The following is a 72,089-nucleotide window of genomic DNA, read 5'->3' as shown; positions in this document are numbered from 1 at the left end:
AAGTGATATTTATCGCTAATACATTTTGGTTTCAACGGTGTATACTAACTTTTGCGACAGACTGTATGTTGCCAATTTTTTTGGAGAAGTGTTGTGCCCACTAAAAACAATAAATGTTAAACTACAGCTAGTTTGGTTAAAAATTGTAGCTAAAATCCTCAAAATACCAAAAATCGGCAGGTACCGTTATATGGTCGATATAGCCCACCTTCGAACTTGACCTGCCTATGGCAAAAAAAACACTCTGGTGCAAAAATATAGCATTCTAACTAAATTCTTGTGGACGCTAGAGTGATTACAACATACGGACATTGCTATATCGACTCAAAATTTGATCCTGATCAAGAATATATAAACTTTATAGGGTCGCAAATTATTAATTCAATGCATTACAAACGGAAAAACAAACATAATATACCCTTCATTCTATGGCGGAAGGTATAACAAGAACGACGTTATGGCCGGGCCGAACTTTTTATACCCTCCACTACGAGTTGTATTAAAATAAAATGGTACTTGTATTTATACTTGGCTGGCCTGTGCACTTGGATCGAGCACTTAGATCAGCCCACTCATTCGGATACCTCACAAAGAAAAGTTCAAAACTGTTCACTAAAGTTGTTTTGCAGCAGATAGCCCTCGCGACTTAATTTTCTACAGTTTATTTTTCGAGGTAGGTACATATTTCCTGGGAAAATTACCCTAAAATTGTTATCAACCTACAGCCTACTACCAAAAGAAAGATAAAAATCTTGAAGGGAGTACCCCATTTGGTTTAAACTTTGCACATAGTAATAGTTCTTCCATAAAATTCCAGGACAGGTTTATATCGGATAGTTATCGCGGTTCTTATTACAACAGTATAACTTTATATTTTGGGACTTTATGAAATATTGTTGACATAGGTCAATGTTCCTAAATAATGGTAAATACCTATTTACCCATTTTTAAGGTTTTAGTGATATTTTCCAATCGAATAGCTGTAAATTGGAATTCCGGATTCTGCATTGACTGGAAACGTCTGCACCCAAAGTTGTTGGTTGGTGCAGCCCCCTATAACATTTAGCGGACCTTTTTAGCGGTTCTAATTAAAAGATTTTAGGCACATTTTCCAACCGAATTACCTTCATATCGAGGATATTATGGGAAGGAAATATCGCTCTCAAAGGTGTCAAATTTATTAGGAACGTCCACAATTGTCAATATAAAGACCTCATAAGTTTCAATAATTTTCAGCATGTTCATACTACCAGAAAATGTACACAAAATTCTGAAATCACCCTATAAAATAGTTTATGATTAAAAGGAATTTCCTTTGTGTATCCGGTATTCGATCAGCCCATAGATGAAAGTCTCAATTTATAGCCGAAGGTAGGCTTAACTTCCAAAGAAACATAATGATGAATATCCGTTCTCGGATGATGTCTATAACAACTCACACATGGCGGAATAACAAGGTGTTACATCAATCAACATCTACTATAACAAATGTCAAAATTTGTTCACAATAATACATTGGTGTCAATTGTTTATTTACCTTTTGTATGTTTTTGGCGCTACACCTTTTTATTCCGCCATGATTTAGAAGAAACCTCTTGATAAAATCAGCATATCTTGTAGGTGTCAGTAGACCTACTCTATAACTTTAAAGAACTATCGATATTGTTCGATTTTCTTTTGTTATTGGAACAACAACAAAACAAACAAACGAAATGTTTGAAAAATAAACAATGAGTACATTTATTAAAAAGTTCTGCATATGCCAATTTGGAATTGGTTCTTTTCTTTATGTCACAGGCTGAGGGTATAACTATGTTTTTTCTAAATAACAGCAAATTTGTCGAAGACCTCTAAAAATATTTTTTTTGACTCCCAACGAGGATCACTTGTTTCACATAGTGGTCAAAAACAGTTAAACGCACATACATATATTTTAATTGTTATTTTTCACTCCACCATAATATGGTGGGCATATTAGTTTTGTTTTACGTTTGTAACGCATTGAAATAATCATTATATATTCTTGATCAGGGTATAATTTATATATTCTTGACCAGGGTATAATTCGGAGTCGATATGTACCTGTCCGTCCTTCTGTGATAATCACTCTAGCATCCACAATAATTGAGATACGAGGGCACTAGAAAACTTTCTGGCCCATACAACACGCAGTGTCGCCAGGCGTCATTTGACATCTTTTTTTGGAAAGTTTGACAGTTTTTAGCAGTTTGACATACGACCATGTATTGGGTTGTTTATAGTGGCTTGATTGATGAGACACCTCCAAAGCATGGTTTTGAACGCTTTTACAGCATCTTCTGGCGACGAAAAACGTTGACCCTTTTTTTGATGTGCTGGAATTAAATGAAGTCATTTGATCCCCATTCAGGGCTGTACGGCGCATGGCCCATCAATTCCACGTTCTCTCCGGTCAAACAGGCACTGGTTTGAATCGATGTGTGAGAGCTCGCATTGTCATGATGCAGAACGATTCGTCTTCTCTTGTTCGTTTTTCGAATTTCTCAGGAGACTTCAGGCAAACAAATTGTAGTGTAGCACTCAGATTTAACCGTCCTACATTTCTCAAGTCGTATAGTCGCCACACAGTCAGTTTTGCCGAAGAAACAGGTGACCATTTCTTCTTAGCTTCTTACATGAACAACTTTCGTTGGATTTGGCTCGCTTTCGATGACATAAACGGTCGATTACAGTTTTGTTTCGGGTTCCTAAGCATAGATCCAAGATTCGTCGTCTGTGACGATCTTATAAACGTCGTTTGACGCATCGAGATTATTTTTACTCACAATTTCTTTGCTCCAATCCACAAGAGCAATATCAAATGTTAGTTGGTGGAAGAAATGTTCAAGGGTGCCTCTATCTCACCGTATATAACATGGAGATTCTTGCATTATCCGTTCACGCACGGCTTTATTTTTTTTTCTGGCACAACTTCCGATTTTGGGCAACCCTCACGAACTTCGTTTTTTGGCGAGTGTCCATCGCGATTGAATTCATTAAACCAGGTTTCATAGTGCTATAGGACATTCAAAGATTTAATTTGATTGATGCACTCTTGCCGTGATTATTCACGTTGAGAAAAATTATTGGACGAAAATTTTCACAAGTAAATTCCATTTTTTTTTTTGCAAAGTGATTTTTTCATGTCACTGTAAACAACACCAAACATGATCGCATGTCAACCAGTCCTGAGCACGCTTAGGCTAAAAACTGTCAAACTTTCCAAAAAAATCAAATGACGCCTGGCAACTCGCAGTGAAAGTTATCGTGCGGACCTCGTATTTCATGGTGGAGAGTACAAAAATTCGGCATTTTGGAATGCGGTGCCACTGTAGCTCGAAAACAAATGATCCGATCTTCATATGTTTTTGTGGGATTGTTATACATATAAAAAGCTTGCACTCACGCGAGAGAATTTTTTTTACGGATTTATGGCGAAAAAACTATAAATTTTCGTTAATGTATAAAAACACATTTGCATTTGAAAAACGAAAAGTTCTAGTACAGAGAAGCCATTCCACAGTCGATACGTCTGAAGAGCTGCTCAACTAACAGCGAAACCAGGTCACGTAATTTGGTGACTGTGTGGGTTCGAGTCCTTGGCTTTCCTTTTTCACTTGCAAACATCAAACTTAACTCTAAACGAGAAAATTAATAAAAATCATTAAAAATGATCTTCGCCCTAACAGGCAAAATTTCAAAAAAGGCTATTTTGACTTTGACAGTTCACAAGTTTTTTTGTATTCCGTTTCGCTTAAGTACAAGATTATTGTTTTTTTTTCGTTTTCGAGCTACAGTGGGCACCGCAAACTGCTTTAAAAAAACAGTGTTTCGTAGGCGGCCATTTGTCAGAACAATGTGCAATATTTTTCAACAAAATAAAAATCCAGAAGTAGGTCAAGCTGTGATCTGTCAGATAAAAACAAAATCTTCTGAATAAATTGGATAGATTTCTTGTAAAAAAATCATGAAAAATTTAATTTTTCGTTCTCAATAAGTGGCCATAATCCCTTAACGTTTTTTTACTTGCTGTTCATTCACACTATTAAATTTTGACCAACCCCCTTTCAGATGTTTTAACAAAAGTTACAACATTTTAGTTAATTATGTATTTATTTGCTGGTATGTCAACAATCTTGAATAAATTAAACATAGAACTATGATTGCTGGAACATTTTTATATTTTGTATGGACTTGTACTATTTTCTGATCGCAGCTGTATTCAAACATATAAATTATAATGAACATTTGATGATAACAAATTAAATGAATCTCGAAAAAGTTGCTGTTAAAAAATAAATACATACATATATCGAATATAGTATTTTCTAGTTTCCAATCACACAATGATTGAAACAAATTAATCTAATCTTTCGCTTCCTCTATCGAAATTACCAATTTTTCAAGTGGCACGAGTCTTCGCTTTCTCTTTTTAAGGAAATATGAAAATCTTTCACATTTCATGGTGTTTTTGTGAGTTTTATGTTTTCCACATAATCCAAAAGACAACAACCACACATCAAAACAGAAAATAAATAAAAAGAAAATGTAACAACAAAAACAACGTTAAATAAGTCAAACAGGAAATTAAAAACGGAGGCTGTTATTACATTTCCAAACGACACCAAAGCGTGGAAGGAACTCGTGCTGTATCCATCCGAAATGTTAATGTTCTGCTTCAAAGTAAACAACATTCGAACGAACATTAACCGAAGTTATTTATAAATTTGTCTATGAATGAAACGTTTGCGCATCGTTGCCGCATCGAATGACAGTGGAGGAAGTTGATTTTGAAAACGGCAATGTTTTTCGTCAAAAAAACATGAATTGTAAGAAATATATGGTTGCTTAGATGCAGTTATTTTTGCTAGTAGTGACACATGGGCAGAAGTTTATTCTTCTCTGGACGGTTTGGCAATATACACAGACGGGTTCAACATGGAGGAAGACCCATTAATTAAACACTCATATAAGTTTAATGATAGCTGCAGCGTCTTTCACGCTTGCTATCAGGAAAGCAGCGGTATTGGTGAAGGGACTTGTAGGCATCTTTGCAAGAGCGGTGACTATATATGTCGTTAGTGAAGCGGCCCTCAAGACTCTCATGTCACGGACCATAAATTCTCGAGCTATCCATGATGGAAAGAAAGCTCTGCACAATATACGCACAATATACTCGAGGTGGCTCTAAGTCTATCGAACTACCAGTTGATGAAATTGTCCTCTAACCCACATCGACCGACTTCGTGACAGCGAGAAGGAACATCAAAGATGGCTTCTGGAACCCTCTCGTCGTAGAACGACATGATGAACGATGAAAATCACGGTGGGACTTATAATGTGTCACAGCAATGTGAGATTTTTATCTTATAAATCGGATGACAGTGGGATTGACCGAACATCTACTTTGTAGGAGTCCCTTGTTGCAAACAAGGAGGCACCGAATACTAGGTATATATGAGATAGATACTCTCACCTACCATCTAACATAGATCCTATTATAGAGCTGGCAAACTATCGATAGTTCAACTATCATTTTGATCGCGGTCTCAAAGCTTCGTTTATATCGGACTCAAAAGCAATTATATTTTGGTACATAGCAAAGGTACATAGCTACTAAATTTTCCTTCTATCTATTTTCAGCAAAACAGTTGATCAATAACACAACAATAATCTGTAAATCTCTCCTTCTTCGTCGTTAACCCAACGAACAGTACCAAGAAAATCATCATCAATACCTCATCTCCTACTTCATCTTCAACTCATCAAGCAATAACTCTGAAAAACTATCATCTTAACCTCATCGTAATCTTCACCCTAGCCAGGATGGACAGAATGGACCAACGGTCTCCGAGTGAAGAAATCACCTATACTATTAGATGACTTATACAAAATGTTTTGTGGTTGTTGGACAGTTTGACAGCAATCGATATTTGCGAAAAAACTGATTGTGTATACCCCACTTTAGTGATATCCATGGTAGCCTGTCTAATGAATGTTGTTTTATTTCACAGATGGATGTTTGTTCGATGTTATCTATTTTTATTACCAAAACAATGCAACAGAATACAGCCTTAAATAAGACATCCCCTAGAAAGGAGACTTGGTGGGTGTATAGGTTTTATCTCTTCTATATTCCTAGAAATGGTCATCATAAAATCAGACTTCTGTTTGTTAATTTTCGACTGTTTGTTCTCACGTTTTATACCCTCCACCATAATATGGAGGGTATAATTAAATTTGTCAATTCCGTTTGTAGCACATCGAAATATTCGTCGGAGTCGCTATAAAGTATATGGTAAAAACCAAAATTCCTTTGCAATTCCATTTGATAAAATTTAAAAAAATTTTTTGAGAGCACATCTACCATTTTTGGTATAGAGGTTAGGGAAAAAATTCCAGTTTCAAATCTGTTCGCGTTCACAAAATTGGCCGATGCGCGCAAATGTTATAGCGGTTTTTATACTCAGAAAAAGAAAAAATATTTAAAAATGTCTTATTTGTTGTTATGAGAAAATTTATGCATAAGTCGTTAACAGCAGTCTCTATCTATTCGTAGATATTTAAATATGTACTACATTTATATTTATTTTCGCTAAAAATCAACAAATAATAAAAAATCTTGTATCAAATTCAAATTATCCTGTCCCAGAGTCCGTACAAATCACTAAAAAATAAATTAAAAATATCTACAGAATCTTGGCAATGCGTAGAAAAATATGATACCATATTTATAAAGATTGGGTACCTAAATTTCATATTATAGCAACAACAAAAGAGAAAAACTTATTGTTGGGAAATATTCTTGCAAATATATTTTTTGGTTTGATTCGAAAAACTAGAAAAAAATATCTTGGAGTTTTCCAAGTATTTCGCTAAAATCCCATACAAAAAATAATTTAAAAAATTAAGGTTCAGTGTTTTATTTAGAAATGCACTTAAAACTAGAAAATAATTTGTCGCTAAGCCATAGACTAATAAATTCATAGACAAAGAAAGTTGTAGTGTGCTTCTTTTTTGTAGGTGTCACCGGTATGCACAGTGCCTGATCTTTTCACACAAAGTTTTGGGGTAAATTACAATATTTTGTTGAATTTGTTTATATGAGGATGTAGATCTGGCCAAAGATTATCCATATTTTGTCTTTTATCAGAATAAATAGTTTAAAATCTATAGTAACTTTAAATAAAACTACTAACACCTACTAACGCCATCTACCAATTTTCGAAAATTTCGAAGATAAATGCTGAGAGCAAATAAATGTCTATGAATTTATTAGTCTATGTTTAAATTATAAATGGAATCTCTCAAATAAAACGCTTGCCGTTCAATATTGTCACAATTTTTAATTCAAATGCAAGCGTTTTATTTGAGAGATTCCATCATGAGAATGAATATATTTATTGAGGCTTAGCGCTTAGCCATAGACTAATAAATTCATAGACATTTATTTGCTCTCAGCATTTATCTTCGAAATTTTCGAAAATTGGTAGATGGCGTTAGTAGGTGTTAGTAGTTTTATTTAAAGTTACTATAGATTTTAAACTATTTATTCTGATAAAAGACAAAATATGGATAATCTTTGGCCAGATCTACATCCTCATATAAACAAATTCAACAAAATATTGTAATTTACCCCAAAACTTTGTGTGAAAAGATCAGGCACTGTGCATACCGGTGACACCTACAAAAAAGAAGCACACTACAACTTTCTTTGTCTATGAATTTATTAGTCTATGTCTATGATTTAAATGCAAGCGTTTTATTTGAGAGATTCCATCATGAAAAAGAGTATATTCATTGAGGCTAAGCGACAAATTATTTTCTAGTTTTAAGTGCATTTCTAAATAAAACACTGAACCTTAATTTTTTAAATTATTTTATATTTTTAACTTTTTAGTAAATACATTTTTTTGACCACTGAGAAAAAAATTATAGTCAATTTAGGCCGAAAATTTAGATAAAAACTTTAAAATGCCTGAAATCGTGTAGTACCGTTATATAAAGGCTATACCAAACCCTGTGCCATTGGGAACTCCAAGTGCCAAGTTACAGCCAATTCGGCCTAAAAATTACGATAAAATCCTTAAAACACTTGCAATCGGACCGTATCGCTATATGGGGGCTATACCAAAAACTGGACCTATGTCCACAATTTTTGATGGGGCAGTTTCAGTACCATTGGGAACCCCAAATGCCAAATTACAGCCTATTCGGGTTAAAAATGAAGATAAAATAAAATAAAATATGGGGGCTAACCGAAACCTGTACCTACATATGTCCATCATTTTTAGTGAGGAAGTTTCTGTACTAATGGGGGTCCCATTGCCAAGTTACAGCCAATTTGGCCTAAAACTGAAGATAAAATCCTCATAATACTTGAAATTGGGTGGTACCGCTATAAGGGGCCTATACCAAAACCTGGACCTATGTTCACAATTTTTGGTGGGGAAATGTCTGTATCATTGGAAATCCCAAATGCCAAATGACAGCTAATTCGGGCAAAAATGAAGATAAAATCCTCAAAATACCTGAAATCGGGTGGTACCGCTATATGGGGCTGTAGGAAAAAATGGGCCCATATTCATGTATTGTCATCCAAATCTGAAAAGTGTGCAAAGTTTTAGTTCGATTGGTCAACTACAACTGTGTGAAAAATGAGTTACCAGATTTGAAAAGCAAATTAGATAAAAAAACTGTAAAACAGTGTAAAAATGGAAAAATATTGGTTATGATTTCATATTCATGTATTGTCATCCATATCTGAAAAGTGTGCAAAGTTTTAGTTCGCTTGGTCAATTACAACTGTGTTAAAAATGAGTTACCAGATTTGAAAAGCATGTAAAATTGAACACTGTACAACACTGTAAAAATGGACCAATATTGGTTTTGATTTCATATTCATGTATTGTCATCCAAATCTGAAAAGTTTGCAAAGTTTAAGTTCGATTGGTCAACTGCAACTGTGTGAAAAATGAGTTACCAGATTTGAAAAGCAAAATACCGGAAATCGGGTGGTACCGTTATATGGGGGCTATAGGAAAAAATGGACCCATATTGATTTTGATTTCATATGCACGTATTGTCATCTAAATCTGAAAAGTGTGCAAACTTTTACTTCGATTGGTCAACTGCAACCGTTTTAAAAATCAGTTACCAGATTTGAAAAGGGGGTTAAGTTAGACACCGTAAAAACACGGTAAGAATGGACCAATATTGGTTTTGATTTCATATTCATGTATTGTCATCCAAATCTGAAATGTGTGCAACTTTTAAGTTCGATTGGTCAACTGCAACTGTGTGAAAAACTAGTTATCAGATTTGAAAAGCAAATTAGATAAAACACTGTAAAACAGTGTAAAAATGGACCAATATTGGTTTTGATTTCATATTCGTGTATTGTCATGCAAATCTGAAAAGTGTGCAAAGTTTTAGTTCGATTGGTCAACTGCAACCGTGTTAAAAATGAGTTACCAGACTTGAACTAAACACACACCAAAGCAAGTTAAATAAAACACTGTAATAATAAAACACTGTAATAAAAACACTGTAATAATAAAAAGAAATAGAGACAATAGATTGAGTTTAATACAAAAAATAGTGAAACGATATTCAGAAGTATTTTTAGGTCCAAAACAAGACCTAAACCGCATTGAAGATTTACTTAATACGAAGGGCATTCACAAACAAATATCAGATAAATGAAATAACAAAATGATTAATCATATGTGGTGTCTTAGTCCTGTAGTGCGATTCTCTAACTGGTTTTTTGAGTTAAACACCTGCATGGATACAACTGAATATATCAGTTCCGACATTTTTCAACATTGAGTGAGTATGGATATGTAGAATGTAGTTTCAGTTACAAGTTGATACTGATACTTTTTCAAACAGGTATGATATGAGTTGGTATAGACAGAAAAAAAGGAACATATTTGTTTATATCTGGTTTGTACAAACTGATATAAATGGATATTGGTGTGATACAATAAGTATTTATTGTATGTAGCCCAAACAAAATAGGAATTGAAATAGAAAAATTCCCACAGAGCTGAATTTTGGTGGAAATGTAGGATTTGTCATTACAAATGAGGTTCTAAAAATCTCTGTTGATCCCATGCGTGCAAAGAAACTTATTCATGGTCATAGGGTAAATTTTTTAGGGTTTTTTTATTTTTTTTTTATATCTCAAAAACTGTGAGCCTTACCAAAAAGTGACTAAAGCAAAAGACAACTACCGTAAAATTCTCTATAAGATGTCGCGTTCCTAAAAGTCACATAATAATGATATGCACATATAAAGCACCTATAACTTATTTGACCCGAAAGTCAGGATACAAAATCTGGTTAGACATGGTGCTACTGGACCGAGTACTACAAACCAAATCAAAAATGTGAATTTCGAATTTCTTCAGAATCATTCCATGGACCAATAACAAATTCTGCATTATGAAAACCATTAGGAATAACAAAATCGTTTAATTTCTAATGGAGTGTATATTATGTTTGTCATTCTGTTTGTAACTCCTCGAAATAATAATTTAAGATCATATAAAGTGTATATGTTCTTTATCAGCCTGCTTTTACACCGATATAGCCCCATGACTGTACTTCTGTGGAAATGACTTTAATGTTCGAAGTATGTAGGTGGATAATACATCGGTAAATGTATTGTAGGTAGTGTTGGGCAATCTCGTTCGTTGAGCGGATCGATCTTTTTCATTCCGTTCACCAAAAAGATCCGGATCTTTCACTTCGTTCTTTGGCTCTTTTTCGTTCGAATATCGTTAGTTATCTGCATCTATATATGTAAGTATTTGTTTAAACTAACCATAGGAAAAAATTGGGTGGAATTTTTTGCACCCGCGAACGTGTTAAAAATGTAAAAAGCTAACACTTCCCTGCGGAAAATAAATTGTTTTAAAGGTAAAGGTATTTTAAACCTAGTTTTGAAATAACCACAAAAAACGCATCAATATAACAAAACTATTTGCAATAAATATTTGGAATATAATAAAACTATTTTTGATAAATATTCGCGTTTTCATTATTAGGTCGGAAACTTTTCTAGAAGCCCTCGTACATTCCACTCACTGAACCCAGAAAAACACTCGAATTGATGCGTTCAGTTATAACAGTTCATGTCTTTAATATTTATTTATCCCCTAAATAATAAAAATGTTTAAAAATGTTTTTTTTTTTTGATATTTTCCTTAGAAGTTATTTACACAAGCCTGTTACACATATAGTATCTGTTGGTATCTGTAGTATTTGAAAAATATCTGTTGTACAACAGATACTTGAGAACGAAAAAACAAATAAAGTTCTCACTCGTTCATATACAACACAGAACTGTTTCTAACAGTTCTGTTATTGTGAGTATACACAACCCAAACAATATCATAACTGTTACACTCATTCCCACATTTATATCATATTATATCTGTTATGTATATGATATATCTGTTTTGTTGATATAAACAGTTATATCATTGCACGTGTTTATTTTGAGTCACCGACAAAAATCGGTAACTTTAAAACGTAAAATTATGAATGAAAATTTCAAAAAAAGTTGACAACACTGTTGCTATCGGTAGAACTTTACGACTACATTTTAATGGTCGTTAACTTACCGAATGATATCGTTAATTACAGAAATTATAAGCATTTTAATTTTACCGATTATTGTCGGTAACTCCAAAAATGTGTTAGAGAATCGCACTACTGAACTTATTGGTCTGGCATTGTTTGATCTGATAGTGCAAAACACCGTAAAGATCCAAAAGACGACAAAAATCTTAACAAAGCAAAGATAGAAATTTCTCCAGAAATAATCGATCCAAACTTACAAAAATCAACTGCCGAAATTCCTAGAAAAAGGTTTACCAGGCATAATTACAAGTGAGACTTAATTGTTGTTCAAGAGATTAAACTTTAACTCCGAATTTCTTGAAAAAAGATAATGCAACTTGACCACAGATCATCTATTACCAGGAGGGGTAAAGGTAACTTGAAAATTGTGAGCGACATAGCAAGGAGTCGAGTTCATCACCAAGTTGTCATTTGCATCCAGATGGCTCCAAAACCACATTATGTCAGTCCCTTAATGCCCGTAATTTCAACACGTAGCTATCTATGAGTTCACAGATATCTCCCGTGTAAGCACCATTTTATAATTTCAACGCATAGGTAACGTTACCGAATCAAAAACTGCCGTGTTACTTACACCAAGGATTTTACCTGGTTAATCGTTGCCAATGTGTTAAAAGTTGTGAAACACTTCTCTGTGGCAATGATTTTGCGAAATCACCAATATTACCACATGATTTCAAAATTTACACGCCTCGGTAAATGGCATGTAGAAATTACCAAACGCGTAGGTAAAGATAACTAATTAGCCGTTTAGCCAGACGTTGTTATCTATGAGTTTATAGATATCCCCCGTGTAAGTAAAATTTCATAATTTCAATCCATAGGTAACGTTACCGGGTCGAAAACGCCCGTGTTACTTACACCAAGGATTTTGCTTGGTTGATCGTTGCCAATGTGTTAAAAATTCCAAACCACTTATATGTGGCAATGTGGCAAAGGCGAAACATGTCACATAATGGTGGATGTGGGGGTTCGAATCTTCGGCTTTCCTTTTTCACTTGCAAACATCATCGGTCATTAAGCTCGACTCCAACGAGAAATGAATTAAAATTTATATTAAAATAGATCTTCGACCTACTCGTAATAGGCAACATTTTCAAATAAAGTAAAATGTATTCGTTTTCATTCGCAAAAATTTGATAATAAAGGAAGAAAAAAGTAAAAAATAGACTCCATTTTTGCCCTAAAGCCTTTTTCGGGACATTGGGTTTTTATCTCGAATTCAGTAACACTTACGTACTTTGTTGTTCAGCAAGAAATGTTATATGGGCCGTCGAAGTCGCCAAATAGCAAAAAAAAAGTTTTTAATAACTTCGAGGCCTCAGTACCACGTTTTAACATATTCGAATTGTGCTCAAACTTTGGCAATCTTAAAATCTAATAATACTCAAATGTTTAGGCCGCTCCCCGGTTGAAAAATCCGAGATAGATTTGGCCCTTTGCGTTAAAACCAGCCCAATGCTACAAATTAAATTAAGATGCTACAAATAGAAAATATTGAATTTTACATAAAACGTTTGATATTTTATCAAATTTTATATTTTTACATAGTTTAATAATTAAAAAATGGTATTACGATACCATATGTTTATACCCTACACCACACTGTCGTAAATGGTCTCAATATCATAATAATCTGCTGAAAAAATCGACGTTATACGGTCAACAGTCTTAGTTTAGAACACTGTTATGTATTTTTTGGTGGTTTTTCCAACTTTAAATGACAATTTTACGTCTTTTATGACGATTTTCGGCCAAAATCTGTTTGCACATGTTGCATATTCTGCATATTTTTTGCATCTTTTGCATATTTTTTTGCATATTTTGTGCATATGCAAAATATGCAAAATAAATACGAAATATGACCCTGCCATTGAATTTAGATTTCTTTGAAACGAATTTTGGTCCAATCAGAATCTTCGTATCTTTAATATTAAAAAATATGCAAAATCCGATGTCTAATAATAAGTATCAGATAAATTAAAAGAAACTTTGTGTTCCTTTTAAAATCAAATGTGCGCCCAAGAGTATGCTACACCGGACTCACGGACTTTCGATATTTTGAAAGTTTTTGCCAGGGGTACAAAACATTATAACTGGTACAAAACATCCCTTGCAAAAAATCAGACAGTATACTTCCACGTTTTGCTATAGCCCCAATGTACAGTGGCTAATTTCCCGAAAAACCTGGCCAAAATTCTAAAAATGAATGGACTTTGACCTATTTTGGGTACCTATGTTTTTTTGGTCGCTGATTTCATTTTACCACGTTATTAGCCATCATGCGGGTCAATAAAGGGGTCCTTTTATTCCCTTCTCCTATAAAATATGATCGTATCAAATCAAACTATTCTACAATTTTGTTCCGTTCTTATATCTTATCATTAAAGTCCATTTTTGTTATCCCTTACTTTAAGAAAAGTAGGGATAAAGTTCTTCCATTTAACATTAACGTTATATTATAAAAATGTGGCATTAGGGTGTTCGTTTACTCAACAATTTGTACAAATTTGTACAAGTTCAGTAACTTCATGCAATCGGCTAAGGTCTTTTGCATTGTACTGTAGAGTAAACGAACAGCATCCAGTAACAATTTGTAACAATTTTGAGTAAACGAACACACATAACATGTGTTATCGAGCAACAAAAGTTTATTCAATACTCATGGTAGATGCATATTAGGGTTATGAATTTTTGACCTTTTTTCTCAAAAACGATTTCCTGTAGCGAGAATGAATGAACTTTTGCCTATTAATGCCAAAAATAACATTCATTCCATTTAATCATTAAAAAAGGTCACGCACAAACCACTTTGAAAAAAATAATTTTTTGGAAAATTCTATGAAACGAAAAAAAAAAATTCTCAAAAAAAATATTTCCTGTTGCATGAATGAATTACCTTTGACCTATTAATAACTAAAATAACTTTTATTCCATTTAAATATTAAAAAAAGTCACGCACAAACCACTTTCAATTTATATGATATATGGAATAAAGTTATGTATGATATAAAATGATATATAAGTTATGATATGGCGATAAAATTGGTGAGAAAGAAAAGCTTATGTCATTTTAGTTATGTCGTGTGGTTTTAAAGCTTTTTTGAGCCATATATATGCTTAAAGTGACTCCAACATTTTTTTAAAAAACCTCATATATGAAAACTTTGAAAGCTTTTTGTGTGTGAGCTTTTTTTGTCGAATCAACTTATAATTAAGATTTTATCTAATCTTAGGCAAAAGTTCATCAAAATATGATACAGGGATATGAGGTTGTAAAAAAGTCATAACCCTAATGCATATACGCAGCTGCTCGAACATGAATTTTCAAAACAAGTTAGCTTTGTTCCTTTACTTTTTTTAATGGTAAGGGTGGTAAAAGGGAAAAGTGTAAAAATTGCTCTCTCATGAAAATTTTTACCAGAGAAGTAAAGGAACGGAAAAATGGTAGATCTGGCAGCAATGTCAAAAAGAAACATAAAAAAATCAATTTTCGTCTTTTATTTCACAGTTTTTAATTTAGTTTTGTCAGCGTTCGACTTTTTCTTCTGTTTTTCGTCCATTTTCTTTTTCATTGTGAAATAATTGTCAAACAAAAGTAGAAAAATCAGTTCTGCCATTTTTTACCTGCAGAAATTTTGCTGGTAGCCTGTGGTAGAAGAGAAAGCCATTTTCGCACTCTCTCCACTCTCACTCTCTTAAAAATTGCTTCCAGTTTTGCCACTTTTCGGGGTTAAGGAACTCTTTGCAGGTTAAAAATGGTAACAAATGGTAACCTCAGGTAAGTAAAGGAACACAGCTGTTGTTGTAAATTGAATTACTCGTCAAAAATATGCGACAATGTAGAACTTTACTGCTTTATTTCTTAAATAATCGTAGTATTATCCATCTATCGTATTGTTACGGAATTAGATTTAACTAATGTCCGTGTAGACGTTGTTTTATTCCCCGATACGATTTGTACCAAATAAAACAGGGTTCGTTTTAGATTACGTTTCTACAATGCTTTATTTACTTTATTACACTTATTCAGAACCGACTTTAATTATTAAGTACACAGCAAATCTCTAGTTAGCACGCAGCTACTCTTTTACCGATCTGTTCAGTTCAACGCTTAAAACACAACTACTCCGTCCTTGCCAGTTCCCCTGTATTTATATCCCATAGTCTCCCTGTTCGAGAAATATCTAGAGCATATGGCAACACCTCGAATCTGTGCAGCGAACACACAGACGCACATTCACACTAAGCGAACAACCATACTCACATACATACATGGGGGGGGAATACAATTGGACGACAAGCACAGTAATAACGTAATTACAACAACAAACAAGTGCAAAGAAGTAACAAACTAAACAATAATTTCATGATTATGGCAAAACAAAATAAAAGCACATTAATGAAAGGTAAAGTAACATCTAGAATAATGAAGAGAGTTCTACATGGTAGTTGTTGTTGCTTAAATAAAGTAACTGCGTAATAAAAACTTTACGTTACAATTCAAATTTTTAAATTAACGGAAATTAAACTAAACTAACTTAAACCTATCAGTTACATTCGTAACATTGCCTCCCGCTTAAGCCTGTTCGTCCCGAATAGGCACAGTTCCCTCTCGGTGGTATGGGCATTGGTAACACTGCCTCCCGCTTAAGCCTGTTCCTCTTGACTAGACGCAGTTCTCGTTCCGTAGTGGTGGCAACCGATTTAGATGTACCCTCTACTGCGTCAGCTTTGGACTTCTGCTCTTCTGGACGTTGCTTTCTCTCCAGGAATCTTGACGTTATACCTTCTTTCTTTGTGGTCACCTTCCTAAGTGCCACCTGGTCTTCATCGGACTTGTCCCTCCTTGTTGTACGCCGCTTTTCGATGGACGTTTCCTCGACGTACATCTTCGCTTTTTCCTCCTCGTTGCGAGATTTTTCCGCTTTCGTACTGGCCATTTTTCGGCGGCTTCCACCTTCAGCGTACGGACATCTACAGCGATTTCGTCAGATTCTGCGCTAGGGCGACACATGCTTTTCTTCTCTTTGTAGCCCACATTAATCGGTTTTTCCACATTGGACCAAGTCATCACACGGTGCTTTATGTCCAGGTTTATATCGAAGGCAATCATGAAGTCTACACCAAGTATAACTTCGTCCATAATATTGGCCACTACAAAATCGAAATTTACAGATTTTCTACCCATGCTCAGCCTTTGGTAGGCCTTTCCATGCACCGTTGTAGTCTCGCCTGTGGCCGTCCGCAGTTTGACTCCATTTAACGGCAATACCTTCCCTTTTACCAAATCCGGTCTAATAATGGACTTTGTTGCACCGGTGTCCAATGTCAAGGTACGCAATACACCATTGACGAAGCCTTTCACCGTTAAGTTGTGGTTCTTCTGCTGGACTATGGCTATAGAAATTGTGGGACCATCGTTTTCATCCTCTGCCAGCGGCGCCTCGGAATTCATTTTATTTGATTCACCTGATATCTCTCTTTCCAGATTCTTGGCCACCGGTTGGTCGTCGCTTTTTGAAGGCGGTGAGGTGGATCTGGGCCTTGGTCGTTCCAATATGCATTCTCGTGCAATGTGTCCAGCTTTACGACAGTTATAACAAGTCTTTTTCGTTCTAGCAGCCCCTCGTTTCACACGCATCAGTGCATCCTTCAGCAGGTCGACAACGGTCTGGGAATTGTTGTCCTCAACTTGCAGCCTCCGCACGTTGTAAGCTTTAGGTTTCACCAGCATCTTCGCGGTTTCTTGGGCCAGGGCAAATGACACGGTTTCTGCAAATGTTCCCATCGGTGCCGCATACGTCGCAAATTTTATCTCTGGATCACGAATACCACTAGCAAATGTCTCAATCTTTATGCGGTCCACCAACGGATGTGTCTCTCCTGGATATGCCAGCTGCGCTAATCGCTCTATATCAGCCGCAAAGTCTTGTAAGGTCTCATCTGGCTTCTGGACTCTTCCCCTCAGTTCCATTCGGTAGATCTCTTGCTTGTGTTCACTACCGTACCTACGTTCAAGAGCAGCCATTATATCCCCATAACTGTTTCTAGAAGCGGCGGGAATACTCTGTAATACGTCAGCAGCATCACCCTTCAATGCCATAAGGAGTGATACCGCCTTTTCGTTGTCGTTCCAAGAATCTCTAGCAGCCACTGTCTCGAACTGTAATTTGAACACATTGAAAGAGGTAGAGCCGTCGAACACTGGAGGCTTAATTTTTAACGCGTTATGGGTAGCTCTCACTGGACCGCCTTTAATTTCCAGTTCCGACATTTTCTTTTCTATGCCCAGAATCTTCTCATCTTGAGCCAGAAATTTCTCGACAACAGACAAAATCTTTTTATCCAACTCTTTCATTTGTACCTCCACGTTTTCTACTCTCTTTTCAATCACTATCGTGATATTCTCGAGTTTCTCGTTAATTTTTCTAGAATTCTCTTCCAACTCCGCTTTTAAGTTTCTTGAATTTTCTTCAAACATCCTAGAATTCTCTGCCATTAAGTTTTCGGTGATTTTTCTAGAGTTCTCTTCTAACTTTTCCTCTAATTTGTCGTCGAATTTGGCAAATCTTTCCTCCAATTTTCTGGAATATTCTTCACTCTTTCTGGAATTTTCTTCAACCATTCTGCAATTTTCTGCTTTCATTTCCATCATAAGACTAGAAGTTTCTTCATTCTTTCTAGACATCTCTTCTAACATCTTACAGTTGTCAGATTTCATTTCCGCCATAAGTCTGGAAGTTTCTTCATTTTTCTTATTCATTTCCAGCATCATCATAGCCAGCATTGATTTCAAATCGTCACCCCTGGCAGCTACCGACGAAACTTCCTCAACGCTGGATTCGCCCTTTGCCGATAACTCGACTTCCTCCTTCTCGAACTCTATTTCATCGATGTTCATTCCACGGCGCTCGAACTCTTCCAACAAGCGTTTTTGTAGTTCGGCCTTGTTGCCAGTAGAACACAACTCCAACTTACTTAGCTCCTTCTTCAAGTCTTCCACTCGTAGATCCTTAAACTTCATTGTAGGATGATCGTAATCTCACTGCTGACACCAATTATTACGGAATTAGATTTAACTAATGTCCGTGTAGACGTTGTTTTATTCCCCGATACGATTTGTACCAAATAAAACAGGGTTCGTTTTAGATTACGATTCTACAATGCTTTATTTACTTTATTACACTTATTCAGAACCGACTTTAATTATTAAGCACACAGCAAATCTCTAGTTAGCACGCAGCTACTCTTTTACCGATCTGTTCAGTTCAACGCTTAAAACACAACTACTCCGTCCTTGCCAGTTCCCCTGTATTTATATCCCATAGTCTCCCTGTTCGAGAAATATCTAGAGCATATGGCAACACCTCGAATCTGTGCAGCGAACACACAGACGCACATTCACACTAAGCGAACAACCATACTCACATACATACATGGGGGGGAATACAATTGGACGACAAGCACAGTAATAACGTAATTACAACAACAAACAAGTGCAAAGAAGTAACAAACTAAACAATAATTTCCTGATTATAGCAAAACAAAATAAAAGCACATTAATGAAAGATAAAGTAACATCTAGAATAATGAAGAGAGTTCTACATGGTAGTTGTTGTTGCTTAAATAAAGTAACTGCGTAATAAAAACTTTACGTTACAATTCAAATTTTTAAATTAACGGAAATTAAACTAAACTAACTTAAACCTATCAGTTACATTCGTAACAGTATTAATTGTGTATAACACTGTGCAACATTTTTCTTCTGCTTCTGTCCAGAATTTTATGAAAGTAGAGGATCAATAGGCAAAAACCATATTTGGGTTTTGTTTTCTTAGATCGGGTTCGGTTTTAATGGCCTCATCTAAACATGGTTAAAGATCAAATTTTTAAAACAAATCGAGGCTGTATCTCTGAAACCAATACAAATCGTGTTTTGACATCTTCAGCAAACTTGTAGATAAGAGCAAGAAGAAAATATTTGGAGGAATAGTGAACTCGAAAAACAGCATTTATTGCCTCAAATTTTATAACATATCTAAAAATTATATAATTTGTGTATATTTCGCAGCGTAAATCCCAAAATGTTAAATTCTTCTTAATGTTACCTTTTGGGAAAATATTTTCTGGAATGTAATACACCACTCTTCAGAACATTATATTGTTGTAAAATGCCTCTATCGCCTTGTTTATAGCAATTTTTTCAACAACAATTTGGTAAATATTTCAATAATTCATTGAAATTCCAAACATGAGAATAAACAGCCTGTGTGAACATTGTTTAAAATAAGTTTTGTAAAAGGTATGTTATGAAATACCCCTTAAACAACATGAAATAACAATTTTAGAGTTTCAGAATATTGTGAAGAATTGATGGTCACATTATTTTAAAAATTTTTGGAATGGTTACTTCTTTCAACTTCCAACAGTTTAGTTGTTACTGACCAGAATTTCAGAAATTATGTAAACATTTCTATATTTTAACGTGTTTGATGCGCTAGATGCAGCCTTTCCTAGTTCATCTGTTTGACACATAAGTTCTACTACTTTAGGGCTACAATATTACTGAAGACTGCAAAGCAAAATTCTTATTAGTTTCGGAGATAAAGGTCCGATCACTGGAAAAAAGGCTCATTTTAGGTCGGTTTAGATGAGGCCATAAAATCTGAACCCGATCTAAGAACACAAAACCCAATTAAGGTTTTTGTAGTCTCAATATGTACTTTCAGAAAATGCCCATTAGAAGTTGTTTGCATTTCCAGTGTTGCACAGTGTAATACTAACAAATGAAAAAATGATTTTATTATTGAGACATCGGAACAAATTGACGGAAAAAATTTGAATTTTTTTTTTTAAATTGTAAGTTTTTCCTAAGTAGCCGGCCTTCGGCCGGGGATTTAAGACTTTCTCCTATGGACAGGAGCCAATTTAGGGCACGAAAACAACATTTTTTTTTTTAATTTAAAATTTTTTCTTACTTTAACAAGGGAATTTTCGGAACTTAAGAGGCCCATATCTCGGGAAGTATAGACTTCCCCCCGGAAAAGTTTATATATTTGTGATCAGGACAACAAGATCTACCTGTGGTAATTTTTCCAGATTTTTGCCGTTTTCCCGTTTATTGCTAAAAATACGTTCCCGTACCCCGAAATGTACCCCACCGTACACATTAGAGCTTTTTTGGCGGCATTTGAATCCCAGTGGGTTTGTTAAATCCGGTTATATATAAACTACTATAAATCGCAAAATATACCCAGCAACTGTTTTGTTGAAAAGATTATTTAAAAAATTGTTATTGCTTTTTAATTTATTTTTATTTCAAAGAACTTTAATGGAATTGCTTTAGTTATTAATTAATTCATAACTCGGGATAAAATGAAAACTCATTAAAACATGTTTGATGTAAACATATCCTTAGGTGCAATAAACTTAGTGAATACAACAACCATATAGCCATAAGCGAAAAACTTATTCATCTGTGAATGACTAAAGTTTTCCATTTTCAGTGAATGTCCCCTTTGCGGGCTCTTAGTTTTCAGTGAGTGAATTTTGTTCAGTCTGTCGGCTGGCTTGGAGATTGAGATTGTTAACTTTTTGTGAAGTTTTTGTTTAATTTTACAAAAATATTGTTATTTATATAAAAATAAATGTGACTTTTAAGGATTTGTGGTGAATTTTCCTCAAAGTATTCTTAAAACAAACTAGTTTTTTTCTACAGCTGTGATAATCTATCTTCATGATGGCACCACAGCCATTGGAACAAGGTCTAGCGGCAGGTTACTTGCCGCAAGGCCAGGAAGGAAGTCCTCGAATGAACACAATATCCCTAGCTGTTCTCATTGATTTCATTATACAGAGAACCTATCACGATCTGACGGTATTGGCAGAATTGTAAGTACACAAGATGGGGAAAGTAGTCTCCACAGTGTATCCACCATATGCGAATATAAAAATTGACACATGTTCATATAATAATCGAATTTTAGGCTGCCACGGAAAACGGATATGGAACGTAAAATTGAAATTTATAATTTTGCTGCACGTACCAGACAGTTGTTTATACGTCTCATTGCTCTGGTAAAGTGGGCAAATTCTGTATCCAAAGTAGACAAGTCAGCGGTGAGTGAATCATACTGGCAAATCTAACAAACAATTCGAATGTTAACTATTTGATAAACCTTTTTCGCAGAATATAATGAGCTTTTTGGATAAACAAAATATGCTGTTTATTGAAACGGCTGATATGTTGGCACGTATGTCCCGTGAAACACTGGTTAGGGCTTGTCTGCCTAATTTCCACATACCTGCAGCTGTTGAGGTCTTAACCAAAGGTACATACAATCGCCTACCAACATGCATCCGTGAACGCATTGTTCCGCCGGATCCAATAACCGTTCAAGAAAAGCGACAAACTTTACAACGTCTAAATCAAGTCATCCAACATCGACTTGTCACCGGGAAACTCATGCCGCAATTGAGAGAGTTTAAGGTTTGTATAGAGATCTGCATAATTCATAGAATTTGTTTTGATATTTTATACTCATTGCAGATTCGAAATGGTCGAGTGACATTTGAAGTAAAACACGAGTTCAGAGTATCACTAACTGTTATGGGTGACAGTCCCACAGTTCCCTGGCGTTTACTGGATATTGATATTTTAGTTGAAGACAAGGAAACAGGAGGTACATATTTATCAGCTCTTCTTTTGATATATCAATTTATGTTATTTTTTACTCCAAATAGACGGCAAGGCTTTGGTACATCCCCTTCAGGTCAATTATATTCATCAACTGATACAAGCTCGCCTTGTGGAAAATCCAAATGCCCTAAGCGAAGTTTATAACTGCCTGCACTATTTTTGTCAATCTCTCCAATTAGAGGTATTATACACACAGACTTTGCGTCTTAGCTTTGAACGCTTAGACGACAACATACAAGTCGAGGAATATATACCAGGTGTCAAAGTAACCGTCTCATACTGGCGGGAATTGACCAGCAAAGATCCTAAATCTGAATTGGGATATCGCTTAACAGTACAATCGGATCCTAATGAAATTGGAAGGCCGTTAGCTGTCGTTCATATTCCCTCCTTGGGAGCAAAGGAATCAGCTGAGGTTGCCGATCGGGCAGTACGTTCCGACCATTTGTCCATGGAACGCCTAATTGTACACACAGTCTATATAAGATCGGTGTCACGTTTATCAGACTTGAAATTGGAATTCCAAGCTTTTCTCAAAGACGTTGATTGTGAGTGTAAATGTTATGAATTTCGCAAAGTTATGAAATAGAAATTACATTTCATCCCTTTATCTCTCTCGTTCTTCCTTTATTTAGTTAATTTACAAGGTACACCGGCTATATTGACAGTGCCTGTTCTAACACCATGTTTACGGGCCGAACAAATTCACATAACAATAGATACTCATACGGGCATGTTACGCTGCCACGTCCCCAAGCATTTGGACTGTCCAATAATGCCAGAAATGCAAACTTGCCTTAATGGAGATCGTAACAAATTGCCACAGATAATGTCAGAGTTACGTTATTGGATTACTCATCGTCGTTGTGAGAAAACATTACAGCATTTGCCTGCCACCGCTACAGAAACTTTGCCATTTCTTAAGGCGCCTGACAATCCCCTGCTGCAGACGGGAAGACATAAAATTTTCGTCAAACTTCATCGACATCCAAATTTTATATTGGTGTGTCTAGACCTGTTTATCAAAAAATGGAAATTTTTTAATTATTATTGTTTCTCTTGCAGGTTGTCCAGCTAAAGGAGAAGCCCAATACACCCAATGAAATGGAGTATACATTCCACTTAGGTTTTGTTGCTTTTCAGACAAAGGAAAATGATACCACCGTGGATGAATCGGCACAGCAATTGGTACCGGTGCAGCCTCAACAGACTGCAGCCTCAAATACTGAAGTGCCAAGAGTTTACACAAAACTACTAAAACTTATTGAATTTGATACGTTTGTCTCTACTCATGGTCCAGGGACGGATGTTGACGGTTAGTTGCATGGATGTTCCAATATATTTCGTAAAATAAAATGTTTTTTCTTCAGATACACCTCCACATAAACGTAAGGCTGGTAATGAACATGGCGCACCATCTGCAAAGCAGGCTAAAACAATATATCCAGCATATTTTATACCAGAACTTGCTCATGTAGTGGCCATGTGTGACGAGAAAATACCGTTTTTGAATTTAGCACAAGCTTTGACTAAACACAATATACCGCATAGTGGTCTACAGGTGGAATCTAATGCCACTTCGTTGGTACTAAAAATACTTGCATTACCAAAGCCAGGACAAACGCATGGTCATGAACAAGGAAAGGTATGTATATATTATAGGGTCAGTGATCGAGGAAAACTTTATCAAACATCTTTAATTTTTATAGCCACAACCACATACACCTACCTTGCCGACCATTGAACCGCACATTTGGAAGGATTTAATGAAACGGCTACTGTCCATATCGATACGTTCCCAAATGAATAAAAACAATCAAATCCGTATATGGGTTGTAGAATTTGTATTCTTCAGCACTCCCTTGCAAAGTACTCATGCCAAGGAACAAGGGAACAGACGAACAGTGTATCTAACCTATGAACAAAGTAATCATGACTTTTCGAAAACTGTGGAAGATTTATTAAAAGACTGGTCGAAAATTGTGTATCTCTATACGTTAGCGTACAATTTTGCCGAACACATCAAAAACAGTAAGTTGGTTCACAAAAGTAATATCCGAATATTCTATTTATATTCCTGTGTTGTTAGAACGTTTAAATATTGCCGACATGGTTAGTATAAATTCGTACAATTATATCAATTTACTTCTGGGCTATGGACCCAAAAAGGAGGTGATTTGCAATATTTATTGGTCTGCGCAATCTCATGGTTTTCGCATGACATTCATGGGTGGCATAACAACAGTAAATGCCCATTCCATGATGAAAGACCAACTGGCAACACATTTGAATAGCCAACACAGCTTGGCACAAATGGTGTGTATATTACATGAAACCTATAATCCATTGTCATCGATTGCAAAGCTGCCCATTATTCCTCACCTTGGAATACCGGTAAATAATTGAATTGTCATTTGTTGTGTGGAGATTATATTTTCTAATCTTTGTTTCACATCTAATCCATAGCGACCACAAGTTCCCGTCTTATCGTTTTGTATTCTACCGCAATCGCCTTGTCTCATACGTTTGGCATACCAATCGATATATTGTCTGGAGATACGTTTCAAGTCTGGACGTTTGGTTTCAATACGTGATGGTGCCTTTAGTCGCTTCGATCGTAATCTAATTGTTGAATTCACACCTATACAAGGATTAAAGGTACGTTTGCCACCTAGCACTTTTGTAGGTCAAAAGTTGTTCTGTAATGATCTTATTGCAGGGATTCCTTTCGAAATATGTTGACGAGAATGCAGTTTATCGCGGTCGATCACAAAGCGAAGATGATAATCCTCCCTCACCCTTGGGTATGGAAGATAATTTTGGCGGACCTGGCAGTGTTTCAGGCGGAGGAACCGGTGGCTCTTCCCCGTTTCTTAGTGCTGGCATGAGAGGCCCCCAATCTCCGAGAGATAGTGGTTTGCGTTTTCCGGCACCACATACACCGCCATCAAGTTCGAACCCTCATACCCCAGCCAGCCCTCATCCTGTTGGTGGCGGATCGTCTGCAGGTGGTGGTAGCGGACCAAATCACCCTAACTATAACCTAACTTCGCCGCCAGGCCCACACATGCCGCATCCTTCTCCGAGTGGTCTTATGCCCTCATCACCATTAAATCCACAGCCGAGTCCGCATATGGTGCACAGTCCTGGACCAAATACATTGTACATGCAAGGTCACCAAGACTCTCCATTTGCGGCAATGTCACCAGCCAATAGCAATTGGCCCGGATCGCCGAGTATGCCAAGACCATCGCCAAGACCTGGACAAAGTCCTGATCACAAATCAAGCCAATCTGCAAACGCTGGGCAAAATCCATCCGGTAGCAACGCCGGAAACTCACAAAGCCTGAATCGTATGCCCCAAGCTAATCGTTCTTGGGCTGGCGCCATACCAACTATATTGACCCACGAAAAACTGGATGTGCTTTGTCGTCCCAGCCCACACCCCAATAAGGATATTGGTGCAACGCCGGACATAAGTCCGTTGGAACGTTTTCTTGGTTGTGTGTACATGAGACGTCAACTCTATCGAAACATTCAAAATGACGAAACACTCCAACTGCTGAACTCCAACGAGCCCGGTGTGGTGCTCTTTAAAGTCGACGGCATGCAATGTCAAGTGACTCTAAACCAGGTCCATATGCAATCGTTACATCTGAAGATTTCACCATTGCCACCTCCACCAACACCCGATGGTAAGCAACCTTTCCAATTGAGCCCCGAAGATTTTCTTGTTCTGGAGCAATTCTTCGATACACGAGTGGCTGCGCCACCTTACCGGCCCAATTCTTTACATGGGTTTTCGCGTGTTTTAAGCTGTGCCCCTCAAGTTCTAAAAGACTTTGTACAAATAATGCGTTTGGAAATGAAGCCAGAATTGGGAGGAGATCAATTAAAATGGACTGTGCAGTTTTGCACACGGGTACCACCATCAGCGGCCCCAATCGTACCAATTGGCAATCCCGGTGTACATATAGTGCGGTTAAAAATTCTTTTCTTTGTAAGTAGATATTGAGAAGCCTTTCTCGACATATTGGGTTAAGCATTTATTTTAATTTTCTTTCCTTTCAGTTACAAATTACAAGAATACCATACAATGGCAGAGAATGGAAAGATAGTCCATCATTAGTATTACCCATGGTGTACGATCTTAATTCGAATTTAACCCAATTAGCTGAAAAGCGTGAACAAGTTCAGTCACCAGCTGCTATTGCAGCAAGTACATTGTTGAGGCGTTTCTCAGAGTATGGTGTACCGCATGGACAATGTTCTTTGTTTCCGGCTGTAAGGGATTTATTGACTAATCTTCAATTACCTAACGACGGACCACCACCGAATCAGGTATGTTATATTTATTTTTTAGTTTAGATTAGAATAAAGTGGGACAAAAATTCACGGGGAGTTAACATTCAGAATAAGGCAGTATGTGTAACGTCATTCGTATCGGAATTCAAGAACAGTCATTTGAAGCATGAAATATGGAATTCCCAAAGGAGTGGCGTGATGCTTTTGAATTGATTTTACAACATCCTTCCGTACGAGGGCTATGTAAATATACACCAATTAAACTATGGCTATACTGACTACAACGCGTGGGTCGACGTGAAAAATTCCAGCCATAAAAATCTTCGGATACACACGATAGCATGTTTACAACGGCTTCGCATGTCACAGCTACCAGCAAAATTGGTGACCAGCAAAAATCGGTGAACTAGGTGTGTAGCCAAAGAAACTCTTTTGGCCTTTTAAAACGCTCTAATACAAGGCGATTCGAGTTACGGACAAAAAATCGGTAAAATTAAAATGCTTATAAATTCGGTAATTAACGATATTTTTCGGTAAGTTAGGAACCAAAAGAAGACAGTCGTAAAGTTCTACCGTTGTCCGCGTTGTCAACTTATATTTGATCTTTTCCCACATAATTTTGAGTTTTTAATTTTGCTGGCATTTGTCGGTAACTCAAAAATGAGTTAGAGAATCGCACTACAGACCTCAGGTAACATCAAATTTTCAACGGTGGTAAAATACCCCATCAGTAATGTTGGCGACATTTCCTGAGTATTTCAGCCTTATAAAACTTATTTACAAGTGGTGTCTTAAGACATGCCGTTCGGACTCGGCTATAAGCTGTAGGTCCCATATCATTGAGCTAATATGAATCGGGGACATTCATTGATATGAGAGAAGTCTCCCTTGTCCCTTCTGGAATGTTTGTGGAACAATTATTATAATATTTTTCCCCTACGTCAGCATAATAGAATACCTTTTTAACAGTATATTTTTGAGGTTGACCGTGGTGTCATCATAATGTGGATAGCCTGGGGGTTCAGGCGCGTCTGGATGGACCTTCATGATCTACATTCGTTATAGATTCTCTAGATTCGTCCTGGGAGTACATTTGACATCTATTACATAAGAAGAGTATCAGCTAATTTTACAAGAGTAGAGGGTAGTTTTGGTTCAACTAATTTCTGTATACGAAAGGGAATGATCTATGTCAAGCCACGGTTATTACGAATATCGAAATGTTACAGCAACAATTTAGTTCTATAGGTCACGTTAAACTATCTAACAGCCATTAGAAAGACAGTGTGAACCAAAAAGATAGGTTTGGAAGTCCTTTATTAAGTTTCTCCTATGGTATAAACATAAATCAAAGAAGAATAGAAAATAGATGCTTGTCGACACCTATGTTTCCAACTTTAATCAGAACGATAACATGGCATCTAAAATCTCAAAAAAAAGATAAAGCTAGTCATGGACCTTCGAACAAGGGGAGAAAAAAGAAAATAATAATTAAGGTCGACATTTAAGTATGAACCTTTAGTTTAAAAAGCTATCTTTCCCTCGGCAAAACAAGGATTAGACTTATAGCTTCGTAAGGTACCGTATAAAAGTTAGAAGGGTCCTCTGAACACGCCATCTTATCACAAACATTAATTACTCACCAAAGACTTTAAAGTAGTGCGACATATCAGCCGAGGTATTATTGCCTTTATTTACAATTTTTAAAATCTTTTTTTCCTTTACAGGCTATTGGTCCCCCTGTTGGCCCCATGGTTGGATCTAGTCCAAATCCCATTATGCATTCCCCGATGCAACAAATGGGAGGACCTGTCGGACCACCACAAGTGGGTCCCGGATATCAACAAATGCCCCAAAATTCCGGCCCGCAGTGATGAAGGCGAAAACGCCGTTCGGCAGCCAATAATAATGTATGATGCAGCACAGGCGCGGCTCATAAATCAATAAATCACACACACCCACACTCACTTCTATAAATTTACATAAATATTTCGTAAATGTATTTTAGGCGTTTCGGTAATTTAGAACTGTGCCAGACTCGCAGTTCCCTTTTTTATATAGAATTTAGTAAAACAAAAAGAAGAAAACTTACCCGCACAGTCTCATTTTGAGGACTTTGTTTTTAAACGTTTTTTCCAAACAAAAAAGAAAGAAACCATTTGTTAACATTTCATTAAAAAAACAATCAATTTATTAATTAGTACATACACACATAGAAATAACAAAGTAAAAGTATAGATTACAAAAGAAAACAAACATGGAAGAATTGTAAGAAAAGCAAAACTAACATTTACTTAAAATTAACAATAAATTTAAGATATTTACAAAAAATACACAAGCTGAAGAGAAGAAACAAAACAAGAAAATAAAACAAAAATACATAGTTATTATAAAAAAAATCAAATATCACATTTCATTTAATATTTACTTGAGTGGTGGAAGATTACATATATTTCTTTAATATATACATATACATACACCGACTTTGAACGTTTAAAAAAGCTACGAGTAATATTAAACGCTGAAATAGAAATATAATAAGTTACACTTGATTACTACACATTGAGTGATGGGGCTGACTGATGGATGGGTAATTTGCTATCTAACGCGTTGTTGTAAATATTGCACGTCAAAGGTTTGGCTACTTAAATCGATAACCCGCTTGGAATGTTTGGCTTGCTAGCATCTGAATCCTATGAATGCTCATCCTCTAACTTGGAATGAATTAATCTTATTGATGTGGAGATGACTATTTATTTAAGTGTTTTTGTTTGGGGTTTGTGCTGTTTCAATTTAATTATCCTCTGCGGCAACAACTTCGGTTTGTCCAACTTGAGATGGTAAAGTCAACATGTCATCGTTTTCTGATACCAAGGAGACCCAGTAACGGAGTTTCTTACTGCGCAAATAACTGCCGGAATTGTCGAAAACAACAGTATCTGAAATGAAAATATTTGTTGTTATTTTATACTAATTTTAAGGAGTGGAGACAAAGAGTAACTTACATTTCGTATTGGGTCTGGTGGTAATGAAACCAACCTCGTTCATTTCATTTGAATAGACTTTAGTTAATGGCACTTCACTTCGTTTCTCGCCGCTGGCATTATCCACCGAGTAGATTCCAAACTTGATATCATGATCGATGGTACGGAAATCCCATGACAACAATCTATCTTCTTCATTTGGTTTCTTCTCACCAACATCAAATTCCAACTTCAATTTGTTGCCCTTATTGACAATGGCTTCGATGAAACTCTTGTCATCATCATCCTTTTGTTCCACATACAATTCCTTGGGAATTTTACCACCCCAGACAACCTACAAACAAAATTGTCAAATGAATCAAAAATTAAATGGAGTCTGCCGAACAAACTTACTTTGCTGGGACATCTTTCATCGCCATTCTCAACTAGATTACCACCAAAAGATTTGGGTAAAATATCGGGACTAATATGACTGAAGGCAGCCTCCTTCCACTTGTCGGAACCATATTTGGTAATGCTAATCTTACTCATGGTGTATTCGTCCAATAGTTTCTTAACAAAATTGAATGCAAAGTAGAAAACTTTGGGAGCTGTAATGGAAAATAGAGAAGACAGTGTTATATTTAATGTTTATATTCCTGATGGTCATCGTATCTAGCAGTATCCGGTTCCAGAGTTGTTGTGCGCACCAGCCACCATACATGCTGGCCGTAGGGTTTTTTTTACAGTTTTCGGAAGTATGGCCCCTCACAAAACTTGTACCATCGTAATGGGGACCTCGAGTACACCTTGTTGCAAGAATAGTCAAAACGATTCGAGAAGAGGTCTTAAACTGTACTTTTCCCAAATTTTTGTGGGAGGTATCCGAAGGAGTTGGTGGATAGTATCAATATTCCAACGTAATATATTTTGATGTGCAAAACATGAACCCTATCGGTTACTCCCTTCGAGAGTTATTGTGCGCACCAATATATATTAACGGACACTAACTACCATATTTTAGTCATTTCGTCTGGATAATGTGGCTGAAATACCGAAAATCGGGAGGTACCCTTTCTATGAGAGCTACATCAAAACATGGTCCTGTACAGACCATTATCTGCGGGAATATTTTATACCCCCAACGAAGACTAAATACCAACCTTTAGCCATTTTGGTAGAATAATACAACGAAACCCCTAAAAACACCGAAAATCGTGCGGTATCGTTCTATGGATGCTATGTCAAAACGTTGATCTGTACCGACAATTCTCATCAGCAAAGTTGAATGCTAATGTACAAAATGAATGCACTAAATACCAAAATGTAGCCATTTCGGTGGAATAATTTAATTCGACCAACACCTTAAAAAAACCAAAAATCAGTAGGTTCCGTTCTTTGAGGGCTATAGAAGTCGTGAACCTATACCGACAAATTTCTATTTGAAAGTTCTTTTCCCATCGAAGACTAATGGGTCTATCTTGTATTGCCACTAAACTTAAGTTGAGTTGTCAGTTGTCTGCGCGACTGAGACGAAATGTTGTACCATTAATGTCAACTCAACTGGGTGGTCGATAAACATGTTATCGATCAGTGTTTTTTCAAAATTGTGACCTCTATTCGCCAAAAAAAAAAAAAAAAACATTTTAAAAATAATTGCGCTTTGGATACCTCTTTTGTGTATTCTGGACAATATTTTAATATTTTGGCTGAGTTTTCGAGCAAATTTGGAAAACAACCCAAGATTGGAATATAACCTGCCCATTGAATCTTCGGATCGTCAAGTTTTATTTGCTGTCCCAAAAAATGATAAGTTCGGTGGAATTATTTTTTGATGATGAAGAAAATGTACAGGACATTGCATCTATCTATTGAGGGACAAGTCGAATCCATTGGAATTGCCATCTGCACTGTAAGCTGATGATCATGTGGAAAGATCTGTATAATCAGTAAATTATTTCAGGCTTAAGGCGTATTTTCGATTGCCAAAGGATGCCGTAGTTTACGTTGTGGAAACGTTAAAGGATGACTTCAAAGTTAGTTACAGATCAACAGCAATACCCCCACTTTTAAAAGTGTGCGCAGCGTTGCGATTCTTGGAGGACTGAAGTTTCCAAAAGTCCCATGGCAATGATTTCAACAATTGCATGGCTCAATCTACATTGTCGAGAGTATTGAAGGAAGTTGTCCACTTGATAGAGGACAAATTGTGCCAAAATTGGATCGTTTCGAAGTTGACAGAGGAGGAAAAAAGGCAAAATAAAAACCATTTTTATTCAAAAACGAAATTCCCTGGTGTAGTTGGCTATATAGATGGAGGATGTTCGTCATTTGTACTTAAACTGAACCTACTGTATTTGCCACCAAATTCATTTGCAAAAGATTTGCTGCTGTCCGCTCCAAAGGCGATAAATTTACTTATTGTGATGGACCACCACCAGTGTCGTTGAAGTTTATTTTATTTTGAGGCATTTTCTTTTTCAACTTTGCTTTAAAGTGAATCCAGACTCTGCCACTCTTCAGGTATTCGTGTTGGAGGTTCATGGCTGTTTAAACTGTCCGAAATGGACCTCCACGCTTCATCCGCTGTGGCTTTGGTTTCACCAAAACTCCCGAACTCCTCAGGCTACGTTTGGATTTTCACTCAGTTTATCAATTAATATTTCGAACTGCTGCTTTGTCGTTATTTTCACCATATTGATACACAAAATTAATTAATGATGCAAAGAATCAATGATTTTTAACAAAATGTTTATTTTTCCTTCTATTTTACTTCTTGTTTCTTCGAAAATGTTCACTGCAACTGAAAATTGGTGGTTGCTGAAAAACAGCCGCTTCGTCAACTGAGATTCGCAACTTCAGTTGAGAGTTGCCATACGTGGATCAATTTTGACAACTGGCAACGCCACTCAACGATAATTGTTATCGATGATCGACCCCTAAATACCAAATTTCAGCCATTTCGGTTGGTTAATGAGGCTGAGATCTCTAAAATACCGAAAATTGTAAAGTAACCCTTTTAAAATACCGAAAATCGGGAGGTTCCGATCTGTGGAGGCTATAAGAAGATTTGGACCTATACCGAACAATTTTTGGTGGAAAGTTCCTTACCTCCCATGGAGATAAGGGGTCGATTATAAATAGCAACACAACTGTAATTGCGTTGCCAGAAAACAAAATCATACAATTAAAATAAGTGAAACGACAATAATGTTTGAAAAATTCATTCAATATCAGTGTTTTGAACCTTCAGCTACTAATTTATTTGTAAAAAAGTAAGAATTTAAATGTAGAAATTGGATTTTTTTATCATTAAATTTGCTATAGGCAACGCAACTAGAGTTGGGTTGCTATCCATAATCGACCCCTAAATTAAAAATTTTAGCCATTTCTGTTGTATAATGCTGCTGAAATCTCCAAAATACCGAAAATCGGAGGTACCCTTTCTGCCAGAGCTATGTCAAAATGTGGTCATGTACTGAAAATTTTCAGCAGGTATGTTTAATGCCACCAACGGACACTAAATACCAAATCTTAATCATTTCGGTAGAATAATGCAACCAGAACCCTGAACCTATCGAAAATCGGGAGGTACCCTTTCTATGGAATCTATTACCTTCAAAATACAGAAAATCGGGAGGTGCCGTTCAATAGGGGCTACCTATATCAAATATGTATGTCGGTCTACGCTCAATATCAAACATCCTAGGAGTAATATAAACTCCTGAACTAAATTATAAAGACAAAGTTAATTATACCCTCCATTTTATGGTGGATGGTACAAAAGGAGGTCGAAAACGAAAAAATTAAAATGGGCGTGACTTTTAGTTGTTGTTGTTGTTGTAACAGTGTTTTTGTTATGTTTATATGTTCGTTCCTCTGTTCAATCTGGCTCTGGGTCTATCTCCAGAAAAATGGCTGCTTCGATGGGATGTAGCCACAGATCCACTGGAGTTAGATGGGTAGGTTTGGCGGGGCAGTTAAAAAGGTGTTGTGTGTCGTGCGGGCCCATGCCGCATACTGGGCATATGTCTTGCACGGCGCGATCGATTTCCACCCAATACGAATTTAGGCGACATGTGTACATGTTAAACACCTGCATGGATACAACTGAATATATCAGTTCCGACATTTTTCAACATTGAGTGAGTATGGATATGTAGAATGTAGTTTCAGTTACAAGTTGATACTGATACTTTTTCAAACAGGTATGATATGAGTTGGTATAGACAGAAAAAAAGGAACATATTTGTTTATATCTGGTTTGTACAAACTGATATAAATGGATATTGGTGTGATACAATAAGTATTTATTGTATGTAGCCCAAACAAAATAGGAATTGAAATAGAAAAATTCCCACAGAGCTGAATTTTGGTGGAAATGTAGGATTTGTCATTACAAATGAGGTTCTAAAAATCTCTGTTGATCCCATGCGTGCAAAGAAACTTATTCATGGTCATAGGGTAAATTTTTTAGGGTTTTTTTATTTTTTTTTTATATCTCAAAAACTGTGAGCCTTACCAAAAAGTGACTAAAGCAAAAGACAACTACCGTAAAATTCTCTATAAGATGTCGCGTTCCTAAAAGTCACATAATAATGATATGCACATATAAAGCACCTATAACTTATTTGACCCGAAAGTCAGGATACAAAATCTGGTTAGACATGGTGCTACTGGACCGAGTACTACAAACCAAATCAAAAATGTGAATTTCGAATTTCTTCAGAATCATTCCATGGACCAATAACAAATTCTGCATTATGAAAACCATTAGGAATAACAAAATCGTTTAATTTCTAATGGAGTGTATATTATGTTTGTCATTCTGTTTGTAACTCCTCGAAATAATAATTTAAGATCATATAAAGTGTATATGTTCTTTATCAGCCTACTTTTACACCGATATAGCCCCATGACTGTACTTCTGTGGAAATGACTTTAATGTTCGAAGTATGTAGGTGGATAATACATCGGTAAATGTATTGTAGGTAGTGTTGGGCAATCTCGTTCGTTGAGCGGATCGATCTTTTTCATTCCGTTCACCAAAAAGATCCGGATCTTTCACTTCGTTCTTTGGCTCTTTTTCGTTCGAATATCGTTAGTTATCTGCATCTATATATGTAAGTATTTGTTTAAACTAACCATAGGAAAAAATTGGGTGGAATTTTTTGCACCCGCGAACGTGTTAAAAATGTAAAAAGCTAACACTTCCCTGCGGAAAATAAATTGTTTTAAAGGTAAAGGTATTTTAAACCTAGTTTTGAAATAACCACAAAAAACGCATCAATATAACAAAACTATTTGCAATAAATATTTGGAATATAATAAAACTATTTTTGATAAATATTCGCGTTTTCATTATTAGGTCGGAAACTTTTCTAGAAGCCCTCGTACATTCCACTCACTGAACCCAGAAAAACACTCGAATTGATGCGTTCAGTTATAACAGTTCATGTCTTTAATATTTATTTATCCCCTAAATAATAAAAATGTTTAAAAATGTTTTTTTTTTTTGATATTTTCCTTAGAAGTTATTTACACAAGCCTGTTACACATATAGTATCTGTTGGTATCTGTAGTATTTGAAAAATATCTGTTGTACAACAGATACTTGAGAACGAAAAAACAAATAAAGTTCTCACTCGTTCATATACAACACAGAACTGTTTCTAACAGTTCTGTTATTGTGAGTATACACAACCCAAACAATATCATAACTGTTACACTCATTCCCACATTTATATCATATTATATCTGTTATGTATATGATATATCTGTTTTGTTGATATAAACAGTTATATCATTGCACGTGTTTAGTACATGTGACTTTTAGTAAACTTCTAAGCTACCTGCACGCCCTTAGCCGCAATAATATGCCAGTTTTTTTATGGAAGCAAGTCGATACTTAGTTGCAGCGATCAAGGAAACTAAACTCACCGATGAGTGTTGAATTTTATCACGAAATATGATCGGGAATGATGGCGGACTATTATCGAACAGAATACAAATTCCTTAACCAGCACCCTGAGGTCAAATTTCTTGAAATGATGAAAATGTATGACTAAAAGTTGTACTAAACACTCAACATCGGCTGCTATCATCTTTCCATTCAACAGCTGATTGGGGAATATCAACTGCCGCTCTGAGCGGCCAGACGTTTTATACCAGCGATAAACCCAACTTTACATCTGAATCTACCCCACTACTAGAGATTAATAGTACAAACTGTGTTAAACTCAACCAAATGATCAGTATATTCTTAACCTTAATGGCAATGATTGGTCAATGGCTCCGTTAGTCAGCAAATTGTGTTCTACAGTTAAACGTGTATGCTTACAGTTCAGACGTTGTTAAAACTTACCATTAACAATATAACACATTTTCAATATTTCAGGATAATTTTGCTCATACTCCTTAATCATGGCCATGACTAATTCAACAGCTGGCCGCCAGGCATATTGAGTCATATTGAAATCAGCTACATCGAAAATAACCACAACTTGGCGGGCCTTTAGGCCATGAGTTTTGCTCTTTTCGAAGCCATCCTTCATAACGCCTTCCAAGATTTTCACCACGTAGCGAATAAAATCAAAACGTGTTACACAGTGTAACATGCCATAGATATCAAATTGGTAGAAGGGACAGACAATAACTACAAAAGAAAAATAAACATTAAAAGAGAATTGAATTCAATCATCTTCTTGTCTTACCCGGTGATCCCTCATTATCGTAACCCACTACACCATAGGGTAAATATTTTCTCAAAACTTCGGGAGCTTCCCATTTATCCAAACTGTCAACATTAATTGAAATGCGGTTTTTAATGGCCTAAAGGGGATAAAGATGTAGTAAAATAATTAAATAATCTCAAAATAATTTAAGGAAGGTTGTGGTACTAACATTTCTCAACATTTTCTCGGCAGCATCAATGTCCCATTTTCTGGCTATAAAGGGGGAGAAAGTAGAAAGAGAATACATGTAATTTAGTTGGAATTATTCGAAATTATGCTGTTTAACTTACCGCGAAGCCAACGCAACAAATAGTAATCATCGTGTTCTTCTTTGTTTTCCAAGCAGTCGGCAACTTTGGTGCGGAACTAAAAATAAAAAAATAATATTATTAATTATGTAATGGAATATACTATATGTATATCTACATATGTATAGAATAGTCCTAGGTTGTGTGTTAAACGACAGGCTAAATTAAAAACAAGTAAAAAATCGTTAAGCTCTGCCGGAACGAACTTTTTATACCATAAAATATTCAGAACTAAAATGGAATAATTACACGGTGCTCTTGAAGCAAATTTAAATGGAAGGTGCTTACAACTGCGAAGTTTTTGCGGATTCTGAAACTACAATGTTAATAGATGAGATGGGTTCCGGGTCATAGCAACATCATGGGAGACGAGGTAGCAGATGAACTGGCTCGAGGTGGCTCTAGGTTTATCGACTTACCAGTTGATGAAACCGTCCGGCCACCGATGTGCCATTACATCGGCAAACTTCGGGAGATCTTCAATGACAAAGCACATCAAAGATGGCTATTGCTTGTAGGGTATCTAAGGCAATCTGGCCTGTGGTTTCTCGTCGAAGAACGGCTTCCCCAATCTCACTCACATGGACCAATGGTCTCCGAGTGAAGCAGTCACATATTCTAATAGATGGCTGCGCATCCTTAAACCTAACCTAACCTAGATGAGAAAAATAAAAAAATTGGCACATGCGGATAACGGCTCCTACTACCCATCAAAGCAGCCAAATTCATTGAACTGGAGATAGATAGACCCAGTGCCAGATTAAGCGAGAAAAATCGAACATACAAACGAACATCTGCGAAGATAGATGTTCAGTAAATTGACGCCAGAACTGGTTAGTTCTAATTATGGTGGTTTTTAATTATTTTGGAACCAGATTAGTTCTTTTTTGTGGGCCAAAGCTGCTTCGAATTGATGTTGCACTGGTTAAGGCGTTCCAAACATTTGGAGCGTCTGTGCTCCGTAAGTTCGTAGGACGAGGTGCGAATTCCCATTTGGAGAGAGAGGTTTACTTCATCATTTAAGCACACGCACCTAGTCGCAGGTGGATAGGATCTATCTCCCGAACCAGGTAGTTGATCGATCCGGAGCATCCAAGGAGACCCCGTTGACGAACAAAAAAGTAGAATCGGCGAAGCACAAACATACTGACATCCCTAACGATTTGCCTCAAAGTCCGATTCAACTCCAAAAGGCAAATGTGAAGCGAAAGGAAGTAAGGTACCTGGTACCTCCACTGTCGGTCTGGACAGGAAGGTGTTCAAGCCGACTAAGGAACCATCGTCTTCTGGAGGGAAAATAATGCTCCAAAGCAATAATCTGCGAAGCGCATTCTTCCTTCCGAAGGTCTAGAGCCTTTGCCTAAGGTCACGCCTTCATATAGGTCCATATAACAGTACCTCCCGCCACATTATTCAACTGAAATCTAATTATAGGCATTGTCACGCATTTTTATATAATCACCATAGAACGATACCGTCCGATTTTCAGCGTTTTTAAAGTTTCAGTCCGAAATGGCTGAAATCTGGTTTTAATATAATTTACAGTCGAGGTTATATACAGTTCGGCCCTGCTGAACTATGCCGTTATTTTTTCTTTAGCCTACTATCACTGAGAAAGTAACTTGTTTTAAATGGGTTATCCGGCTCCCAACATTTTGTTTTTTTTTTGACTGTCCCGCAAAACAGTTCATAATTTTTGGGTTTGTGTGCCTCGCCGTTTAAGATTTGGTTTTGTACCTTTTTACCGCAGGTAGTATGCAGTCCATACTTCCTTATAATGGATAATAATGGATTAGTTAAACCTTTTCTAATATTGCCCATGAAAACTCTAATAATGTCGTCTTGTTTTTATACAATTTCTCTCTATCGCAACCAACATAAAAATGGCATCAACATTTTCGTCACAATTTTGCGGTTGGAAATACATATATGACAAAGAAATATGTTGATAATTTCTCCAATGGTTCAAAAATTAAGATGTTTACTTCAAAACATTCCTCATAATGTTAATGAACTTTCATGTAAATGTCAATGTGCTCGTTCTTATCTCTATGACTATGAAGCAGAGCAATCAACTCATTATGACCTGACCTACTTGCTAATACATTTAAATTCGCGGATATTGATACAATAATTACATTTTTTTATAGTAATAATTTGTCAGGAATTTTTTCACTCAGTAATGTTGGCGACTTTTCCTGAGTATTTCAGCCATGTAAAACTTCTCTACAAGTGGTGTCTTAGGACACGCCGTTCGGACTCGGCGATAAACTGTAGGTCCCATATCATTGAGCTAATATGAATCGGGGTGTACTCATTGGTATGAGAGAAGTCTCCGTTGTCCCGCCTGGGATGTTTGTGGAACAAATATAAATTATGACGGTGGGTGCATATAGGGTTTAAACATGTTTTTTATCAGTGTAAACTCCAGTAAAAAACCCTCAACTTTTTCAAAAGAAATTATGCAACGATTAATCAATCAAATGGATTGAAAAAAGGTTTCATGCAATTTGTGACTTAACCGTTAACATGTATTTTGAATCACCGCAAAAAAAACCATCATAAATATTTAGTATGTAAAAATGCAAAACATTTTAAATTTAACATAATTTTTTGCAAGCCCGTAAAAACTGTGTTTTATTTCTCCAACCAAAGGGAGGGGATATTGTGAAATATTGGCCAAGAGCAAGCAATTTTTATTTTCACAGCAATAGAAAGTGAAATCAACAAAAAATAAATGACAAGAAACAACAAATTACAAATTAAAACGATAAAATCGTTGTGCCAAATTTTGATTAAAGATTTTAGTTTCAAAGTAAACGCAAAACAAAATAAGAGTGATTATGTTTTTTATGATTTTCATAAACATAAAACCTTTTAGTCATCATTCCGGCAATTTAGTCCGGTTTTGTGCAACAATAAAATATCAAAGTTAATAACAAAACTAAAATCAACGAAAAAAAAGCACTATTAGGTTTGAATGGTCATTTCCGTCACAAAGTGTTTAGTTAGTAACTTTACGCCACATTGTTTGGCGGTCAGGTTAATACTCTAATCGTGATCCAGTAACCTTGTCTTACTAAGAACGCCAGCTATTACCACCAAAAAAACTAAAAAAAAAAAAAAAAAAAAAAACAAAAGACACTCTGTCTGAAGTCGACCTTTGTTTGTTATTCTTTCGTTATGTTATTATATGGGTGTCTACGGAAACGATATTTTGTGTTTGTGTATAATTTTCTTCTATACTGTGCAATATTTTGCATATGTCTAGAAAAATCTCAACAATTACGCACGGTAATGGCACCAATAATTTTATAACTTATACCATAGACTAATGCATATACAGACGAAGGATTACTCAATTTTTCCGCGGTTAAGTCAGTAAAACCCGAAAACTCAAACAAGTTCGAAGAAAATTTTTGGGGAAAATGACAATATTTTCTTGATTATTTTTTTATCTGAGAATATAGTTCCCATCAAAAACTAACCCCATGTAGACTTTTGCCAGAACAAACTATTTATTAACTTGTATTTTTGGCATTTTATATTGAGTTTCTTAGTGACCACACTCAATTGGAACATACTCGGTGAGAGCATTTCGTCGTCTATACATTCATTAGTCTATGCTTATACCTAAGAATATGTTTACATTGTACTAATTTTAGTAAAAAGCGCCAACGTAAACATTAGGGCGACCACAAAAATTTTTTGGAACTTCTATCCCCTATTTTTTCATTAGTTAGTTGTGGCTAAAAAACGAATCCTACAAAAATTTGTGAAAATCGGATCGGATTTTGATATTGCTATATCGAGCCCAAAATACCCGAAATCGACCTATGCATTTTTGGAGCTATATCAAAATCCGTTCCGATTTGCCCCCCCACCCGGATTCCCACCCGAAATGGTAATTTTTTATACGTTTTTTTGTACATTTTGGTTGCAAAAGTTCAAATTTTGTCCCTTGGGACCCCGAATTGGTGTCAAGAGGCATTTCTGACTACGTCCCTGGGCATTAAACGCCTTCAAAGCCTTTTAACCGCCCGGTCTACGTGGCATCATTCCTGTCAGTCGTACACTTTACAAGGACCTATCAGTCTAACCTTGAAATCAGGACTTTCAACTACGGCTATATGACCAGCACAGCATGCCTAAATTAAGGACAAATAGTTGGAAACATCACAAAATGAGGTCGTGGTTTGTATCGAGAGGAATATGGAAAGGTTTTCCTGACTTAGAAGGTGCATTTAATAACGTTAAGCTTGAATCCATACATAATTCACTCTCTAACTTAGATGTTTCTTCTACACTGATCAATTGGATGCTTAGCAGCGGGATAATCAACTCAAACATGGATGAGAGCTCCATTCGGAAGTCTGTCACCAGGGGCCAAACCACAAAATGACGTTCTAGTAGCCAGTCCTGTGGATTCTGGTGATAAACGAAATACTTTAGGAATTTGATAACACTGTGCAACATTTTTGAGCCAATCGCGTGCAAACAACTTCTGTCCAGAATTTTATGAAAGTAGAGGACCAATAGGCAAAAACCATATTTGGGTTTCGTATTTTTAGATCGGGTTCGGTTTTTATGGCCTCATCTAAACATGGTTAAAGATCGAAGTTTTAAAACAAATCGGTGTTGTATCTCTGAAACCAATACGAATCTTGTTTTGACATCTGCAGCACACTTGTAGATAAGAGCAAGAAGAAAATATTTGGAGGAATAGTGAACTCGAAAAACTGCATTTATTGCCTCAAATTTTATAACATATCTAAAAATTATATAATTTGTGTATATTTCGCAGCGTATCTCCTAAAATGTTGAATTCTTTTTAATGTTACCATTTGGGAAAATATTCTCTGGAATGTAACATACAACTCTTCAGAACATTATATTGTTGTAAAATGCCTCTATCGCCTTGTTTATAGCAATTTTTTCAACAACTATTTGGGAAATATTTCAATAATTCATTGAAATCCCCAACATGAGAATAAACAGCCTATGTGAGCATTATTTAAAATAAATTTTGTAAAAGGTATGTTATGAAATACCACTTAAACAACGTGAAATAACCATTTTAGAGTTTCAGAATGTTCTGAAGAATTGATGGTCACATTATTTGGAAAATTTTTAGAATGGTTACGTGTTACAACTCCCAACAGTTTAGTTACTGACCAGAATTTCAGAAATTATGTAAACTTTTCTAAATTTTAACGAGTTTGATGCGCTAGATGCAGCTTTTCCTAGTTCATCTGTTTGACACATAAGTTCTACTAATTTATTGCTACAATATTGCAGAAGACTGCAAAGCAAAATTCTTATTAGTTTCGGAGATAAAGGTCCGATCAATGGAAAAAAGGCTCAGTTTAGGTCGGTTTAGATGATGCCATAAAATCTGAACCCGATCTAAGAATACAAAACCCAATTAAGGTTTTCGTAGTCTCAATATGTACTTTCAGAAAATGCCCATTAGAAGTTGTTTGCATTTCCAGTGTTGCACAGTGTAAAATACGAAATAAAACAATAGCTTATGCTCTCGACGTGGTCATAATGATAAGCGGGAAGTTCCCACAAACACTATCAGAACTCATTCAATGATCTCTAGGCAAACTATCACGATGGACACACAAGAATGGTCTGGTAGTGAAGCCATCAAACACATAGGCGGTTCTGTTTACGAACAAGAAGAAAGTCAAACCATCCACCCTACCAATGGAGTCACCCTGGAGGTCTCGTTCCGACCACCAATTAAAGAGAAGAAGGAGTGAAAGAACGTTCCAAGAGAGGTCTAATAACCCTTTCTTGCATGAATAACTTCTTTGGATAGAGTTGGGGACTGAGACCACAGGTACATAGTACGCCCAATTTTAACTTATGGTTATCTGGTATGCTTTGGACAAGACATCGTATCTTCATAAGTTAAACAACGTCCAAAGAGCAGCGTCAAAACTAATCACCGGTGAAAAGCACTGACTTAGCGGTCCTCAATATAATACTTGCTCTTCATTCACTGAACTTTGTTGTGCAGAACTGGCAGCCACCACAACTGCACTTCGAGCAAATTAATGTACACATACGCCACAGGGAGGCTTGGAAAGCAACTCCCCACTTCTATTCGGTGTAGAGGTATATACCGATGGATCCAATAGAATAGGAGCAAGCGTCTGCAGCTATACCCTCAACTTACGGCTCTCATACAGGTTGAACGTAAATTGTTGTGTCTTCCAAGACAAAATCTTTGCAATCAAAAAAGTCACAGAACTGATAAGCAACATAATAAGGAACTTACGAGTATCTGAACCGGTGATTATATACGTGGATAATCAAGCGACCCTTAAATCACTCAGGTCCTACACTAAAAAGTCTGCGGCGGTTTTGGAATGCAAGAACACCTTGGAGAAATTAAAATCAATTGTTATTTTGTGTTGGTTCCCGGGTCATTACAATATCGAAGGTAATGAAATACCGGATGAACTGTCGCGTTACGGATCGGAGTCAATCGATACAGAAGTTGACAAATCAATCAAGCAACCCGTCTGCCATTTCATGCGACAGTAGGAACAAGGATATCGGAATAAGGCTAGCCAGATCTGGCACAATTAACATGGCTGTGAGGGAATCTGTGTTGTGTGGTGCACCAAATACCTCAAATATTCAAATTCACTTATTTCTAGCTTGAATTCTATCACATTTTCCAAATTTCATTAAAATTGGACAGAATTTGGGTGTTTCTTTGGTGCACCAAATACATGAAATCGGGTAAACATATTTATGGGAGCTACATATATCCAAGTATGAAACAATTTCAATAAAATTTGGCAAACTTGTTTCTAGTTTGATTTCGGTGACATTTTCCAAATCTCATCTAACTAAAGTGGACAGAATTCCGGTGTTTGTTTCACTAAACATGATGCGCCTTAACTAAATTTAAATGAAAGGGAAGTTTTTTCGGTTTCTGAAACTACAATGGTCATAGATGAGAAAAATCAGAGAAACAAAAAATCGCCGGATGGATTTTCAAATAAATCACGGCCAAAGTTCACATTCTTAGGGCTTTTTTAGGTTTTCACGATTTTGCTTGGAAACCGCAAGCCCTATTGAAATGGGATTAAAGAAAGTGTTGTAGCAGTGAAAATTCTCTATAAGATTGTCCTTTATAATGTTTTTATAGGTATTACCATTTTTGAGATATAGAAGTACAAAGTTTCAAGCAAATCGTGAAAACCTAACAAAAATCTGAAAATGTGACCTGAACTTCTATATCTCAAAAATAGTAAAAACTAGAAACAAATCATAATGGTGAATCCCCTGGAGAATTTTCACAGCTACAACATTTTCTTTAATCCCATTTCGATAGGACTTGCGGTTTCCGAGCAAAATCGTGAAAACCTAAAAAACCATAAAAATGTGAACTTTCACCGCGATTTATTTGAAAATCCCTCTAGTGTTTTTTTCTAGGAACATTGCTGTTTAAGAATCCGCGAAAACTTTCCAGGTGTAAGCAGTTTTCATTCAAAGTTAGTAAAGGTGCACCCTTCGTGACATTCTTTTATAGGGGGCCATACAGTCAGTACATTGTTAATTTTTTTTTTTTTTGATTTTTCTCATCTATGAACATTGTAGTTTTAGAAACAGCAAAAACTTTCCTGGCGTAAGCACCTTTCTTTTAAATTTAGTTAAGGCGCACCGTGTAAATAGATGAAATCGTGCGAACATATGTACATATATATGGGAACTATATCCAAATCTGAACCGATTTCAGTATAATTTTGCACAATTATTTCTTGTTTGAATTCGGTGACATTTTCTAAATCTCATTTAAATTGGACAGAATTTGCGTGTTCGGTGCACCAAATATATGAAATCGGGTGAACATATGTATACATGGATACTATATCCAAATTTGAACCGATTTCCCTATGGCTAACAAAATTATCTTCCCCAATTTTCTGAATGGGACAATAAATGCGACCTGTACTTTGATCACAAAAAGTAACCATGGGTCTATATCGTTTCCTTTTGCATGTTACATAAAACTGCACAAAGACATAATAGCCCTTACCACAATGTGGTTTAGGGTATTAAAATTATCTCTATTCGTTCAAAAGTGACAGAATTTTGACCAGAAAAAAAAAAACGATTCTGAACCACTGTGCACCGAAAATGTACGACTCTTTTATATTTTTTAATTAACTTGTTTAATTTCAATGTGCAATATTCAAGGTAACTTTTTGTGAAATAACCCTAAATTTAACACAAATAAATTTGTGGTTTCAATATGTCGTTTTCATCGCTAATGACGTAAGTCTTGTAATTAAAAAAAAAAAAACAAAAACAATAAGGGAATACTTTCTCAATTTAATACTGATTGAATTTTTCGATTCCTTTAAACCGAAGGGTGCCACACATATATATATATATATATATATATATATATATATATATATATATATATATATATATATATATATCCATACATACATCTAAGGTTTGTGTTTTAAGATTTACTTTCACGTAAAGTCCATTAATTGGTTTCACTTGACATTAAATATTTGGACATTTGCTGTGATTCGGATAATGTGTACAAATGTAAATTAAAATATGTATGTAATTGTATTCAAAATTTTATCTTATATTTTTTATAAAAATGGTTATTTTAATGCATTGTCAAACAGTCAGTACAAGTTTATGCATTTCTCTATTTTTGTATTTTATTTATCACGTGCCCCAAGTAGACTTTTAACTTTAAGATACAATAATAATTGAACCGGTTTTAACTCTAGCTGTGTGGGTAATTAGAAACAATTTCAATTATTAAATATATACTAATACCAATGGTTAATACAATGTATAAACATGTTTAAAATGTGTATGAAAGATGATTGTAGCTACAAAGATGAAAAACAAACGAAGTGAAATAAAACAAGTAAAAACGGCGTTAAGTTCAGCCAGGCCGAACTTGTTATACCCTCCACCACGAGTTGTATTGAAGTAAAATGGGACAATAAGTTTCCTTTCGTTCATGAAGAAGACTAAATACCAAATTTCAGCAAGTTCGTTAAAACAATGTGGCTAACCTTCAAAACGTCGGGGCTATATCAAAACGTCGGTCTATACCTACAAATACCAAATGTCCAATATTTCGGTAAAACCTACAAAATATCGAATATCAAGAAGTACGATTCTATGGGGGATGTAAGAACCCGCGGACCTATACTGATAATTATCTTCTGGAAAATGTCATAACCCCATGGCAGACTAAATAACATATTTCAGTCTTTCGGTGAGATATTCACGTCACAACCTTCAGAATTACGAAAATCCGGGGGGCTATATCGAAATATGAACCTATACCGACGAATTTCAGTCAGAAAGGCTTTTATCTCCAAAAAGGCTAAATACCAAATTTCAGCCATTTCGGTGGGTTGCTGTGGCAACAACCTTAAAAATGCCGAAAATCGGGAGGTACCGTTCTATGGGGGCTATATGTAGGAGTGGACGTACGCCGATGAATTTCTGGGAGAAAATGTTATACCCCCAACGAAGACTAAGTACCAAATTTCAGCCATTTCGGTGTGATAATGAGGCTAAAACCTTCAAAATACCGAAAATCGGGCGGTACCGTTCCATGAAGGCGTGGACCAATACCGACAAATTTCATACGGAACATTTAATGCCCCAAATGAAGGCCAAATACCAAATTTCAGCCATTTCGGAGGAATATTGAGGTCGCAACCTTCAAAATACCGAAAATAGGGAGGTGCCGTTCAATGGGGGCCATACTAAGGCGTGAACCTGTACCGACAAGTTTGGGGGGAAAAGGAAAACTGCGAGCTGTATCTTGATTTCAACAGACGGACGGACGGGCATGGTTATATCGACTTACCTGATCAAGAATATATATAATTTATAGGGTCTCCGATGAATATTTCGATGTGTTACAAGCGGAATGACAAATGCATATTTATACCCTCCACCATAATATGGAGGGTATAAATATTCATTTTGTCAGTTCTGGCAATGTTTTAATTTTGCTTTAGAAACACATTTTCTTTCATTAAAATGGATAACAAATTAAAATAAAGCAATAAATCAGGTTTGACTAAATTCAGAATTCTAAAGTAATACATTTTTCTTTAAATTGCTACCTTGAAAAAAAATAAGATTTATTTTCATGGAAGGTTAATGAAAGTTGTTAAAGTTTATCAAAGTTCACCTTAGAAAATGTAGTTTTGTGGCGAAGGTTCAACACAGTTGCTATTCCAATTGTACTTACAATTGTAAATAATGATTCATACACAAACATATATGCATTTAAGTGAGCTGAATATTCAAATACATGTACCAGTTGGTGATTACTCATTCATTCTAAATATTTATTTATTTCAAATCCAAGTTTAATAAGCGGTAGGGTCATTTTATCTTGAATTCATGATGACAAACAAAAGTTGAGTTTTTTTCGAATTGGGAAGTTTCCGTTCGCCTTGCCGTATTGTAGATCGACTAAGCCTCAAACTTAATGTACATATCAACATATTTAAATAACGCAGAGTGTTCAAATTATGATTTTAGTGCATTTTGGACATTGTTTGAATAGACAGACAAAATTACTTAAAATTTATGTTGTCGTTTGTGAAGTACTAAGACGATGGTCGCCATGCATTTGTGTGGTGGCCATTTGATATTGGCTTTTGTTTTCAACATCGAGGCCTTGTTTTAATGGCTAAGTGTAAGAGCCAAAAAACACACAAACACCATCACATGACTACATTTGTACATTTAGTAAATACATACATAGCTACCAATGTATGTATATAGCTTTAATTTAAGTGTGCTATGTTTTTAAACAAAATTTAAACATTTTTGGAGAAACGCCGATTTTTGTTCATTAAATAGATAACAACAAACAATCCATCATTAGACACAACACAGAGACCATCACAATAACAAAAAAAAGTTGTTTACTTCCGTGAACGATTTTTGTTAACAAAAAACTCTTCCAAACTGTTTAGTATAGCCGGTACTATTGGATGTTATTAATTTTGGCCGTTATTAGTTTTCGAAATTTTTTCTCGAAACGTTTTTTGTTTGCACGAATGAAAAAATAAATGCGACTGGGTGATTTTGGTTGGATATTTCTAAAAAACGTGCCATGACTGGTAAAAATGCATAAACTTAGTTTTGTGGCGATAAAATAAATAAAAAATAAACAAAACGAATAAAGAAAGTAATCAAAACAAGTGCCCCCTCGTATGATTCAGGGGCAGTATAGTGATTTGTTAATTTATCGATAATTCTTTTGAAATGCACACAACTATATAACGCAAAAATATATATATATATATATATTAAATTACACGAATTATGATTTTTTATAACATTTTATCTTGTCATTGTAATTGAACTTGACAATAAATTGCCGATGTAATTTATTGTCAGGTTTGAAATGTATTATTAACTGCCAATACATTGTTTATAATTTCTACGATAAAAAACTGAAATATTTGCATGTAAAATGTAATGACCTTGTTTCCTTGAAGTTTGGACATTTAAACCTTTGTTGTTATCAGTCTATTTTATCGAAATCTAAATTCTTATCAAACCATTAAACATTTTGTTTAAACATTTTAGATAAACGACTGGAAGGCAAAAATTAATAAAGTAAATAAAAATAGGCATTACAATATTTCCTTGTACACCCCAACATCAAAATTAAATAAAATACAAAACATATTTACATTATTGTTATGACTTGTATACAACCTCCTATCCCATATTTTGATGAGTTTTTACCTAAGATTACATTAAATATTAATTATAAAGTGATTCCATAAAAAACATTCCTCACAAACTTATTTAAAATTTGTTATTTATTGGCGCTTTGGACCTTTTTTGAAGTCACTGTTAGCAGTTAAATAACTGAAAGCAAGCTTTAAAGCCACTCGACATGACCAAAATTATATCATATACATATAGATTTATTTAATATTTCATATCTAGACATCGGATTTAGCATATTTTTCAAAAATTCAAGAAGGAAAATTATGGTATTTTTGAATGATTCTCTATATATTTTTGTCATATTGGTACATAGCATAATGTATAAATACAAATGCGACAAATCATGTCCAAAACCATGTAAAAATTACGAAATCGTCATATTTGAATTTTTGAAAAATATGCAAAATCCGATGTCTAACCATATCAATTAAAATTGGTATGCGTGTGACCTTTTTCGATATTTATATGTAATACAAGTTATTTTTGTCATCAATAGGCAAAAGGTCATTCATTTGTTCACCAAGAAAAAATGTTTGGAGATTTTTTTCATTTCATAGCATTTCTTTTTTTTAACAAATATATAATCACGGTGCTCTTGAAACAATTTTAAATGGAAGGTGCTTACACCTTGGAAGTTTTTGCGGATTCTGAAACTACAATGTTCATAGATGAGAAAAATCAAAAAACAAAAAAAATCGCCGGAGCGCTTTTTAAATAAATCGCGATTTAAGTTAACATTTTTAGGGGTTGTTTAGGTTTTCACGATTTTTCTTAGATACCGCAAGGCCTTTCAAAATGGGACTAATAAAAATGTTGTAGCTATGAAAATTCCCTACAAGATCGACCTTTACGGTGTTTTCGTAGTTTTTACCATTTTTGAGATATAGAAGTTCAAATTGGGACAATGCACTGACTGTATCGCCCCTTATAAAACAATTTCATGAAGGGTGCTCCTTAACTAACTTTTGATGAAAACTGCTTACACAGGGGAAGTTTTTGTGAATTCTGAAACAGCAATGTTCATAGATGAGAAAAATCCAAAAACAAGAAAAAATCGCTGTAGGGAATTTGAAATAATTCGCGGTTAAAACTCACATTTTTAGGTGTTTTTTAGGTTTTCACGAGTTTGTTTGGAAACCGCAAGTCCAATCGAAGTGGAGCTAAAGAAAATATTGTAGCTGTGAAAATTCTCTAGAGGATTGACGTTTATCATTTGTTCCCAGCCTGTACCATTTTTGAGATAAAGAAGCCCAGTTTACAGTTTTAGGTTTTTTTTGTTAGGGTTTCGCGGTTTTGCTTGAATACGGTAAGTCTTATCGATATGGGACCTGAGAAAATCTTAAAGCTGTGAAAATTCTCTACAAGTCTGGCTTAAGTAACTTATCCTAAGTTCTAACCTTTTTTTAGATATATAAGTTTAAGTTGGGAATTTGCAGTCATGACATTGTTTTATAAGGGGGCGATGCAGAATTGTATTGAATTTGAATTGTCCCAATTTGAACTTCTATATTTCAAAAACGGTTAAACCGACGAGAATACCATAAAGGTCAATCTGGTAGAGAATTTTCATAACTACAACATTTTCTTTAGCCCTGTTTTGATAGGAATCGCGGTGTCTAAGCAAAATCGTGAAAACCTAAACAACCTCTAAAAATGTCAATTTAAATCGCGATTTATTTAAAAAGCGCTCCGGCGATTTTTTTTGTTTTTTGATTTTTCTCATCCATAAACATTGTAGTTTCAGAATCCGCAAAAACTTCCGAGGTGTAAGCACCTTCCATTTAAATTTGTTTCAAGAGCACCGTGTAATATGAAAGTGGTTTGTGTGGAATCCTTTTTAATTCATAAATGAAATGAAGGTTAGTTTTATGCAATAATAGGCAAAAGTTCATTCATTCTCGCTACAGGAAATCATTTTTGAGAAAAAAGGTATAGGGTTATAACTTAATGAACATGGCATAAGCAGGTATACAAGTTTGAAAAAAGTTCATAACCCTAACGTATACATTAGGGTTATGACTTTTTGACATTTTTTCTCAAAAATGATTTCCTGTAGTGAGAATGAATGAAATTTTGCCTATTAATGCCTAAAAAAACGTAGAATTATTTTATTATCAAAGAAGGTTCTGCACGAACCACTTAAAAAAATTAAAAACACTATGAAACGAAAAAAAATATCTCAAAAAATGACTTCCTGTTGCACGAATGAGGTCATTCATTGCCTATTAATGACTAAAATAAATTTTATTCCATTTAAACATTGAAAAAGGTTCCGCACAAACCACTTGTAATTTTTATGATATATGAAATAAAGTTATATATAATATAAATTATATATATATATATATATATATATATATATATATATATATATATATATATATATATATATATATAATGATATGAGGATAAAATTAGTGTGGAACAAACGGTTGTGTCGTGTACCCCTATACCTTGATTTCAGATAAATATCGGCTTACAGTGACTTCAAAATTTTTTTAAAAATTCTGAAAAAATCAACACAGTTGCCTGTGAGGTTGTTGTTAGAATTTTGTTTTTGTTTTAAACAAAGTTCCCCGGCGCGTGCCATCCGCTGTTTTTTGTTTGTTTTGTTTTTGGTTGAAGTTTCAATCTCATTTGATTGTTTTTAAGTCTGGAGTGTTACCCCCCAATGGTTTAAACTTCATCATTACTCTCTATTACAGAGAGTAATGTTTTTCAAAACGAACTGACAGTGTTGCAAAATTTTACTGATCGCTACCAATATCAAGATTTCATCCCGGCGAACGAAATTATCAATTGGCTTCTCAGTTTTTGAAATTATGCCTTTTTAGCGAAAAAAGTGAGTGTGATTCTCATTCATATGAGAATACTAGAGTTCGGGTTTTCGCTAAAAAGGCATCATTTCAAAAACTGAGAAGCCAATTGATAATTTCGTTCGCCGGGATGAAATCATGATATTGGTAGCGATCACTAATATTTTGCAACACTGTCAGTTCGTTTTAAAAAAACATTACTCTCTGTAATAGAGAGTAATGATGAAGTTTAAGCCATTGGTAACACTCCAGACTTAAAAACAAGCGAATCACTTTATTATTAAGATTTTATGTAATCTTAGGTAAAAACTCATCAAAATATCATACAGATATCCGAGGTTGTAAAAAAGTCATAGTCGTAATAATCTTGTCCGTTAAGATATCGTTCGCAATATGTAAGATAGAGATTTATAATAGGGTTATGACTTTTTGACATTTTTCCTCAAAAATGATTTCCTGTAGCAGGGATGAATGAAATTTTGCCTATTAATCACTATGCTATCGTTTATTCCATTGAAATATAAAAAAAGTTCACACACAAATCGATTTTAAAAAAATAATTTTTTGAAAAAATATATAAAATGAAAAAAAAACAATTTTTTCAAAAAAATATTTTTTGTTGCACGAATGAATAAATATAAGCCTACTAATAACTATAATAACGTTTATTTCATTCAAATATTAAAAAAGTCGCGAAAAAAGTCACTTTGAAAAAATTTCAAATTTTTTGTTTTTTGTTAAAAAATTATATTTTTGAATAAAAGCGTTTACGACATTTCTTACGATTCTCAGAATTGAAGAAAAATAATGAGAAATAAATTTTATGTAATTTTAATTATTATATGTGGCTCTAAAGTTTATTTTCAATTATATATCTGTTTTCATTGACTTCAAAAAAATGTCCATAATTTTGATAAATTCAAATTTTAAAATCATTTTGTGCGTGAGGTTTTTTTACCGAATCACCTCTTAATTAAGATTTTATGTAATCTTATGGCAAAACTCATCACGCTATGATACAGGGATATGAGGTTGTAAAAAAGTCATAAACCTACTTTATAATTTGGTTCAGAAATTTCTAGGATGTTTGGTATTGAATATTGGCTCTATCGGTGCACGTTTTGATATATACCTCATAGAACGCTACCACATGATTGTTGTTTAGCCTCATTATCACGCCGAAAAGGCTGAAAATTTGTAAAAAAAACTTTTCCCCAGAAAATTGACAGTAAAAATTCTGTTTTTTACATAGCCCCATAGAACGGCACCGTCCGATATTCGGTTTTTTCCGTTTTTTTTTGCCGCGTTATCCTATAGAATACCAGCAATTTAGTGTTTTGTCTTCCTTGGGGATACACAATTTTCCCCAGAAATTTGTCAGTGCAGGTCTAGATTTTTATATAGCCCCATAGAATGGTACAACCCGATTTTGAAGGATTTAGCTTCATTTTGCGCCGAAATGGCTGAAATTTAGTATTTAGTCTTCTATATTGGAATGCGGCATTCCTACAGAGAATTGCGGGTATAGTATGTTTTAATATAGCCCCATAATAAGTACACCCGATTTTCGGTTTTTTCAGGATGTTTGCTACTTATTGGATTTAAAGAATTTCCATACAAAAATAGCAGTAATTCTTTATTTAAGGATACAAGGGGTCAGAAACTTATCTACGAAAAATTTACGCCATATGTCCACATGTTGGTTTTACCCCCAAATCACGATTTTAACTATGACTTTAGCCACATTTTTAAGGTTTCTTGTGGTTACAACATTTTAGGCACGCGCAGGTCCACATATATCGCCAACGCCAGATGTGAAGCCTTTTAAAGGATTTTTTCTACTGGTCCTTTTATATTTCAGATTCTTGTTGGGTAAATATCCCATATGAAGGTTCGATTTTACGTATTACGTATTTTACATATTTCACAGGTTGTCATCCAAATGAAATAACTATAACATGGTATTTCGGAGTATATGGGATATTATCAATAATATACGAATGGGAGTAAGTAATGAAACCAAAACCGCGGAAATGCTTGGTTTTGGGATACGTCATTACAAAAAAATCTGCAATGTTATGCCATTTTCCGAAATGCCTTTTCTTGAATGGGATCGTTATTTTTAAGCTTGAAAATTTGCAAGAGCATATATTTTAGTCTTATGTATTAGGCCATGTTTATATTATAGCCTTTTGCAGGGTTAACCTTCTTTATGAAGATTTGTTTGACGTATATGTAATGGAATTGACATTTTAAACCCAGTGGGTTTGTTAAATCCGGTTATATATAAACGTTCTATTAGATTCAATCAAAAAACTAATTTTGAATTTTTTGGAGAAACGACTTCGGGTATTTATGGTGACGATATATACATTTTAATGGGTTAAAATCCCGCATTATTCATGTGTTGATACACAAAACATATAATAAGGCATATAAAATGACTTTTTTATTTTTGTAGTTTAATTGACAATGTAGTGAAATAGCAATCACATACATACATATGGAAATAAGTAAATGTATGCCCTTAGTGTTGAATCTATTTATCTAGAACTATAATAATTACATTTAATGCCAATATCATTGACCTTTGAATTTTGAATACATTTAATCTTTCTATTACAATACAGTAAGTTATTTTATATTCTATAATTTTTTTTTGACACATTGTCAAATATTGACAATGTTTGTAGTTATGTTTTTTAACTACTGCTCTCTTACTGTTTTATTAAATGGTTTAAGTAGAAAAAGTAGTAAAAGTTATAAACAACTCTCATAAAAGTTATGCAGTTTGTTTAGTGTACGGTTTTCTGAGTAAAAATGGCAAAACTTAAAGTTTCTTGCATGAAAAGAAACAGAGCTTATATAAATGTCGACATTGGATAAAGAGAAACGGGTTCAACAATACTCGTAGTTCATATAATATAACCCTTAACAAAAAGTATCGACCACAGTTCGATAGAGTTCCTTTAAAGCGAATAGTAGTTGTGCAGTCGTTTTTACATCACAACATTTCCTTCAAACAATGAACCAGCGAAATGTGTTCTACATATAGTTAGTAAGCAATGTAGCATCTATCTACATATACATACATATCATACATACATATGTATGTATACCCAGCAAACCAATCGTACCGACATCGTAACGAAATCGAAACAAAATTCGGACGATTCGTCCGATATCTGATCCGAAATCGTAACGATATCTTAACGAAAGTTGTATGAAGTGGTTGACATAATTTCGGAACGAAATGTCGGAGCGACATCGGATCGATTTCGGTCCGATTTCGTAACGAAATCTGAAGAAAATCCTTGGGAAATTCGGAAAGGAAATTTCTTTACGACATTCGTTCCGAAATCGGAACGAAATCGGTACAAAATCTGAAATATTTCCTCTACGAAAAATCGTTTAGAAATCGGAACGAAATCTGAACGACTTTACTTCCGAAATTGTTCAGACTTGTCGGACATCAGACATTTGGTTTGCTGGGTACCCAGCAAACCAAATGTCGGATGTCCGACATATCGAAACAATTTCGGAAGCAAAATCGTTCAGATTTCGTATCGATTTCTATACGATTTTTCGTAGGGGAATTTGTTCAGATTTCGTTCCGATTTCGGAGAAAATGTCGGAAGTAAATTTCCCTTCGAATTTGCTAATGTTTTTCTTCCGATTTCGTTACGAATTCGGATCGATATGTCGGAAACAATTTTCCCTTCGCACAACAACCACCTTTTGTATATATCTAAAAAGTAACATTTTAGTTTGTTGTCGAAAAACAAACTGGTTGGTTATAAAATTCGCATATACATTTTTTAAATATTTTAAATATAAATGCAACATATAATAATTCAAGCTAGTGCTGATAGACTCAACATATTCGTACACAAAGTTTACATTGTTCTACTATAACTACAAAATGATAACAACAGTGAAAATCACTAGATATCATTGAAATTATAATCTTCCAATAAAAAAAATTATCAATAAAAAAGAGGCATCAAAGAAAAAATTTTTTCCTTCTATAATCATACGAAATTATTCCAAAATTGTTCAGAAACCTTTACGAAAGTTCGGAAGGTACCTCCGATTTTCATACGACATTATTCCGAAATCGTTCAGAAATCTGTACGAAAATTCGGAGGAAGAAATTCGAATTCCGAATTTCCCAAGGATTTTGTTCCGATTTCGTTGCGAATTCTGACCGAAATCGATCCGATTTCGCTCCGACAATTCGTTCCGAAATTATGTCAACCACTTCATACAACTTTCGTTAAGATATCGTTACGATTTCGGATCAGATATCGGACGTAACGTCCGAAATTTGTTCCGATTTCGTTACGATATCGGTACGATTGGTTTGCTGGGTAAGTACGTATATTTACATATGTATGTAATAGCATTTTCTAAATATGAATCCCTTTGAAGATATAAACTGAATGTAAATGGGTAGGGTATAGTAAAAAGCTGTTGTCTTTAACAAATCCTCCCTCTCCCCTCATATTTATAAGGCATTGTACTTATTTTGCTTCATTCTGTATGTTGTAAAATGAGTCTTCACAAACATACACTGGGCCAAAAATCTGGGATAACATTTATACAATGACATAAAACGATACGAACATTAAAAATTGTCTGTGCCGTAGATAGACATCACGTAATTTAGTTAAACTCTTATTTTCAATAGTTCTGAAATTACAAGGAATATTTTTTTTATACCCTACACCACACAGTGGTAAGGGGTATTATGTCTTTGTGCATTTGTATGTAACATACAAAAGGAAACGAAATAGACCCACAGTTCCTTTTGGGGATATACATATAATCACTTTCTGAGTCGATTTATGCGTGTCCGCCCGTCTGTCTGTCTGTACGTCTGCCTATGTATTTTTGTTCGCAACATACAGGTCGCATTTTTTGTCCGATTCAGCTGAAAATTGGGGACTACAACTTGTTTAGCCATAGGAAGAACGCTATTGCTTTTGGTGAAAATCGGTTCAGCTTGGATATAGCTCCCATATATATTTTCGCCCGATTTCACGTATTTACTGCACCAAACACGCTATATATGTCCAATTTTGATGAAATTTTGAATGTGTGACTGAATTTTGTCTACAAATAAGTGTGCAAAATTATATTGAAATCGGTCCGGATTTGGATATAGCTCCCATATATATTTTCGGCCGATTTCACGTATTTCCTGTACCACACACGCTATATATGTCCGATTTCGATGAAATTTGGAATGTGTGACTGAATTCAGTCTAGAAATAAATGAGCCGAATTATATTGAAATCGGTTCAGATTTGGATATAGCTCCAAATATATTTGTTCGCCCGATTTCACGTATTTGCTGCACCAAACACGCTATATACGTCCGATTTTGATGAAATTTGGAATGTTTGACTGAATTCGGTCTAGAAATAAGTGTGCCAAATTATATAGAAATCGGTTCAGATTTGGATATAGCTCCCATATATATTTTCGGCCGATTTCACGTATTTTCTGTACCAAACACGCTATATATTTCCGATTTCGATGAAATTTGGAATGTGTGACTGAATTCAGTCTAGAAATAAATGTGCCAAATTATATCGAAATCGGTTCAGATTTGGATATAGCACCCATATATATTTTCGGCCGATTTCGTGTATTTTCTGCTCCAAACACGATACATAAGTCCGATTTCAATGATATTTGGAATGTGTGACTGAATTCGGTCTGGAAATAAATGAGCCAAATTATATCAAAATCGGTTAAGATCTGGATATAGCTCCGATTTATATTTTACATATTCACAGTGGTGTAGGGTATCATATAGTCGGCCCCGCCCGACTTTGATCCTTTCCTTACTGGTTTTTCTGTTACGAAAGTACCAATGTCCCACAATGTACATATGTTGGGGCTATACCACAATGCGGTTCTATAATCAACATTTTTTATACAGAAATGTTAATCTCTAAGAACCATAAATGCGATATGACGTCAAATTTTGCTCGAAAATGTAAATCATAAAACTTGAAATCGTTGGTATTGCTATATGAGGCCATACTAAAACGTGGACCTATGTCCGCTCAATTCAGAGCTCCCAAATACTTGATCGAATTCGACTTCCCGATTTGATCTTCGATTCCGCTTTCGACTTTTAGCCACAACAATGAACTGGTAAAGTTTGCGGCCTTTAGAGAATTTTCGTGAAAAATGCAACTTTGGATCCACACAAATTACTATGGAAACAAAGATTGCTAGGTTGGCACTGGTTAACGTTAACAGATCGCCATAATACTTCATATATAAGTTTTTTGGATCAAATGGAAAAAAATTAGAGGGTAGGGGTTGCAAAAAAAAAATTGTATTTTGGTTCGCCCTAATATACATGGGAGATAAATCTAAATTCCGTGACATTATCCAAATATCATCAAAATTTTACAGATATGGAATATATATCCGAGCTATATCCAAATCTGAACTGATTCTTACCAAAAGCAAAAGTGTTCGTTCTTTGGTCAAAAAATGAACATCCTCAATTTTCACTCGGATAGGATAATAAAAACGACATGTACTCGTACTTTGATTACAAAAATATGTAGATAGACGGACGGACATGCATAGACCTTTTCTGAAAGACAGGGTGCTTCAATAGACCCTATATGAAAGAAATGGTGCTTCTGTAGACCCTTTATGAAAGAAGGGGTGTTTCTATGGACTATTTCCGGAAGACGGGGTGCTTCTATGGACTATTTCTGGAAGAAAGGGTGCTTCTAAAGACCTTTATTGGCTGCCTAACAAAAATCAAACTGGACGGATTTATTTCTAATATTCATACTCGATTTTTATTAGCATGGTTTAGGTCGTAGGTTCCAAATTTCATCAAAATTACCTAAAATCGGCCGAACATTAGAGCTGGTAAACTATCGATATTCCCAACATTAAGCCGGGTACACATTGTCGGTTTTGAATGACAGCTTTGTTGTTGCTTGCTAGTGTGGCCGTTCATTTTTGTCATTCATCATGCAACCACAAAATATTTTGTGGTTGCTGGACGGTTGGACAGTTATCGATAATTGCAAAAAATCGTCATTCAAAACTGACAATGTGTACTGTACTTCAGTTATTTTCGATATTTTATTTCAAAAAATCGATAGCTATCATAACCATTAATTTCGAAATAAAAATGGCAGAAATGTCTATGCTTTTGTTGACATTTTGCACAAGTACTTCAAAGAAATATAAACAAGAAAAAAACAATTGCTTTTATTTAATAAAAAAGACACAAAAATACAATTTACTTCTCCCACATCCACAAAAACGAAAAGCAGCGTAATTTCTATTCATTTCAATTTTTTGGTTAGGGGTTTTTTATCAAATAATATCGATGATTTTTAAAAAATAATCGATACCAGCTCTACCGAACATATACATATATGGGAGTTATAACCAAATTAGGACCGATTTCAATATAATTTGGCTAATTTATTTCTAGACCGAATAAAATATATATGGGAGCTATATGCAAATCTGAACCGATACATGAAATCGGGCGAACATATATAATAGGCCGAGGCGATTTGAACACCACCACGGGCGCCTGGATTTTCTGATTATTGGGATTGTACTGAGCAAAAAAGTCCACTAGACCATATTCACCGTAGAAAATCGAGCCCCCGGATTTTGACTTAAAGTTTTTTGTCAAGGTTTTTTTGGATATTTTGGCATATATGTAACAACCAAACCACTCAGATTTTCGATCTAACACAAAGAAAAAATTGTAGCAAAGACAATAATTAAGAACTCCCTAGTACATCGCAAAAGCATTGGAACGCTTCTTCAGGCAGTTATGGCCCCGAGAAAGTGCACATTTTTCGGAAAATATCGATAAATTACACTGTGCTACAAAATTTGACTCAAAGTCAGTGGGTGGAAATTTCCTTTTGGAGATGAAAGCCCTTGGTGAGTGCACTAAGAACGCAAAAGGAAATTTTCAGGATAGGTCAAGTTTCTGAGATATGGTTTGGCAAAAATATCCTTGAAAAAAGTTTCAATGGTCTAGTGGACTTTTTTGCTCAGTACAATCCCAGGCGCCCACTATCACTTTTTTCCTTCCATACAAATCGCCCCGGCCTAATATATGATCTTAACCGAATCTTACCAAAATAAATAGCGTTCGTACTTGGGCAAAAAAGATCTTTCCTAATTTGAATGCGAATCGGACAATAAATGCGATCTGTACTCTGTTTACAAGAATACATGGACAGACAGCAATAAAGTGACTCAGAAAGAGATTTTATGTATATCCCTAAAATGACTAAAAGGAACTATAGGTCTATCTCGTTTCTTTATGCATGTTACAAGCTAATACACAAACAACCTAATAATATCCTTTGTTACACTGTAGTGTAGGGTAAAAATTGTGTTACAAAGCAAAGGCACACATTTTTATGAAAGGAAATTTTGAACTTGCGAACAAAATAAACCGTACATAATTGTTGAAACGACCCTCGTATATAAACTAATTCTGACCTACATACATAAATAAGTTGCAACACCAGCCAGCATACTTATGTATGCATGCTCATTTGCACATACATATGTATTTTGGTAGCTGTTAACACTTCCGAGTAATAAATACATAATATTCGAAATTTATGTACATATGTATGTAATTGCTATGTAAAAAATTCTTAGTTCAAAGTGCGCTTGCCCTATGACTGCATATTCATTCGCCTAGATGCTACGACATGACAGTACTTACCTCAGCAAGAGTTTGTTGTTGGCTATCGGTGAGATTTAATTCCAATGACATTTTGCAATTTGCGTTGTTGTTGGATTCTGTGATGATCTGCTGACGTACTGTTGTTTTTGGCAATGACTTGTGTATTTATTTACCTGTAGGCGAATAATTAATTTTTTTATAAGTTGTTTGTTTGATTACCAAAATAGAACTGGCAAAATTTTTTGACTTTTTAGAATACGCGAAAGAAAATCAATAACTGAACACTTATCACGCACGAATATGTACGGTTGCAGCAAAATCTGGTTCTTTGGCCGGTTGGATTAGATGGAGTGTTTGAGATAACTAGACTTTATTTATTTGTTCGCTCGATACACAGTTCAATTGTAATCGTAAATTAACTCAAGAGTTTGTGCACTTGTTCGTTTATTCACACTTGTTCTATGGAACTATTGCAGGTTAATAGGACGTTTTTATAACTTTCTTTTTACGACAAGTGAAACTAAAGCTAACAAAAACGAATTATTTTATATTGCCCTTGTAATGTTCAATGATAAAAGAAATATGTTAATGTTTTGCAAACAAACAGACCGACCGACTGTCGCTGATGGATGGACAGATAGTAGGTAGGTCATTCAGACATATCCGCGAACAAGCACTACCGCTACCAAAGAACTCAATGTCTGCAAATATTTGCTAAGTAGCCGAATTTTGTAGTGGTTTGCCTTCAAAAATTTTCAGTTTATTTCATTTTTTCTTCAGCAGTTTATATTATTTTTTTAGTTCACACACTCACACTCTGTTAAAGACGACGGCTGACTTCTGTTGAACGAACAACAGCTGTGCGGTTACAAGCTAAATTTTTTGAATGAGAAGCGATGTTTCAATGCACGCGGCTATTCTACAACTGGTCTGAATACCCCAGTTCTTCGTTGTATTAAAACTCTTTTTCCATACAGTTCGAATAACCGTACATTAGACTCCATTCGGGGGCCATTCGAAGAAGTCGATAGCCAGAGAAGCATGTGATAAGCAGTTGAGTAAGGTTCATTTTTTTGTTTTGTGAGATATGTCAGTATGTATCTCTCGAGTTTCTGGTTCTCGCATTTGTGTCAGAGTGCTTGGCGTTGTTGTTTTGTTATGTTTTAAAACGTATTAAACCACTCTTAACAGCTGTTTTGGGGGGATTGGGGCTATTGGGGCTGGTTGGTTGTGTGGCAGTGAATGTGGTAAACAAAATATAAAATAAACAAGCAATAAAACATAGTCAGCTGTTTTCATTGGTTTTGCTTCGTCATTTTTTCTAGTTGTCGTTGCCACAATAAGTAATCGTAAACGATGACCGAAATGTACAATATTGAAAACCTTTGTTTACAGTGGCGCCCAAAACAATTGTTTTGGTCGAATACGTAACTTATTTACAGATCCAGCAAAAATACTCACCCATTATTTTAACAAGGGCAATTGGAGCGAAATAAGTAGTTATTTTGTGACTACTTATATAAGTAGTCACGACTACTTATTTAACTACTTCTATAAGTAGTCACAAAATAACTACACTGCACCCCGGTTATCTACCTCTCTGCTTAACTACCTTTCCCGTTTAATTGCCTCACAATCTAAATCCCCAAATTTTGTTCATATAAATGAGTTCAAACTGTCCAGGTTAACTACTTTTCTATAAGTACCCGTTTCGGATTTTTACCTGTCAACTATTTTCGCCAAAAATAACATTTAATAATACATTTCTCGGTTTATTACCGATGACTATTTAAATTTACATCGTTTTCTTTTTTGACGATTATGTTCGAATTGTTGTCACTTTTTATAAGGTTGAGATGGGATTTTTGTAACTACCAACATGGGGTAGCTATGCGGGATTTTCATAATTGCATTTACCGCATAACAGCCTCAATTTTTTGGAATTTTATGAAAGGTAGTTAACCGGAGTGCAGTGTACTTATTTCGCGCGAAATGCCCTTGTTAAAATAATGGATTAGTAGAGGGTTTTGTAATGAGTATTTTTGCTGGGGATATACACTCCGGTTCATCTTAAATACCGTTATATCTAACGATAGGAGAGAAATTGTAAATTAAATTTTTGTGGATATGTAGAGTATATAGTAACCGAAATATTCAATAACTTGTTGCACATACGCCTTATAACGGTACTTACTCGCTTTATGAAAAATATCAAAATATCAGTTGTGTCTTTTTACTTTTTTAGTAAGATTTACTCAGTAACTTGTTTTCAGAGAATAAGCACAACTATACGGAAAAAGAGAAAAAAGTAAAAAGACAGCATTTAGTAAACTTTAGCAAAATAACAGTTAAATACCAAAACAAAAACTATCGCCAATATATGAAGGAAAAACTAAATTGAAAGCTGTGGAAAAGTTCCACAATTTTAAGTAAAATAGATTAATAAAATAATTAATAAATGACGGAATCGCAATATTTGTAATTTTTTTCGACAAAAAACCAACAAACATTGACCAACTGACCATCAGCAGATAATTGAAAAACAGCTGATCGAACTTGCTAAATTTTGCTTGAAAAAATCTTCTAGCAACCTTTAGCAAGTTCTCAGCAAACAACTGTCAAAATTGTTCTCTCATTTCTCTCTTTTTTACTGAACTTTTGTGTAAAAAGGCAGCATTTAGTAACATTTCGTAATAGTTAGTACAAATTATCACGTACAAAGAAACACCTATTATCATGTTTTAATGGCTCACCAGGATAGAACCACCCTAAATATTTACAGAAATCCTTTGCCAGATGTAGTGAATTTTTACAACAAAAAAAAAAACTTATAATTGAAAATAATAGCAGAGAGCAATAATATTGAGTAAAACATGTGTATTAGTTTTTCACCAGTTAATTAGTTGTTTTACAATATTAAAACAACAACAATGAGATTAAGCCAGACTATTAAAAAAAAAAATTGTATCAGCTATCCCAATAAAAAACGCCACCAATGTTCTATTTGAGGAACACTGGCATGGTTTGTATGGTTGGTTATGGCTGTGATAAGCCTTCGTTGAAATTCAACGACACATAACAGTGGAAAAGGTTTGGTTTGTTTTGCAAACACTTTCGTCGGCGTTGTGTGAAAGAAAAACTTCTCATTGAAGTTTTTTCTTTGTTCACAAGGGAACTGATGAGATCCTGTGACGAGGATCGAAACTAGTCTTCCCTGCCTTACCCCTTGGCGAACAAAGCCAAACTTTTTTCACTAATAAATTAGTTGTTTTAAAATATTAAAACAACAACAATGGGATTAAGCCAGACTATTTTGAAAAAAAAAATTGTCAGCTATCCCAATAAAAAACGCCACCAATGTGTATTAGAAATATTGAAATATTTATTCATTTATTTATTTAATTTAAATATAGCACAATGAGAATATCAAATTCTCGTGAATTAGTGCTAGTGGTGCAAAGAACATTTCTTCAAGTACAAAGTTTGTGAAAATATTATTATAGCCCATTTCCACGGTACGTCGTTCGTTCTCTATTCGTTGTTCGATCCTCAAATACGAATAAATTACTTGATTCCCCATACAAAATTCTGAGAACGAACGACGATTTTTCTCCGTTGTTCAGGTAGAAATACTCTCCGAACAACGATAAAATATGTCCCATCTCTAACAAATGAGAGCATTTATCGAAATAAATTAATTATGAGTCTGCTACCGACGAAAAGATCGTAAGTCCAATTGTAGAAAAATTTCAGGAGGAAGAAAAAACATTCCACCGCTTTATCATGGTAGTAAAAACAGTATTCTTCGTATATTTTTTCCGCTTTAGCACTTGTATTTTGTTTGATAAAATTCAATCGCGTTTGGGAGATAATTGGTTATCTATCTTTAGACTTACTATCTTTTCCACGTACATATATTGTTGAATTTTTGTTGGGACTTACGACCTTTTCCATCAATTTACGGATTTTTAAATAAAATATTTATACTTTACTCAACAATGCGGAAAGGGTATTATACGCTTCTTTTGCCAAATATTCATGTAACATCACGAAATATTCATCGCATATTTTCATATCTCGACGACATAAAGCGAACTAACTATGTATGTATGTCCGTCCGTCTATTAAAAATTGTAATAAAAACTCCAGACTTCAATTATGGACCGAACGTCACGAAATTTTGTGAGTAGGTAAAGTTCCGACCAGAACAAGCCCATTGCTTGTTGGTGATGATCGTAAAATATGAAATGGGCCAAGGACAACATTTGTATCTTATTTTGCAGCGGCTCTGGAGGTCTCAATGATGGTTTGATCGGCGCGAAGTTTTAAGTAAGGTTTGGGTTTACGACAAAGAAGAAGCTTGCCATTTAATAATTAGCGGGTTAAATGGACTGAAACTTTTGTGTGATAATTTGTACAATTTTTAAAATTTTGACTGTATTATTATTGATATGTCCCATCCCCTTAAGTTATATTTAGAAGAGGAACTCTTGACCTTTCCATTGATGCCAAATATGTTGATATACATGGTCAGATAACAGAGTTTCAGCCAAATATATACCGGGATCCACAGTTTTAATGTTTTGTATTCTAATCATATTCATAATCATATTCAATATCGACAACATATCCCACGAAGGAAGATGCTAATAATTGTGAAAGATGATCGGATAGTATTTGGACGGTGAAAATAATCTCATGGTGTTAAAAATAGCCAAGTTTAATTTTTGGTGCATATTTTAACTTATGCAGGACGTATTTCGGTAAAGTTGGTTAAAAAATATATGGAAAAGGACTTTCGACCTTTCCATTGATGCAAATTAAAGTAGCGGTTAAATAACGGAATTGCCAAGTATATGAATATGTGGGTTAGAACTGCAATGCAGTTATTCCATTATTAATTTTTTGTGGTCAACTCTTCCACTGATCCGAAAAGTTCAGTTGAAACCATTGCATTTTAGGTAATTTGGTCTGTTTTTGAGGCAAAAATTAATAGCGGTGGACTTATGGGCTTTTTATACATTTTTTATGATTTATATGCAAAAGTAAGCTAAAACAAAGAATTGCACAGTAGAATTCGGATATAGTGAAAATAGGTTATAAGAAACTAAGTTTATAACGAACAAAGTTTTGTGTTTCCAAAGAATTTTTCTTAATATTTGTACACACATTCATCTTCTTACAATGACCACGATTATAACGAACAAAAACTGTCACCCCGCGAGTAGAATTTCTTACAATTTGTTAGGATTTACTGGCCCGCTTTTAAGCAAAAGCGGATAGCGACGAATTTAAGCACTGTTTTGAATATTTTAATATATTCTTCTTATGTTAATTTGGCTTGAGGTCAGTAAAATATAAAACAGACAAAGTTTGTTTTTTAATGTTGATTTATTTTCCGATATTTCGACTATCATCGATAGTCACCATCAGGGATTTATTGCTTTAAAAAACAAATGTTAAGGCCTGCGTACATAAGCTGCTCTGCCTGATTGCCTTGCTTTCCTGCTTCATTTTTGACATAATACAAATAAAAGAATAAAGAAGGCCGAGCAAATTTCGAACTGGGTTGCCCTTTTCTTTTTTATTCTTTTATCAGAAAAAAGCAAGGTAAGCAGGCAAGGCAGCTTATGTACGCAGGCCTTTATTCTATTAATTACTTGGTTTTTATTACTCTGACAGCTTTTCACATTCTCTTTTGTTGACAGGAATTTTCCAACTAATTTTTCTTATGCTTTTCGATGACATTCCTGTATATTTGGGCACAGTGATCGGTGTCTGTTTTATAATTCATACGTTCTTTAATTGGTACATTTACAATGTGTAACATTTCTAGCATGTATCTACGTTTAAAGTTGTTCTCTGACATGCCAAAGCATTGGTGTAAATGACATAAATAGCATCTTCTGGGGTCCACGCTCATATAAAATTCATCGATGAAGATGCTAAAAAGATGACATGTCAGCTCACTTGCCATCATCTTTGGCATCGAACATTTTGCTGGGTACCAAAATATTAATCTATATTGAAACTTTTCTGCATGGAGGTTTTCTACAAATTTCTTTGAACCCGCAATATCTCTTCATAGACAGCTATATTAAAACGTGCCTCTTACCCACAAGTTTCTGTAGGCATGTTTTATACCCATGTCTTATATTATATGCCAAACCATTCAACCATTTCGATAATATAATGGGACTAATTTTACTAAATTACTACAGTAATTTAGGTGGGATATTGAGGTCACAACCATAAGTATACCGAAAATCGGGAGGTACCGTTCCATGGGGCATATATTCATACATGGACCTATACTAACAAATTTCAGGTAAAAAGTTGTATACACCCAGCGAAGACTATGTACCAAATTTTAGCCATTTCAGTGTGATAATGAGGCTAAAACCTTCAAAATTCCGAAAATCAGGAGGTACTGTTCTATGGGGACTATATGAAGGCGTGAACCTATACCGAAAAATTTCTTAGGGAAAGTTTTATACCCCAAATGAAGACTAAATACCAAATTTCAGCCATTTCGGTGGATTATTGTGGCCGCAACCTTCAAAATACCGAAAATCGGGGATAGCGTTCTATGAGGGCTATATAAAGTCGTGGACGTATACCGACAAATTTCAGGTGGGAAATTTTAAATTCCACATGAAGCCTAAATACCAAATTTCAGCCATTTCGGTGGAATATTGAGGCTATAACCTTCAAAATACCGAAAATCGGGAGGTACCGTTATATGGGGGCTATATCGAAACGTAGACCTATACCGACAAATTTCAGGTGGAAAGTTTTATACCCCCTACGAAGACTAAATACCAAATTTCAGCCAGTTCGGTGTGATAATGAGGCTAAAACCTTCAAAATACCGACAATCGGGAGTTATTGTTCTATGGGGACTACACGAAGGCGTTGACCTATACCGACAAATTTCTTATGGACAGTTTTATACCCCAAATGAAGACTAAATACCAAATTTCAGCCATTTCGGTGGATTATTGTGGCCGCAACATTCAAAATACCCAAAATCTGGGGCACCGTTCTATGAGGGCTATATAAAGTCGTGGACCTATACCAACAAATTTCAGGTGGAAAATTTTATATTCCACATGAAGCCTAAATACCAACTTTCAGCCATTTCGGTGGAACATTGAGGCTATAACCTTCAATATACCGAAAATCGGGAGGTACCGTTATATGGGGGCTATGAAAGCGTGGACCTTTACCGACAAATTTCTTATCGAAAGTTGTATACCCCAAATGAAGACTAAATACCAAATTTCAGCCATTTCGGTGGATTATTGAGGCCACAACCTTCAAAATACCGAAAATCAGTAGGTACCGTTCTATGGGGGCTATATCAAAACGTGGACCGATATAGCCCATTTGCAAGACCAAACATCCTAGGAGTAATAGAAACTTCTATACGAAATTACAAAGCTCTATTTTAAAAATTGCGATTTGTGATTTTAACAGACGGACGGACGGACATGGTTACATCGACTTAGACCCTAATCAAGAATATATATATTTTATAGGGTCTACGGTGAATACTTCGATGTGTTACAAACGGAATGACAAATGTAATTATACCCTCCATATTATGGTGGAGGGTATACAAATGTATGATTCAAATACCTACAAATGTATGATCATACGGCTCGGAATTATGACGGACTGCTTTGCAAATGCCTATATAATCAGCGAAAACATCAACCTTTTATTTTTGCAAAACACAACAGACGTATTACATATAAGCATTACATATAATTTTAAGTAAGATAAGATATACAAAAGAAAAAAAAAAAAAACAATAAAAAATTGGAATTTGTTTACAAATTTTGCAATATGCGTAGTATTTGAACACATATGTACATTATCACAATTGGCATCAATGGTCAACACGACTTTTGTTTCAACCGAATTTTTGTTGCCGTTGATTATTTGTTCGTTTCTAACTGAAATGAAGATTTATTTTAAAATCCGGTCTCGGTTTTTCTCCATCAGCTCTTGTAACCCAGAATTTTCGGATACAAACAAATATTTTTTGTGGGCTTTTTGACACTAATATATCAAGCAAATGTTGTACGCTCGATACAAAAGTTGTTGAAATAATTATGGTGAATATACATACATATATCAAAAAATATGGAAAACATGCAACGGACCTTGTGAAAATTGCATATTTTGAGTAATTTAAGCTGTAATTACGCCATCGGGGGAAGTCGTAGGATCATATATATTCATATAGCATACAGGATATGCTTAGGGTGTCTACTATATAGTCCAGTATTCAAATATATAATATAAGATTATTTGTTTTAGGAATGAAAACTTTTAAAAAAGTTTCGGTAGCGGATTTTGTGTTTTAAATGTGATTTTGGACTCAACGTATTTGGCGTATTTGGGTAATACGGACGCTCAGAGAGTGTTGTTGTGGTAGTTTGGTGAATAATTTTTGTACGTCGCGCTGAGAGTTAGGTATAGCAGTTAATCATTAAAATAACGTTTCTTCAAATCGATTTAAAAAAAAAAAAACAAAAAATTTTTTTTGTAAAAAATTATGAAAATTATCGAACAGCTTTGTTGTAAGATTTTACGGAAAATGTGTTTAAAATTTACACATTTTGAGTTGCGATTTTAGACACAATTTATTATAATTTTATTCACTTTTTTATGTAAAAGTATGTAAAAGTACACTATGCAACACGAAAATTATTAACCCTATTCTGGCACCTCAGCGTGATAGAAGACCAAAAATAAGAAGACACGTGTCCCGGCGTTTTTCCCTATCACTTCCACTTTCGCAATTATGGGCCCCCAAAGGGGTGAGGTCTTGATGTCAAAAGGGATCATTTTATGAGGCTCATATATTCTACACCGCTGAGAATTTGATTTTACTCGTTGAAGCAAAGTTGCAGCTCTCAATTGTGAACACATAAAATCCATTCAACCTCATCTTCAAGGTCAAAATCGCCAAGGTCAAATTTCCCCAATAATTTTTTCTCGGATTTTAGGCTACAGCTATCAAACCGATCAGAATTGAAGCAAACAACCATCTGCAAAAATGTACCTTAGGTCTCAATAAATAGCTTTCTAGAACATACGAACTCTGTAGAAACGGTTCTTAATGGCCAAATCAGCAATACAATTGCGATTTTTATCCTCCTTTCTCGGATTCTGCTCCATGGATACCGTTGAAAATTCAACGTATATAAGCTACCAAACAACATTTGGGTATGTGCATTCGTTGAAAAATCAACGACACATACGAGTGGAAGAAGGTTTGCTTTGTTTCGTAAACACTTTCGTCGGAGTTGTGTTAGGTTACCAAAGAAAAACTTCTCATTGAAGGTTTTTCTTTGTTTACATTTATACTTCGAGCTGACGATTGATGTTTGGGTATAAAAAGTTTCTTGTTGAAGAAGTTATTGAAAAATAACTTCGGTGGAGAATATCCACAAACAAGAAACAAAGGGAACTGATGAGATCCAGTGGCGTGGATCGAAACTAGTCTTTCTTGCCTTACCCCTTGGCGAACAATGCCAAACCTTCTCCACTAATAAACTTGTTGTTTTAAATATTAAAACAACAAAAGGGATTATGCCAGACTATTTTGAAAAATCAAAATTTTAACAGCTATCCCAATTTAATAAAAACGCCACCAATGTTCTATCCGAAAAGAATTAACCACATTAAATGTATCAGTCAACAACCTTCTGGAACAGACGAACTGTCTATGAACGCTCCTTAATGGTGAAAATAGAGAAAAACTTTTGAAAATATTCGATTTTTGTTTTTTTCTCAGATTCTGGTTCATAGATACCAAACCGTCCAATATTTAAGGATACCGTCAACTACAAAAATATACCTAAGATTACAATGAACAACATTTTAGAACATAAGAAGAGAGCTACAACTCTGCTTCAACGAGTAAAATCAACTTCTCAGCGGTGTAGAAGATATGAGCCTCATAAAATGATCCCTTTTGACATCAAGGCCTCAAGTATTTGGGGCCCATAACCGCGAAAGTGGAAGTGATAGAGAAAAACGCCGGGACACGTGTCTTCTTATTTTTGGTCTTCTATCACGATGCTGTGTCAGAATATGGTTAATAAATCATGACTCAAAAAATGACACACAGTGGTATCCAAATAATTTCCGAATGAGTTTAATAAAATTAATTTTTGAATACAGAGAAAATTTGTTTTATTTGTATAAAAACATAACTTATTTCAATTATGTAATTAAAAAAATGAAAAATGAAAAGAAAAAATATAGACTGCATATATCTAATTATATGTATATAAAAGACTTCTAAACTTTAAATAAAATTATTAATGACACTAAAAAATATTTTACACTTTAATGCGCAACTTTTACGGCTGTTTGCACTATGTTACAATTTTTTTTACTTTTATATTTACTTCTTATTTTAATTGTGATTTATTTAAAAAAAATATCTTCACAACCTTTCCTCCGCTTCGAACAAAGAACCAACTAGGTTAGGTTAGGTTGATAAGAGGGGTGATACTAGATCACCACATGCCCATGTGGACATACACTTAAGCCATAAGTAGGCCTGTTGTGCGCTCTGATTTTGGGTTATGGAAGATTATCTTTTTTGACTTAGTCTAGGATCTCTGTCCTATTTACATAGTCTCTGATCTTTTTGAACTCGATTGTCCTAATTTGGTCGAGTCCTGGTATAATGTCATTCCCTAGTAACTGGGTTCTCAGATTTGTGAAGGCTTGACAATGGCAGAGGTAATGTTCCAACGTTTCGTCGTCCTCTCCGCATGCTCTGCATTCACTGTTTTCTGCACAACCTATTTTGTGCTGGTGCGCTTTTAGACCTAGGTGACCTGTAAGGATTCCTGTCAGTCTACTAATATCTTTTTTACTTAGTAAAAGTAATTCTTTTGTTTTGTCCTCGTCTGGGTTTCCCCATAGGATTTTTGTGTTTTTTCCCTTCTCTTCACTACTCCAGAGGGATACATGTGCATTTTTTGCCCATATCTTTAGTTCTAGTCGCGTAGCTTTAAACGGGAATCTGTGCTAGAGCTCCCCCGATCCACATGTCTCTGTCAGGTATTGACACTTCACACAAGGCTACTTCACTAGTTTCAGGTATACGGTCCGATACTACCTGATTTATAGATTCGCCCGTTGTGACCTTTAATATGTTTTGGTGATATGTTTGGTGGCTCTTTTCGATCCACTCGCTCATCGACTTTAGCCTTACAGCTGAACCAACTAACACGTGTTTTTTGAGTTTTGTTGTTCTTCTGCTTGAATAATAAGTACACTTTTTTGTTGAGCGAAAATGAATTTGCCACTGTTTGTGTTTAATTTCAAGCACTTTCCGTTGAAATTACAGTTTTTGCAACACTTTATGTTTGAAATTATGCAGTTTCTGTTTAATTTCAAGCAAAATCTGTTGAAACTACTGTTTTTGCACTAGTTTGTGTTGGAAATTACGCATTTCCATAAATTACTCTATAATTTGTTAAATATTACGCACCTCCAAAAAAATCAACAAAAAATCGCAGTGATTTTCATTGCAATTTTCAACAAATAATTTAGAGTGTAACTTTAGCGGCACAAGTCTTCTCCCTATTGCCTACAAGAGAGTGTCAGGGATATTGTACGAACGACTAAAGCCTATGGTCAACGAAAAATTCACCATTGACCAGATATTTACCCTGCGGCAAATCCTGAAGAAGATCCAAGAGATGCAGATCGACACCTACCACCTTTTTGTCGATTATGAATCAGTCTTCGATAGCCCCCTACGTTCAAAGGGTAGCCATGTCCCCGCAAAGCTCATTTGGCTTTGTAAAATGGCATAAATGTATATGTACGAGTATATAATTCTATATACATATATAAAAGAGTCGAGTGATGATGACTGACAGATCTACAACACCCAGACAAAAGGACTGAAGCTAGAATCTTGAAATTTTGCGTGAGGGTTATTCTTGGGGCGAAGGTGGCCTATAAGGCTGGGTTTTTGGAAATTCTTACTAAAAATGTACGAAAAATACAGAAAGGTACTAAACGAAAAGTACTAAATGGTACTAAGTTTGGT

At 35.1% G+C, this 72,089-nt stretch overlaps 2 protein-coding genes across 2 annotated transcripts; one reads left to right on the top strand and one right to left on the bottom strand.

Moving 5' to 3' along the window:
• Positions 1 to 21,193: 21,193 nt before the first annotated feature.
• Positions 21,194 to 29,076, top strand: MED14 (mediator complex subunit 14). Its single transcript, XM_073985741.1, has 14 exons — positions 21,194 to 21,564; positions 21,660 to 21,792; positions 21,863 to 22,162; positions 22,223 to 22,355; positions 22,417 to 22,920; positions 23,008 to 23,375; positions 23,438 to 23,687; positions 23,743 to 24,017; positions 24,082 to 24,403; positions 24,462 to 24,766; positions 24,839 to 25,030; positions 25,092 to 26,372; positions 26,444 to 26,713; positions 28,405 to 29,076. Exons 1-14 carry the CDS (start codon positions 21,410 to 21,412, stop codon positions 28,549 to 28,551), a joined length of 4,635 nt encoding a protein of 1,544 aa, XP_073841842.1. The 5' UTR covers positions 21,194 to 21,409; the 3' UTR covers positions 28,552 to 29,076.
• Positions 28,836 to 61,241, bottom strand: LOC141403396 (SEC14-like protein 2). The gene is made up of 9 exons (XM_073985747.1): positions 60,810 to 61,241; positions 60,035 to 60,168; positions 36,665 to 36,740; positions 36,544 to 36,587; positions 36,354 to 36,471; positions 36,005 to 36,295; positions 30,055 to 30,251; positions 29,683 to 29,995; positions 28,836 to 29,616 (listed from the first exon to the last, which is right to left on the bottom strand). The coding sequence occupies exons 2-9, from the start codon at positions 60,083 to 60,085 to the stop codon at positions 29,471 to 29,473; spliced, it is 1,236 nt and encodes a 411-aa protein (XP_073841848.1). The 5' UTR covers positions 60,086 to 60,168; positions 60,810 to 61,241; the 3' UTR covers positions 28,836 to 29,470.
• Positions 61,242 to 72,089: the final 10,848 nt, after the last annotated feature.

This window comes from Musca autumnalis, unplaced genomic scaffold, assembly GCF_047663935.1.
Source record: "Musca autumnalis isolate F117 unplaced genomic scaffold, ASM4766393v1 scaffold_4, whole genome shotgun sequence".
Classification (NCBI taxonomy): Eukaryota; Metazoa; Arthropoda; class Insecta; order Diptera; family Muscidae; genus Musca; species Musca autumnalis.
The sequence above is the reverse complement of the archived record's forward strand: the minus strand, read 5'-3'. Positions and strand labels throughout refer to the sequence as shown.

Excerpts from the sequence above, each read along its gene's own strand:
- MED14 (XM_073985741.1), top strand. The coding sequence starts at position 21,410 with ATGATGGCACCACAGCCATTGGAACAAGGTCTAGCGGCAGGTTACTTG. Across the intron at positions 22,163-22,222 it reads CGCAATTGAGAGAGTTTAAG|ATTCGAAATGGTCGAGTGAC; the intron begins GTTTGTATAGAG and ends TACTCATTGCAG. Across the intron at positions 25,031-25,091 it reads CACCTATACAAGGATTAAAG|GGATTCCTTTCGAAATATGT; the intron begins GTACGTTTGCCA and ends ATCTTATTGCAG.
- LOC141403396 (XM_073985747.1), bottom strand. The coding sequence starts at position 60,085 with ATGTCATTGGAATTAAATCTCACCGATAGCCAACAACAAACTCTTGCT. Across the intron at positions 36,588-36,664 it reads TTTGTTGCGTTGGCTTCGCG|CCAGAAAATGGGACATTGAT; the intron begins GTAAGTTAAACA and ends CCCCCTTTATAG. Across the intron at positions 29,617-29,682 it reads CACCAGACCCAATACGAAAT|ATACTGTTGTTTTCGACAAT; the intron begins GTAAGTTACTCT and ends TTTTCATTTCAG.